Here is a 52555-nt window from a genome sequence, read left to right as displayed (position 1 = left end):
TCATCAAATCTCAGGTGTGATGATGTCAGTTGGAGTAAGAGGCCCCTATCGAGTGAAGGATCGCAATATAACGCTTTGAAGGTGCAATTCTAGCAAGAATTACATACCTGTGCCATGCCGATATATTTGGTCATCACATTGGACATAATAAATAAATAAGATTAAGGATTAAAATCTTGTTGGGTACATCAACATTATGTCATAAGTTTCACCAACGAATGAACATGACCAAGATGAAGGTATCTGCAAAAGTCTCAGTTTGTCAAGAAATTAATGCTAACATATAAAGAAGAACCAGTAATGACATTGTATAGAAATAGGAATGAGGGTAATAATGATGTCTCCAGTATGGTATGTGCTCACGTCTAAGAAAACAATGACAATCAGTTAGACCACTATACTTGAATGAGAGCTAGATGAAAAATGAATATAATAAACAGCCGGTACTCCCAGCCCAACCAACTCGTAACTTTTTCTCTAAAAAGTACCTTTAAAATTCTATTCTCAGACCACCTTCCATTTTGTTTTTCACATTTTTCAACCCCTAAATTTACAGCACAAACACTAATGCTTCTCCAATCATTCTGGATGAGGGGAACCAGTGACACCCTTCCTTGAGAGACAATCTAGTTATGATGTCATTTATACGATCTCTGTCAGGTCGGCGAAGTATGCTGAACCTATAACACCTAATTTCCACAGCTTCCCCTCGAAAATCATTGTGGCGAACCCAGGGAGCGGGATCACAAGAAACAGATACATACACTCAAGGACCTTGGTCAGCGCCATGGACATTTAGTTGTCACCTTTGAGCTTGTTCTGAACCTGCTGCATTGGAAGTGGTGCTAGGACCAGCACCATTTTCAAGTGGAGGAGAGGTGCCCCATTTTCCTTCCGACTCCAAGGGCTCGAGCACATAGACTCCTCCATCTGTTAGTCCTAATGCGAACTGATTGGGCTCAGATGTATGTGCAGCTATGACAAGAGGATATACCCTCAAACTGAAAAACTACCTTGTCAGATGTTTAAACACAAAAAAATATTGGGGTAATCATAAAAAAATAAAGGGCAAAAAAAAAAAACAATTGAAGAGCCCACCTAGGATTGGGAGGTAAATAAGCAGTAGGATTTATTCTGCATCTCAACGCGAGTGTTGAAGAAGTGAGAACACCCACACTTGCATCTTCAAAGCTAACATATATTGTCTGGCTATCACAGGAATAGGTGGCATGCGTAATTGGACCACTTGATTCCCAGGGGAACCACTGTTGGAAAAAAGTAGTTTCAGAATTAGAATTTCAGCATCCTTAACCCATAACAGGTTCCAGATCAATTAATGAACAGAAAAATTAGACTTGATGATGATCAGGGTTGGCCTTAACATTTAAACAATCTTATAGGGGCCGGCTTCAAAGCCAATAAATTTTTTAAGAAGCTGAACTCAAGATCTGACCCATAATCAGGTCAACAAAAAACTAAACAAAAAAATAGTAGCAAAAATGCTCTCCAAAAAGTACTGGCATGTCATACATGTGTTCTTAAGATATCAATAATAGCAATGGTCCAATGGATAAAATCTTTATGCTCTTTCCATGTCACAGCAGCTATGGGATAACGTGAGAATTAAAAATTCTCTAAAATATTATACTCTCTGTACAAACCTGTTTAACGCATTCTAATTTTGGTGCTTCATATATAGCTATCCGCGACTCATGTACTGCCAGCAGATGGGTCTGATCAAGGTGGAATTGAACACGTGTATCCACAAGAGAAGCTGAAACCCGTCCAGGTGGAATTTGCAAGAATTTGCTAGCCTGCTTCTCCCACCCATCTGTGCTCCAAACACACAACTGTAGAGAGAACATAAGCAGAACTGAGTAATTCCAAAACACATTCTCTTACACTTGAACCCTAAAACAAGCTTCCTTATCATATAAAGCATGAAATGGCTGAGGCGAGAAAACAAAAGATAAAAAAACAAAGGCTTCCATCCTTGCATAGGGAACTAGATAAATAGTACAATTGGAAATGCCATGGTGCATACCAAGTAAATGCCAATATTTCTAGAAAGAGGATATTCATTTAGGAAAACTGCTCTCTAAATACAGGTGAAATTATAGTACCAAATCAAATGATACCACCATGGGAGTTAAAAAAACTTGTTGGCTGCTAACAAAATCATGGGAAAAATACACATGCCTAAGAACCATCACCTGCTCAGTCTTCCAGGTTTTCTGATCATAGAATACTTTAGATTTTTAAAGTTGACAGACTACTTATGGTAACGTGGATTGTTGCTAATAATTCATACCTGAGCATCAGCTCCAGAAGATACAAGCACATTTAGCGAGTGAGAGAAAGCGAGGCCCGTAATTCTTTTCTGATGACCTTTTAACTTTGTTTTAACCTAAGAAATTGAGCATGCATATCGTCAATGTTACTGTATTTCTACCTTTAACATAAATAAGATTCAGGAATCATGTAACACCTCATCCACGCGAACATTATAGATTTGGATAGATGAATCCTCCATTCCAATAGCAATGATATTATTGTCCTGAGGATGAAAAGCCAGAAATGTTGCAGCTGGTGGTGGGGGCATGAATGTGGTCATTGTCTGGAATTGGAAAAGCACAATAGTAAGTATTTCAAAAGCAAAAAATGTAGGACAGCCCAGAAAAATATATGCCAAAATCTAACCCCATCAAAACCAGCAAGAAAATAATCTAAACAAGTATTTCAGATAGTTCCATACCAAATAACCAAATGAAGACATTCTTAAATCCAGAGAAAGAAAAGGGCAAAATCCCTTTACCTTAAATGTCATCATATTGAAAAGAGAGATTTTCCCCCCAGAAGCTGACATAACATAAGAGTCATTCTTTGATAAAGCAAAGCACGGAACGGAATCTTCAGGATTTGTGTCACTAATATCATTAGTCATCAATATTCCACTAGAGGGCTGCCATAATTGTGGTACTACACTAGCAGTGGCCTACAAATGAAAACCCTTGTCAAATGTGAGCTTTAGAACAACAAAATGGAAAAGCCAATCTTCTGTGTATAAAGTCAGGTTGCCCACCCAAAAAAGAAAATACTAGAATACCTTCCCACTCAGATTTCTATCATTTCTCTGCCATTTCCAGAGCTTGTGCACTGCATTTGAAGCTAATCCCAATAAAGAAAGTCCGGAATTTGTATATATCAGTCTAGAAACCTGAGAAACATCATCATCAAACAAAGATGAAAATTCGCTTTGAGAACATCACAAGCAATACAACCTAAAAGAATTGCACAAGTCTCGCAAATTATCAAGACTTTTTGATATACCAACAAGAATAAAATATAAAATAATAATTAAAAGAACTATCAATCTAAGTAATTAAAATTATCTTGTAGATAATCCTGAAGCCTAGATCACAGTTGGCTTTTCTTAGCATCCGTAAACACAAGTATTAACATGCCAGGTGGATCTGCAGCAGCAATATATACTGATGTGTCTATAATCATAAATTTCACTTCCTTTGAATAAAATTGCAGAGTGGACAATACCCTCATGGCTGTCAAATTATCTGGAAGCCTCAGAGAGCGGCACTGTGATGGTTCATTTACTTCAGTCAATTTCCAAATCCTAGAATTTTCTATTGGTTCATCTGCAATTCTAGGTTTCACATCAGCCAAAATTCGACTATCATTGTTCTGCAAAACTCAACAAAGAAGCAAGAATTATCAGTAATATAAAGATGATCAACTTTCCAGATCTTACGCAGGGTAGAGATATCAACACTCACAATTCCAACCATAGGTGCAACAGCAGCCGCTCTTTCCACAATGCTGATGCTGGTACTAGCAGTAGCATTTCCAGTAGGGAAATTGCCGATTGCAGGTCCCTACATGTAAATCACGTATTAAGCAATATACTCGCATAAGGTTTTTCCATGCTGCAAGAGTTTAGTGCCAACTGCAGAATCGACTTCAGAAAATTGATGATGCCGTAGAAACTTACCTTCACAACAGCTGCTGAAGCAGCCCTGGAAGCATCAAATGTACGATTCTCCACTGTCCTTAGCAGTCTAATGCCTTCTGAATTTGCTAGAAATTTAATGCTATTATCATTTGTTGAGATGGCTAACAATGATCCATCCTTGTTGAATCTAATACAAGGAGAAGCCTGCAGGTTTATAAGAATCAAAAGTAATTATCCAGTAAGAGGGCTGAATAAGATAGATCTAAGACAACAAGATGTCCTTGGAAAATTACCGGCAGTCCACCCTCTGCATCAATACTGGTCAAAAGATTGATGTTGTCCATGTCCCAAAATTTGACCATGAACTCATCACCAGCAGCCAAGAAGCGATTCTTGGTAGTATCAAATTGCACAACCCCCATAGACCGCTTTCCCAGACCAATATAAGAACGCTTAACAGTTCCTTCACTTTCATTCCATTCCACTAGGTGTGATTCTCCCTCTTTATTTGTCCCACATGAGAATAACCTTTGAGAAGGTGACAAGCATGAGACAGGTATTTAAGTAAAGAACTAAAGAAGATAATATCAGGATAAGAAACTATAACTCATATGTGAACCTTGTTCCATCAGCACTATATGCCATTGTGGTAGATGAGTGGCCAGGTGCATCATAGTCAACTCTAGATCCCAGGTTATCATACAACCATGCCTTTATCTTTCCATCAGTAGCCGTTGAAAAGATAAACTGCAAAGAAATAAAAGGAAAAAAAAAAAAATAGAAAAGGCTAATAAGGAACTCTTAAACACACAGTGGGTATGTAATCTGATAATCCTGGGATACAAGAGATTGGCATGAATAATAGAACTCTACAGGTAAAAATCATAATTTTCAGTTAACAGAAAAATCTTTTGAAGAATTGGAGCACACGCTAAGATAGGTCCCAGAAACTTCATTAGATTTTGTTTTGAACTTCTTTAAGGAATTCTTGATCAAGCATAAATCACATACATAGATCTCAATTTTATATCATAACGAGTGGGAACCTCTTGTGTGTAGTACCACATTCTATTCTTTTATTGGTTAATATATTTAAAGCCACAAAAAGAATTAAAGATTTAAACATTAGTTTCAGGTCCTTTTTCTTAATTTACTTGCTGGAAATATGCAGAATTTTAGCAAATTTGATAGACTTGCAACCACAAGAAAAATCATCATATAATAAGAATTACAATGCAAATCGAAATAATTTCATCAGTTCTAATGCATATTACTGACACAAATGAACAACTTATATTAAATGTTTAAAAATTATTTTTAAAGCTTACATTCATAAAGTACTGGATAAATAATGGCCTATCAAGTTAGACTTGGCTTTAGAATAATAAAAATTAAAAGGATGCAGGGATCCAGCTAATTTAGGATCGAAGCTCAATTGAGTTCAGTCCAAAGAAATAAAGAGAGCTTTCAATCCAGATTGAAGTATGAATAAAGTTCTTCTTCTATCCAACAAGTGTTCCCCACTCATCCTCTAGTAATACAGAAACCTATATGGAAGCGCTAAAATCATAATCATCAATATAACTATTGGCAGTCCATGATCGACTCTTAAAAGGACTCGGTCATAGGATAAGTGGGAGGAAGAACTAATAGTATGGACTAATTTTAAACATTGTAAATTACTCTATTGCAACAACCAAAAGTTTTTTGTTTTCCAGTAAATAGTTACTTCATTTCCTTAGCAAGGAATGATAGAAAGACAAAGAAAGAAAATTGGAGGATATGCTCAAAAGAGGAAAAAATTCAAAATTAACATTGAATGAATCTAAAGGAAAGATGTCAGGGAGCAAAAGTTAACAATGATTGATAATTACCTGAATACTTTCCTTGTGATGTGGACACACAGAATATACAGGTGCTTCATGACCCTCAAAAGTGAATTTCGGATTTCCTGTAAGTGGATCCCATACCTGTCAAATTGCAAACTGTCAAAAGTGTCATCCCCCTAATACAAGCCCATCAAATCAGTAGTGTAGCATAACAAACCTTAATGACCCTATCTTCACCGCAACTGATGACACTTAGCCGGTCATGATAAGAGAAAGCAAGATCATTAACACTCCCATTATGGGCCTCAATCTAAAAAACCAACAAAAAGTTTAAGAAGGCATGCAAATAAATATAAGATCCAAATAAACACATCTTTTTAAGGGAAGACCCAGATATTAAAAGCAGAAAATTAGTAATGAAATTACAGTGAGCTTTAATGGGATTCATTGTGACACAAACCTCACGATAATTTTTTACATCATCACCAACATGATAGGAATAGAGGTGCACGATGTGCTTAGAGTATGCAACACCTAAAACAAGAAGACAAGAAAAAGAGTTAACATATCTAGTGGCAACTGGCAAGCTCCATTGTGCTTGGATATTTCTTAAAAGTAGAACATCAGACTCTTAGATGCTGATATCATTTGAATAATACCAAAAAGCGCTCCATCAGGACTCCACACCACACGGTTAACTGATGCTGTATAATCATTGGTAAGAGATGCCTGTACAAGTACATAGAATTAGATTTACCCGACATAAATCTCAAGCAAACTTGACTAATTTATGTTCCATGAGACTTTTTAGAACTATGCCCCAACCTGCAGACCCACTGAACGTGCACCCAGCTCCCAAACCTTAAAATTCTTTAGAGCAATCCTCTCTCGGCTACCCAACTCCCAGACCATCACATCACCCATGCTTGTGCCAACTGAAATAATAAAACCAGTTACGATCAAATTATTAAAAGGACCATCCACATATGCATATGTAACAAAGCTAAGAGTGGAAATGGAGATTTCTTTATGCCCATAGGGGCTTACCAAGAAGTAAAATTTGTTGCACCGGATGGAAATCCATGCTTTTAACTGCTGAACCTTGATTTAAGGCCATAACAAGAGTCTTCGGCAAGTCATCAGAAGAGTAGGAACTCGGTCCGTGGTTCTGACTACTGTATGCAACAGGCAGAATATTTACAGGTAGATTGCTAACCTGATAGAATGCCAAAAAATAATGAAGGAACAAGTTAGGAGAACTTGCCATTTGAAAATAGATAAGAGAAAATACTAAGCTCTAATATGGAAGGCATGTGACCATGGCAGCATATAGACTTCCTACTCAAGTATATGGAACAATATTTAAATAGATTTTACACCACCATCAACCCTCAAGTCATGTAAGGCCAGATTTAAACAGTAAGTTTCCTCCTCCTCGAGAGCTCATACATCTCTGCCCGTGCCAACATACACCCCAAGCAGAATCAAATCAACCGAAGTACTTAAGCCATGCTATAATAATACACCAACCTATGCATCTCAAAATCATGATAAACTATATTTCTACAATTGCATTGACCAAAGTGTTTACATGAATTTCATAAACTAGAGCAAAAGTTACGTAGTTAATTACTGAAATACCTCATCTGATATTCCAAACGGTCTTGTTCTCTTCAATACATTTTCAGAATCTGCTGTTTGGTAATCCATAGATGGATTATTCGTAGGGGGGGTCCTAGGACGCTTTATGATTGCTGCGCCGTGAAGAGACAAACATGAAAACAAAAGAAAATTAGCACAAGAGGAAAATGAACATATCAATGTAATTGAAGAAAAAAAGCCATAAGTATTCACAGGACAGTAAGAATAGAAGTCATTAACCACAGCTTAACAAATTAAATAATGGACCTTATGAGCAAAATTCTACTACAAAAAGATCCATGCTTCTCCAAATTTGTTAAGATCCTAAGATATGGTAGCCAAAACATCTTTCATAGGTTCAATCAATGAATATGCGTCTATCATTAAATAGATCTCTATATCTTGTTTGTTTACAATATATTAAAACAGCTGAAGCAACTGAAACTTATATATGATTTACCTGCATTATTAGGTGCCGATAAACCAATTGGTCCAGCAGAAGCTGACGGGTGAGGTACAGCAGATGAATTTGCCATCCAACCAGCAAGAGATGTTGGAAGAGCAGCAGGTGTCGGCTGAAATGGCTGCAAACATATAGATAAATAGTAAGCATTCTAGAAACTCAGTTTTCAAACTGGCATAAACCAACTACATCATACATCTCACTTACAACATGAGCACTCAGCGGTGGGAAACCCCCTGCCTTAGGCAGGGCACCCATTAAAGGATTAGTGACAGGGGATGGAGCCCGTGCCCCATTTGGTTGTCCACAACTGTGATCCACAAAAAGGGTCTTTATATCAGGATTAGGCCTTGGATTCTTACAGAGTTGATGCTGCCAGTTCAAACTGCAATCCAGTCCCAAAAGATGTAAGATATGAGACTAAAAAACCAAAAGCTTAAGCTAAAATAATTCTAGGCATGCAGGAAAGGCGAGAGCTTCTGAGGGACCTTTGATTAATAAGTGTCCGCAATCTTGAATTCTTCAATGTTGGAAACTGAAGCTTGTCTCGGAAAAGAGGATTAGCCTCTATCAACTTTTTGAGTTCAGCAAGCATTATATTTCTAGCCGACTTAGTATCTCCATATTTAGATAGCTGTTCGTTATCTCTACAATTAACGTAAAAGCATAAAGTCCCACTGACACAACATACCATATATATAATTTGACACCATCAATATATAAGGAAACACAACCAAGTGCAAAACAAAAACAAATAAATAAATGAATAAAAATAACAACAACAATTGCAATATGTACCTAAAGTTTTCTAATGTCAGTAATTGCGTAATTTCTTTAAAAAGTTCTTCATTGAATGCTGCAAACACTTTCAAATCCTTCACTAAAATCTCGACTGCTTTCGCGCGATCCCGCCTATTTTTTTTTTCAAATAAAAAAGGTAAGTCATTTCCATAAGTGGGTTCCCCAAATCCAATAGATACCAAAAATGCACTACAATAAAAGGACACCCACTTGTCTAAAGCTTCAAGGTACTTCTGCTTGCGAATCTCGAAGAAAATCTTCATAGAGTATCTGTTATCATCAACCTTAGTGAATCCTGACAAGTACTTCTCCACTTCATCCCACTCTCCATTTGTCACCATATCCTCAAAATACCTCATGTTGAAGAAAAATCCTGATTCTTGCTCCAGTCTTCACACCACCAATTATAATCAAACAAACACAAAAACTCTTAACAGACATTTTGATAAAAAGATTAACAAAAAAAACCTTCACTAAATTCCAAGAGAACTGATATATCCCAAGAGAACTAAATATATAAATATAGTGACAATTAATGGGAAAAAAAAATTATAGAGAAGAGTACTTATGAACAGTTTCTTTGAATTTCTCTTCATCAAGAAACTGAAGTATAAGAAAAACAAGCTCTCTACTAAGCGAGGTCATTATCTAATTTTGGTTAAACCTGCACATAATTCAAGAAACAACAAAGTCAGAGATCTAAAATAAAACACAAATTAACACTTCAATAACAAACTACAATAAAAGAAAAAGAGAACCCTAAAAATCACATCAATTGACACATTCAACCGAAAATATAAATAAATAAACAACCAACACTTCAAAAGAAAAATCCTAAAGAAAAGAAAATGATAAGAGAATGATACAAAACCTATAGTGAGATCGGAGAATTTTCTTTCTTCTTTAAGAAGAAACAGTGAAAACGAGGTCGTTTCAAACTTTCTCTTTTTTCTCCTTTTTATTTCTCTATCTCTACTTCTTGTTCTCAGTTTTTTTTTTTTTCTTTTTATTCTGTTGCTCTGTGTTTGTTTTTAGGAGTTGTAGTTCTGGTCAGTATTTATGCATAGAAAATGGCTAGGGATTTTGAAAGATGAGAGAGAGGTGATATCAGACAAATAAAATACCGTGAGCGAGATGAGATGAGATAGATTGGTAGAGATAAGTACACTGACATATGATAAGCTATACTACTTATAAAGGTCATAGGCTCGTGGGCTGATTTGATGTGATACGCACAATGGCTTATAAGGCGTTATTAATAAGGTGGATATGAGATTTATATTCCGGCTGGATTTGCGGTGTTTTCTATGTTTACTCAAGTTTAATTACAAACTTGGTTTTGTATTTCAGTGTGATATTATTACTTAACATCTTTTGTCTTACTACCGCTTAAAATAATTAATTGTTTGCTCTGGTGTTTTTTATTATTTTATTTATAAATATAAGTATATAAATTTAAATTATATATTTGTGTGTATAATATTTTAACTAGTCGTTGTTATATAAAATTTTATTTTTTATTATATTTTTAGTTATAAATTTAAATTGAAATTCTGTTTAACAAAAATATTTATATTTGAGATATTGAATCTAACATCTCATTTGAAATGAAAAAATTTGGTAATTTATTAATTTTATTTACTTAAATTAAAATCAAATATATTTAGTATACAATTTCTTTTTTTTAAAACATTTAATAAGACAATTATATTTATGTTCAAAAATAAATACGCATCTCTAGAATATTTATCTCAGCTACTATATATATTTTATAAAATATTTTTTATTTATTAATTAATAAGTAACTAATGTAAAAGGAAATCAAAATATCAACTCTCTTTTTGCTTTGAAATTCACATATCATATATGGTTAACAACTTGAACAAGATCTAAAGTCCAGATTCTCAACAATAAAGAACAAGAAGAAGAGAGCTTTTATATATATACTTAGATTTGATATTAAAGTTTAATAAGAAGTTAGTAAGTAAATTCATTTGACTTGTTTATATTTTATATAGTATAAATTAAATTTAGTGTGTCTGCTAGTGAGTTTTAACTAAGTTTTGAATTAAAAGAAAGATTATAACAATTCAATTTTTATTCTTTTTATAACGGATCTGACAATAAAATAATTTTTAATTTTGTATAAATTGATCGGTCGGCTACTGATTTTTCGGTTAATTGAAAAAAATAAATCGATAGATTAAATGGTTGCAAAGCAGTATATTGACTATATATGCAGATGAAAAAAAAAAATCAATCAATCAAATTCTAAGGAATTGTATGAAAATGCTTATTTAGTAGTTAAACTTTCATTTGTGTATATTTTGAGAGAAAGAATATCGCTTGCTGCCATAAGAATGAAGACTATAATTTGCATTTGAACAACTACAACATGTAAAGAATAACCTTTCCATTTGAAAGTTATTTGTTGGTTGTATATAATATTTGTGATTTCTCCCACATTTTAATCCAGATATAATGTATTATTATCAATTATTCCTATACAAGACAGAAAATAATGTCTTAAGAAGTTGTAAAATATAAGACTCGATACAAATAGATACGTCAAAAATTCTATACAAATTACTTTTTAGTATAATCCTTTTTATATATATTAAAATTTCATGTATTGATTATTGAATATATGTTATAGTGGAAATTTTGTATGGTATTTTTAAAAGAATTTAATGTATTTTTTTTCATATATTCTTCTACTAATATAGATTTTCAATAAATTTATATATAATTTTTAGTTATTTATACGAATTAAAATTTTATAGTTGAATTATATAGTTATCAAGAACCACTAATCAAATTTTAAGAATAAATAAAAAATTTAATAAGCAAAATAATCTATTTAATTAATTAATAATTAGGTATTATATATAATTTACTAATATAGTATTTAGTTATATTATTAAGATTAAAATGATATCAATGGTTATAAATTTATATGGTACACCTATAGTACCTTCGAATGATTATAAAGTTTTATTTTTTAATTATTAGTTTAGTAATAAATTATATAAAAAAAACTATTCTTAATTAACATAGGTGTCATCATATGTAATTAATTTCACATTTTATTTTGCTTTAAAATTAAAATTTTAGTAAATTAGGATGAAAGAGTAATATTTATGCAAATTGAAAATGAAATAGTAAATTGGGATGAAAGAGTAATATTTATGCTGGTTAAACAAACCAATCATTTGTTTTTAATATAAAAGGTTAAAACTGATACTAATTTCCTTATTTGGTTAATTTACTGTGCTAAATTGGTATATGATTGATTCGTATGAAGACAAATGCTCGTGAATGCATCTGACGCCTCCAAGTTCATACGAATGATTACCCGGTAAGACATTGATGGTTATCTACTTTTATTTCTATAATTTTTTTATTATTAATAAATAATAGATATTTTCTTACACGATCATCAAAAGTTTACAACTCTAAACTATAAAATATAAAAATAAATCAATATAAAAACATTTATATTAATTAATAAAAAATATTTAAAAGAATTATTTACTAAATTAACAACTTAAAAAAGAAAATACATTATAATTTAGGATTAATTAAAATAAAAATGAAAGATATATCTGTATTTACTTTACCTTGAACTTTATAAAAAAAACGGCATCATGATTGCGCTACACTAATAATGAAAGATACTGTGAAAAGAAAATGAAAAAGTATATATTTAAAATTTTAAAATTTTTAATTTTATTTTAATAGATTTTTATATTTTTATTTTTATCAAAAATTAAAAATAAAAGTAAAAATAACAATAGCTAGATAGAATCGATCGTAAAATATATAGAGAAATTTATTAATTAAAATAAAAATATAAAAATAAAAATAAAAATTTAGAATTTAAAAATTCAAAGAATTGATAATAGGATTTGATAAGAAAAATTCACGTACAAATAAATATAATAAATAAATAATCACGTATATTAATGAATATATTTATATTTTTTAATATATTATCTATATATGTTAAATTATTTATTTTGAAGAGTAATTTAATAAAATAAGATTTTATTTCTTTAAATATGAAGTAAATAGTTGAATTGACTTTTTATATTTAAAAAGTCAAACTTCATTCTCTACGGTAAGTTTCATAAATTTGCTATGAATTTTATATATTTTATTAACCGATATTTTGAATTCTATTTCTTATAGGCAATAATTTAAAAAAGTAAAAAATATTAATATTATAAAAAAGTAAATAAATAGTAAAATATATAGAGTTTATTAGATTTAATAAAGTTTATTGATTTTTATATTTAGATACTTATAAATATATACTTTTTATTAAAAATAATACTTTCTAAAATAAAAAAGATATTATTGTACATATTCTTATATCATCTTATTTATTTTATTTGTTCAAAACATGACAAAAGTTTTATGAATTTGTTACACACCTCAATTTTAAATTCTATATTTGAATGCTTCTTATAAAACTAATTTATTTCATTGTTTTACTATTTTATTAACATCTTTAAACTTTTAAACTAAATCAGTTTAAAGTATTAGATTATGTTCAACAAAAGAAAGTGTAAAATTATGGAAAAGAATAAATTGAGGTGTGCAATTGTTGCAACTAAAGTGAAATAGTATATTCTTTTTATTAGTACATTTAAAAAAAAATATTACATGAAACTAAGAGTGTGATAATATATGTAATGAATTATATAATTCATTTTCTAGATTTCTAGGTGGATCCATCATTGGCTAATTTAAACACTAAAGTATATTAGATAATCCTAATTTTCACTATTTGTTAGGCGATTTTATTATCATTTTTTTAGCGAAAAATTAAACCACTAAAAAATATGTATTATTTATATCGGTTGATTAATTGAAGAAACCATTACTACAAACACTATGACTATAATTTTAGATATAATTTTCTAAGAAATCCTAATTTTCAAAATTATTGTATGCATAATATTTCCCATTAGTTATGAGATTCCTAGTGATGTTAGTCCTCCATTAGCCCTTATTATATATATAAAAGCAATAACATTTCATATTGAAAAATAAAAACCCAAAAGGATATATGATGATTTTATGATCACTTTAATTTGGGCATTACCATAAGTTATAATTTCCTCTTTTGGGTGTGAATAAGTTAAATTTAGATAATGAGGATTTGCATAATTATTTATTTGGATTGGGCGTTGGTGAATCATAAATGGCAATGAAAGAATGCAAATCCTTTTTGCATTTAATTTGGCTTCTTTAGGATTGTTTTTCCTTTTCTGGGACTCTTATGCCCCACGCGCTAACTCCTTTACTGTCATTTTCCTTTTATTTTTTCCTTTTTTTCTTATTACATACAACACTAGACATGCAATATAACAAAGGATGAATTTGGCCCCGGAACTCATATATAGAGATTAAATACACTCCTTTTAAATTTTTTAATAAATAATTTTTAAATTTTAAATTCAGAAATTAAATAATATTTATTTTAAATTTTTCTTAATAAATAATTTTTAAAATTTATATTTAAAAATTAAATACATTTAATTTAAACTTTTCAGCAATTAACCTCATAAATTTGTATCCAAAAGTCAAATATATCAAATTTAAATATTTTTAAAAAATAAAATAATATTAAATTTTTAAATTATAAAAATTTAAAATAATATTTATTTCATTAATAATCCTTAAATTTTATTTTGTTAAATATGCTTTTATATAAATGTGTCACTAGATATTGTATTAGTAAATTAATAAAATAATTATTTTTTTAATTTTATAATTCAATTAAAATCTAAAATTCTAAAGTTATTCTATTTAAAAAAATTAGATGTATTTGATATTTAGATACAAGTTGAATGTATTTGACTCTTAGACATATGTTCAGAGGGCCATTTATTGAAAAAAAAAAATTAAATATATTTAACGCTTGTACATAAATTTAGAGATTAAATGGACCATTTATTCTTTTTTATGTTATGCATAAATTAATATTAAATCAGTCAGAAAAAACTACTTTTTTATTTTATAATATAATTTAATATTTTTTAATTCTTATAGTACTTATGAATAAAAATATTATTATTTAAATTTAAATTTCAACTCTGATACTTTACAAATACAAATTTTGTGAATTATATTGTTGTTACTAAATTGTTTTATTTAAATATTAATAACTAAAAGTTATGTAGTAATAATAAATAAATTGACAAGTCTCATAAAATTAATATCGATAGTTCATAATCAAAGTAGAAAATAATAAAAACTAATGGCAAAACTATGAAAGGAAATAGTTTTTTATATCCATACAAATTAAAATTGGACTATAAATTAAAATAATAATAAAATTTAATTTCTAACAATGCATTTTTAGATTTAGAAAGATATGATTTAAATTATTATTTAAAAGTGATGAAATCAGTGTCTTTCATATATATATATATATATATATATATATATATATATATATATATATATAACAGTGTTTATTTATATCAGTCACAGATTAAATAAAATCAATATGTTAAACTGAGTTTTTATTGGTGTATAATCCGATTAATCCATTTATATCACAAATATATACGTCGGAAACTAAGATTGTGGTTCGGAATTAACCTATAACTACATTACACAACTGTGGTTTTGAGCTTGGTATGTGTGAGAAAGGGCAAAAATTGAACACTTAGTCCCACGTAGCCACGTGGAATAAGAGCCGAAGCATCGGAACCTGGCTGAAAGAAATCTTCTGCCGTTGAATTTTAAATAATACATAAAAAAGATTATTTTATTTTATAAAAGGCGTGTGGGAGACGTCCATTAAAAATAAAATGGATAAAGTAAAGAGATGAGCCATGAAAAAGAGAGAAAGAGATAAAAGTGTCTTTTGATTAATTTCCTTTTTATCGTATCGCGAGATAATAACATAAAACAAAACAAAATACCGCACGTCAATTCAGTGTGACGCAAGACAATTTAAACGGCTTCAATCAGATGCTTTTGTTTTTATCCACAAAAGACAGGAGTTTTGATCACATGTGCACGCTCCCTTTTTAATCATAGTGTGGCGCATATGCTAGGGGAGGCTTTTCATGTATGATTTGGGTCACATGCTCCCTCTTCTGTTTTTGCATTTTTTTTCTGTTTTTCGCTAACCAAAAAAATAAATAATGAAAATTGATATATTGGTTTTTATTCTTACAAAGAAATTTGAAATTTCATATCTTAAAATTGATAATGATCACAAAAAGAAATTTAAGCATGAAATCCTAAACACACAACCATGGAATTGAAATTTGAAGTTAATTAAAATAATAATGATTTAAAACTAAAAAGATATAACTAACTAGCTTTAACAAGTACATTACAATTACTAACTAATAATTACTAATTAGCTAAAAATAATGGGATTCATTTTGTATGGCTGACCTACTTGAAAGAGGATTAGCATTTAAATCTCATTTAGAAAAAATGTTAATCGATTAACTCAACTGAAAAGTTAACTATAATGAACGTATTCTAAAAGAAATATATATAATTTCTTTTAAGAAAAACCAAAAAGAGTCATTTTTCTTGTAATTATGGCACAATTAGCCTAATAGCATTATTTTTGAATGGTAAGTTTTTTTGGTGGTTGTAGGAAGATTTGCTACAATTAATGAAAAGCATTGTTAATGTTTATTATAAAGAAAAGGTGCAAATGCGTTATTTGCCTAATTTTGGCAATATCATTATGTTGGCTTTTGTTTGGTCCATGAGAATGACTGAAATTTGTAGGTAAATGTGACAAACAGTGGCAGCTAATGGGTCATTTTGGCCCCTAACTATTTTTCAAAATTTAATTCTCTTGAAACTTAGTCTTTGAATTTAATTTCATCAAAACTTTTTACTCTTGATCTAATTTAATTTTGTAATAACTCATTATGAGTCATTTCCTAGTATCACTAGCAACGATGACTTTGAAATTTAGAGAGCAGTTGGGTTTTTTTGGTCAATTTATTTAGTCAATAAATATAGATTTTTGGCCAATTTTGAATAAATCTCTCAATTCATAAACTCTATAAATGGCGAATTAGTTAATTGTACTAAAAAAAAAACTGATTTTGGAACGAATAGAAAGTTGGAAAAATGATTTGGGTCCAAATTTAATTAGAAGTGGCAGTGCTTTCTTTTCAATGGGGAAAAGGCAGCAAAAATAACATCAAAAATGATATATAAAAAGAAGAATAGGGACCAACTGTTGTCACTTTCACTTGAGTTTCTTTTGAACTCGTCAATGTCTTCCACTGCCACAGATAGCACTGCGTTTTCTGTCTACTTTCCTCAAATGTTTCTTTTTGAATCTCTTTTTCTTATTCTCCAATTACTGCTTTTCTCTGGGTCAAACCTCTAATTCTTTCTTCTTTTTCTTACACGTATTTCTCCAACATTTCTCAAAATTATTATCACAGTTCACAGTTGTAGCCAATAAGGTAGACTGAGAAAAGAAAAAACTAATTTATTAGTATATTTGTGTTTAATTTTTACTCAATGTTTTAATAAAAATTAAATTAATTGATTAAGGTAGGCTTTAAGTGAATGAATAAAACATAATTGGATTTGAGTTCGGATAAATACTAAAATAAATAAAATTAGTAATTTGATTAGTTTTTTTGGAGAAATATGAATATTGCATGAGGGTTGATAGATAAATTTTATATAAAAAATAAAAATAAATATAAAATATTTATTTATAACAATTATCAATCATGATACAAAGGAGAAAATTGTGATTTTTTCGGAGAAATATTTCACACGGTAACATTAAGCTATATATTGACTTTATAAGTGTTTTTTGATGAGCTCGCTTGTTTGAATGTCCAATTGAATTTATTTTTTCTTTATTCATAAAGAGGGATAATTCTACACTAATGTAATTGAGGACCATAAAACTCTTGCAAAAGAATAACTCAATGCCCCTATAACGAAGTATCATAAAACTCCTTAAAGCACTAATATTTATAAATTAAACTAATTAATATATAATAAGAAGAAAAAAATGACCATTGACGATCAAAAAGTGATCGACGGTAGTCTAAAAAATAAAATTTTAATGAAAAATAAGAAAATGAGAGAAAAAAAGAGACAACTAGAGTTTATAAGGGCAAGGTATAAAATATTGTTGGGTGTTCAAACAATAGGTCTGGAACTTTTTTTATTCAGTATATTAAATCCTTTAATTTCTATAAATTGTTTTCTTCAAACTTACTTTTAAAAAAAATCAATTCATCTACTTATAGAAAAAATAATTTTTAAAATTTAAAAAATAAATATAGAGATTGAAAAAACACTTTTCCAATCTCTATCGCCGACTTGATTAGTTAGATCTTAACTATTATAATTTTTTATTTTTTTTTTGTAACGTGAAATCTCTAATAATTCTTATAAAATGAAATTATTATCTTACAGCTTATAAGATCAAAATTTAATTACCAAAAAGTAAATATTTTTTTTTAATTCTCAAGTCAAAATGTCACTTGTCTTTACTTTTATAAAAAAGAAAAAAGAACAAAGATATAATAGAAATGCATTAACGTGTTGCGTGATGTTAGCTGTTGAATTAGAATTTAGAAAAAGAAAGCACTAAACTAACCAAATAAAAACAGAGAGAAGGAAAAGAAATGAGAAAGAAAAAGGGAAGAGAGAGATTGTTGTCTTTGTTTGGATGAAAACAAGATTAGGAAATTGCAAAGCACTTACTCAGGTTTGTCCTTCGCCTGGTTTTTATTTTTATTCTTAAATTTCCCCCTTTTCTTTTTTATGGGACCATAATAATACAATGTCCGGTGCCCAATAAAAGAAAAAGCACTTAATATGGATTTTATTGCTGCATCATAGAAAATTGAATCATTCAAACCCTATGCCCCAATTTGTTTCTATCGATCGTATTTATAGGATTTCGCCAAGAAAAACAAGAATCTTAGGGAAGTGATGTTAGATGTAAAAGGTAATCAATTTTATTCTATATTGAAAATTATTCCACAATTAAGAGAATATTTTAAGAAATGTCAAAATGTGGGCAAGCAAAAGAACTCGATCAGCATTGGTGCCCAAAGGTCTTTTTTGAAGTTTATAGACATCATTTTTTTATGTAATTATTTATTAATATAAAAGCCGCATATTTGCTTAATTTACTTTGGATACAAACACTATAACTATCTTTATAATTTTTTTTTTATTATACATTAATAAATTTAGTATTTAAATAATTTTCTAATCCATGAAATATGTTAATTGTTAAAAAGGTTTTACTGTATTTTATCAATGTGGGCACACAAAATATTGGCACCATGTGATCAATCATGGTTTGTGGTCGTCTATATTTATTTATATTACATGATAAATCCTCTGCACAGAGAAAGGACAAGTTGTAAAGTAGCTAAGCCGGAACAAAATAAAATTAAAATAGGGGTTAAATGTCACACATCTTTAATTCTCCATAGTATTTGAGGTTTCAAGTGAATAAAAATGAGATATTCCATTGTAAAAACATGAGTAGATATGCTTTTGACAAGTTACCTTTTCCTATGCCAAAAGCCCAGATCAACCTTTCATATGAAAACCCCCTTAAAGATTGATTGATTCTAAGGAAAAAAGAAAAGAAAAAGGAGAGGGCATAAAAAGCAAGTATCAAATAGCCAAATACTCCATCTATGTGTGCTGGATTGGACCTGAGTTAATGCCAATTCTTTACTGCCAAACCGGCAAAGCTAAGGCATACCTTCGCTGTTATGGAAGCAGCACATGAAAAGGATAAATGGTCGCAAGTTTGGGGACTGCAGTATCTTGACAGCACAGGCAGGTATCAAATATTGTTCCAACTCGTAAAAGACCAATAACAGAGGGGTAATCACTGGAAAAAAGGCCAAGAATATAAAAGGAGATATAACATAAAGGCCTTTTGATTTTCCATCAAGGCCAAGAATGAGAATCTACCCATTTCTTCAATATGCAATGATTGATTTTGAATTGTGTCTTTCTAAAACAACCCATCACAAGAATTACATATTAAGACTTGCGCCTTTGCTTGTTCTGAGCTAAACTGCTACACAATGTTGCTGGTGATAAGAACTTGAATTTGAATCTCCTGTGCATGTACCCAAGGCCTAAACTTGACAGAAAAAGAAAAGCAAGTACTGCGCTGATATCTAAATGTTTTATGCCTCATTAGTTGGGACTTGCCAAAAATCTTCATTTTGGCGATCTTAAACAGCCCCCAGGAAGAAGAAATCTAAAATTATCTGCATTTTCTATCAAATAAGCAGGAAGATGCACTGCAGAAGCTGAGCGAGGGATTGGACCCATCTTCTTAATCAATTCCTGAAATGAATACTCCTCTGGCAACATATCAAAGAGGTCGTCTCCGTTGCAAATGAGTTTCTGAATCCTAGAGTAATCTAGAAAATCTTTTCTTCTCACTCTGTCTGCATGGCTGTAAGCAGTCATCTTAAACACAATTTCCTTAAGTCGTCGAAAGCAAAAGCTACAATGCCATCCGGCATCAGAAAAGATAAGGTCAGTCTGGCGTGAATGCTGGTATCTTGTCCAAGGGCCATAAACATTGACTGATGCACGCCAGCTACTGTAATCTACAGGAAACTCAAATGAGTACATGTAGTGCCTGAGCTCTAGATGCAAGACTGGAGGTATTGCATCACACCATTGTAGTAGTTTCAGAGTGTGTGGGCTAGGAATCTCATCAGTGTCTGACATAATAAGCAAGTCTCCATGTGAAATTCCTGAACGTATAATCAAACTATTCATAGCTGCCCGCTGCTCTGACTCTAGCACAAAAGGGTCTTCACTTAGCCCGTGGATAGCAGTACGGCCAGCAAATACACCATGGACAATCTTGTCCTCAGCAAAGGAGAACCGGTTTCGGTTTGAGGCAAAGAACAGGGGTTTGGGAATTCCTGTGAAAGTGGTGTTGGACTCGAGGATTACAAATTTAGTTACGTAGGGATGAAGCTCATGCCATCTAATATCAAGAATGTCCAGCTCATTGTTGAAGATGATACCATCGAAGATACGGCGAGGTTCACTTCGTAGAGACCAACCATGCAGGTCACAAAGATGTTCCATTGAAACATTTTCTGCATAATAGTGAGGTAAGCGCTTGAAAGGAGGAGGGGGATTGTCCCAAAGTGGACGGAAAAAGTAGGAGATTTTCTGGATATGTACGAAGATTCCAATCACGCAAATTGGCACTAGTACCAGAAGTATCAGAAAGAAAAGCTTCCAAGGTGCTCTTTTGGAGGTTAAGTGAAGAGGTCGAGGGGCCATGCTTTAAAGTAGAAAGATAATGAGGTGATATAAGGCACAGCACAGTTACCCCAAGAATCATTGCTCCATAATCACCTGCATAACAACTCATTAACTAAGCTCCACAATATATATTCAGTGAGAAGGAAATTATTGTTGAGTGTGGTCAAAAGCAAATACTATTCCAGTTCATGCAATTGCTTTTCTACAATGAATTTGTTATAACATATGTAGGCAGACGAACACAAGCTTTCACACTTAAAAACGATTTCATTTAATCATAAATTAAAATACCTTAAAAGCAGCAACCTTTCATGACGAACTGAAACAAAGAAGTCCCTTAATCCTTTACTAATTAAAATACTAGATTCTAACATAATAGGAATTTATAAGTAGGCTTTTTGAGTTTCCTACTGTTAAAAGTATATTTGTTACTAAATAAAAAATTCCTACAACTTGTATTAAGCTATTAGATCTGTGACGCTTGTTATTATTAGAGACAAACATTGTTTGTACTGATTTATATCTGTTAGAGAGGAAGATAAACCCTTATCTTTCTCTCTAACAGATATATATCACTATAAACCAATGTTTATCTTTAATAGTTATAAAGCACAGAGAACGTGGAAATGAGAAATGCCACATTTCACATAGGAATAAACATATTGAACAGTAGAGTTGAATATCTCTAGTACTTTCCATGATTAATTCATCACAATTGGTTGTGCAAGTGATTGAATTACACTCTTGGTTTTGCAGCATTAGGTTAAACAATCAAGCATATGCTATGTAATGCAAGACATGCATGACATGTCCTCAGCAATACATCGAATGTAACAAGAAGGACCAGAAAAGAGTGTTAAGTTATTGAGGCAAACCTGGTAAGAAAAAAACAGCTTGGAGCTGATTTCCAAAAAAGCCTATTCTTGTATTAGATAATTTGCACACAACAATCTGAGAAGACAGCTAACTGAATCATTATAGATTGATACGTTCATTATTCTTGTTATCCCAGCTGTGTCTTTGCATATCTAAAACTGGCAGTATTAACTGATATCATGGTAAAACAAACTGAGCTTAATTCGACAGATGACACCTAAATAACCCACTTCCCCTCTTTCTCAAAAGCTGGTGAAGAGTGCAAGGAACAGAATGTAGTTCCTGAAACAGAAGGGCAAACTTATTAGACTAGCTGCAACTGATAAAACCATCATGAGCAGAAGTGTATAAACAAATTATAAACTTTGCACATGGTGGGAAGTAGATCCTAGAAACTTTCAAGTAACAAGGAGTAAATGATCCCTTGACAATAATGTTTTGCTAAGTGAGAAGCTATGCTTAAATAAATATTAAATAATGAAACCTGCATATGAAATCCTAGTATCTGCAGCAATATAAAATTTTGAAATTGGTAAGCAACAAATACAATATTATAATAGCAGAGTTGACCAAGAAGCTAAATGCATTAATTGCAGCAACAAGCATCAAAGCTAACACAGAATGTTTGAATCAAACTAATTGAATAATAGTAAAAGATACAAAAGAAGCATTATTTAAAATGATACAGAGACTAAAAACTCTTAAGATTGGTATACACAAAACCGCAATCCAATTTGACCAACTTGATGTCTTTGTGGGCAAACAAACTGTATATAAAAATAAATACAAAATGTAAATATCCAACCAAAGAAACTTTTTCACTTGAGAACATTCTATTAAAGTTAATAAAAGGGATAAATTTAAAGATTCAGTTCCTATTGTTAAATATTCTACATTATATTTAATCCGAATTTCACATTATCTTCAATTACAGCTGAAAATCATAATTATTGTCCTTAAAACACAAAATAAACCAATCAATAAAGCAACAACAAAAATAGGAAAAAAAAAAACCTAACCCTTGTTTAGAGGAAAAAAAAAAAAAAGAATACTTCTAAAACACTCTAATTGATTGCCGAATATAACAACATAACACGAAATGAATATAATTCCATACTTGAAAAACAGCCAATCACAATTATACCAACAAAAATATGGCAACAAAGTCTACAAATATAATAACAAAAGAAAAAGAAAAAAATTCAACGAATAAGGAAATTAAAGGAGACAAAAGAAAAAGAGAAAAATTCAGAAAAATAGAAATATAAATACAATACCTTCATAAAGATGCGAGATTTATAGAGGGATACATCAAAATCAAAATTAGAAAGAAAAAAGAAAAAAAGAAGAAAACAAAGAGGAAGGAAGGTTCCCGTAAGTGCATAAAAGATTACAATTTAGTCCTTATCGCCATTTCAATTCGCGAAAAGAAACTGAGGCCACTGGTTAAAGTTTAACAGAGCCACAGAGAGCGGTTTTCTAAGAGACAAAGAACACGTGGAAGTTGGAACCATCGAGGTGAAGCGACAGTGATATCCTACGGTGAGAACGATGCTTAGCCTCTATAGATAGATTTAAACTATGGAGTCTACGTGGACTACTGTGTTTCTTTGGCAACTATTTTCTGAAAGGTTGTTTGGGTTTTCGTGGGTTCGGATGCAGAGGAGTGAGCGCAGGCGAAAGGGCGCGGCGGTGGATACTAGATACATTATTTAATTTAAGTGATGAGGTGGGGTCCATTAGATTCACTTTTAAGTGATGCCTTTCGATACTAATTATGACGTGATTTCTTCTTTTAAATCTTTTAATCGAGATAAATTGAATTTTATTTTACTAATGGGCTCAGCTTTTCATATTTGAAAAGGAACAAAGCCCAAACAAACTAAATATTACACATCTCAATAATGGATTAGTTCCATTCAAGGCCGGAAAATGAAAACCTAATTTATAGATCAACGCTGCCTGAAACTTCTAGCCAAACACATATTTATAATTCATAATCCTGAACTTATTATTACTAATCAGTTTAATATTTTTATTTTTATTTTAAATTTTATTTTTTAATAATATTTAAATATTTTTATTATATAATAAAACTACATATTAAAAAAATTGTTAAAATTATATAAAAAATATAAATTTAAATATTAAGTTAAATAGTAAAACTAAATGATCTAAAAATGTACATTTTGCCAAATTTCTATCTGCAAACTTTGATTGACATCGCGCCCCCCATCACGCCAAGCGCCAGTAAGGTCTACCATACCAGTACTTGGATAAAGGTCCATCCATAACTAGACTACCGCTCTTCGATGGCAGGAATACTAACTTGAGGGATAATATTGTCACTCGTAAAAAGTGGAAATTGTACATCTATTCAATAATAAAGAAGCTAATTTCTTTTACTGAACCATAAAGAGGCTACTGCTCACTCTGAATGGCCAATATCGGCCTAGAAAAACTTTTCTTTTCTTTTTTTCTAGAAAAAGAGAGATTGTGATTAGGTTGTTTTCATGTTATTAAGTCATCTACAAGTCAACATTAAACTTATGGACATAGATATTTGGATGGATATCTTTTACTCTGCTTTTTTATGCATTCACTTTTTAGAATTTCATGATATATAATCTTTAACATTTATTTCAAATTAAAAATATAATTAAATACATTATATATTTTTATATTACATTACAAAATAGTAAAACATACGATGCAATAATAATTTAGTTATATGCTTTATTTTACGTCCTACTAGATATATTTTAAATATCACATAATGCTAAAAGAGGTCATTAAGTCACGTAGTGCTAAAAGGGGGTCATATTATTTGGTGCCCTTAATATTTTATTTTTAATAAAAATAAAATCATTAATTTTTTTAAATCTATATAATCAGTAGAATAAAATATAAATATTACAAAATTTTACTCGTATATAATTGTTAAAAAGCTATCTATTATTTACTATTTAAAATATTACATTTATATTGCATATAATAATTAGATCTATATACAACACTTGTGATATGTCTATTAAAAGATATATAATAAGTTATTCTTCATTTATACATTTAATTATACATACAAGCAATGCACGAGCATAATGCTAGTTATCTTAAATCACAAGAAAACAGTATGGTTTCACAAAACATTTTCATAACATAACAGTTTTACCGAGTGGATTGGACATATAATGGGCCTGTGAACAGGCGTAGCCGCAAGTGATAAGCCCATCTCCAGTTCTACGTTTCATGGTCCGTAAAAGGAAACTTCTTTAACCATATTCGTTAGAAATTAGAAAGGCAACACATTCTTAATATTTTTTGTTCGTTTGTGCAGTTAATGTTATTCTGCAGTATGATAAGCTTAACGTTTGCTGGAATTCGTGATATTCAGTTTGTTTGTGTGTGAAATATTATCCTAAATGATTTAAAATAAAAGCAAATAAAGATGAATTTATTGCTTAAAAACAGAATTAACAACTTTAATGCATGTAAACAGACAAAATATTAAAAGAACCTGAACGTTAATCAGACTAGAGTCTGACTCTTTTTCTTAATGATAAATCTACCTCTCACTGATATTCATCCATTAGCAATGCTCATAGATTATCTCCCAAAATACAAATAAAGCAAACCAAACCAAACAGTACTTAATTAAGAAGAAGACTTTAAACTTTCAGAAGTTGAAAGAGAAGGGAAAAAGAAAAAGGAAGAAATCTTAAATGGAATTTAGGATGTGTATGGAAAAGAGATACTAAGGGCTATTCATGGAAATTGAAAAGTTGAAAGCCAAGCATCATGACTCTTCTGAACTACCAAAAATCATGATTTTTCTTTATTAGAAAGACTTCATTCAAAAATCATGACTTATGTTTTTTTATGTAGTAGGTTCATATGTTCTAATTTTTATTTTTTATATACATGATTTAAATATTTTGAATAAAATGAATTTAAATTTGAGGTTACAAATATACTCGTCGAATTTATAAATAAATAGACGTTTACACTTATTTATAAACTAATTTTAAAATCAACTCGTTTAACAATAAGCGACGCTAAATAGTCTTTTATCAAATTTTAAAAGGTTTAATTTATTTATAACAGTATGAAAAGCCATGAATAAAAAAGTTGTAATCTGATAATTCTTTTTTAGTACTCGCAAGTGCACGAATCGTTTCTATAGTAAGGATAAGTTCACCACGAGATCGATCTCTAAAGGAATTATGAGGTCATTTATTATAAAGACTAATTATCAATATAAAACAATAAAAGTAAATCTAAACACTCTAAATCAATATTTTGAGAGAATGATATTCATAAAGTAAAGTAACTAAATAATAAATAAATATGAAATATAATGCAAATGCAAATATTTATAATTTAAAACTATATGCTAAAAATAATATTTAATCTAGTCATTTACTTAGTAATCTCCTTATTTTACTTTAAGCCTAGATCTAATGAATGAGATAGCGATGTGCCTTTTTTTTTAAGTCACTGAAGCTAATGATGCAACCTAGGTTTCTTATATCAATATAGATTGAAGTAAATATGATGTTTCTAATACTTTTAAACCTAAAGACTTTCATAACAATTACTATTGCTAAATTAATATGATGGTTAACTAACAATAATAACTGAAATTAATAAAGATATGAAGGTAAAAAAATCATTTATTAAATAAATAAATAACAATATTTATACAAAAGTGAAAAGACTAAACTAAACACTTATGAAAATTAGCTTAACATATTTAACTCAATGATCATGGTATTAAATAGAAATACATAAAAAAAGTAAAAAACTCCATTTAGATTCAAAATTTCTTCAAGTAGGAAGAAAATTGGTCATGAGTCTCAACTTCTTGAAAAACTCATTAGATCCTAAAAAAAGTAATGAAAACTAAAACTAAATGTTTATGAAGAATTGTAGAGAATTATGGGGAAAATAATGGTGGTAGGTGTAGAGAGCAGGTAGGAGAAAACTCTCATCTTTCTCCTTCCTCTTTAATTAGATTTTGCAAAGATTTATATAGAGAATAGTCATCCTCTATATAAATTTCCATAAATATTAGTATATTAATTTAAGTCTATCTAATAGATAAGACTTTAGAAATCTTAATCTCCACCAAATACTATCCCATAAATAACTCTTAATATAAATCCTAATAATTATACAAAATGACTAAAATATCCCTTGAGCCTTGTAATTAGTAGTCCATGCGTCTTAATCTTGGGCTTTGATACGAACATGTCCCATTAAGCTTCTTTTAGCTCCATATTTTTCTCTTTTTGCTAACATTCATGAAAATAAATAATTAAACTTAAGTGAGATAAAAGTATATAGTTTCATCATATTATACATAGAAATATTTCATTAAAACTTTAAAATACTTTTAAATATCTATACATAATTTGGATCGATTATAATCTCTTATAACATGACACCAATTAAAAATTGGAACTTCTTAAAAAAGTACCGGTAAAAAATTACATCCTTTCAAAAAGCCACCAACATATTCAATTATTAACTGTTTCAGCCATTTTTTTAACATAAACTTTTGGCTGCTTTTGCAGTTTTAATCTATTGATGCTGTTTACTGTAATTCTTTTGTTTATTAGCAGTTAGCTTCAGCTGCAATTGTATTGTTCTTTGGGTTTACTTAATTGTTAAATTATCTATAAAATAACAAAGTTATAATAAAAAGATTAAGGACCCTTATGGTCTTCTGCAATAATTCATATAGTACAAAGAAGTTTAACGACCAACAAAAGATTGCAACCCAAAAAAAGAAAAACTGCCACATCATATGATTATGCTGAAATCTTGCATATAAAGGTAGCTACATTTCAGACTGGATCATCAATTTCACTGACAAAGTCTCAAATAGCATTATTTAATATAGATGCATTCACACTTATTTTAAGGTAATTCTGTTTAATATAGTACTTAAGCTGTCAATCATGAAGAAATTTGTTTTTTTTTTTTTCTTTCTTTCACTATTATGCATGTGATGAATGTCAATTATTATATCCCAACTTTGTCTTAAAAAGAAAAAGGAAAAAGTAAATTAATTAGCTAGCCAATGTGATGCCATGAACTTTTCCTGTTTCTTAACTAGCAGAATTTGATTCTTTTGCAAAAAAAAAAAAAAAAAGAAAGAAAGAAAAAGACATAGAAAAAGAAAATGGCTAGGCAGGCATTAAACCTATTACCCACCTGCAGATGCACTAATTAAGTAATGGAATTAAATTTGAATTGGCACTATAAGCAGTTCAAATTCAGGGCATGTGTGAACTTAGGTCATTGAATTAGGCTTGATACCATGTAAAATTAGCCTGGTTCTTCAAAAATTAACAACATAATTATCACTAATGGTTGGGAAGATACCTAAGCATAAAAGAATAAGAGAATAAAGCTCAAAAAAAAAAATAAAAAAAAAACAGTTGCAGAGAACATTGAAAGGTGGAGTAAGAACAATTAAAAAAGAAGATGAAGAAAGTTATCATATAAATGTTATTTCTTTATATAATTCTAGTGGGAATCAAAGATTAATCCAATAGGTTCTTTCTACATCAACTATATATATATTACATATAGTCATTTAAATTTCCAAAATCTTCCATCTGCAGTGTCAATTAATTAAAATACCCCCCAAAAGAAAAACAGAACACATTACACAAAAATTGACCATATTCCCAAAGCATTAATTAAATAACCCACTGTTGTTGTTCTTCATCAATTTGAGACGTTGGACCGACCCAAAAAAACTTCTGCAAAACAAAGCAGATTGGAGATATTAAAGAAATGAAAAAGAAAAGATTATGAAGATTGGAAAATTCTTGTACATAATGAAACTAACCTCCAAGAAACATCATCAGCAAGCAGCCAGTCACCTTCTCTGTCCTGATAAGCCAGCCTATAGGTAGTTGAATTTTCTTGGCCTGTAACAGAGAAGCAAATTAGAACAAGAAATAATAGGATCTTTCAAATAAAAATGTTTAAAGAAAACCTGTTATGTATATATGTAATACTTACAAGTTCCAAACATGAGAAGCAAGGTGTCTTTAAGATCTTGAAAAGAAGTATATAGACTTAGGTCAATTTTTCTTGCTATAGCTACTCCATCCATTTTCACCTTCACGTAACTTGATGGCCTACCATGACAATCTGCACAACCGTTGTCCACCGCCCGAATACCACGAATCTTCTTTCCCCGGTACTTGATTGGCGGCCATCCTACTATGCCACAATCACTGTCTTCCTCCTCAATTCTGCTAACAAAATGAAAATATATTAATATATATATGTATATATCAGTTTTCAAAAATATGAGAGTTGCACCACAGAAGTTGTTTAAAGGCTATAAAGAAAGTAATTACTTGTTAGAGGCAAGAGAGCAGTTGTGTTTATTAACATCGTCATCGTCATCGTCTTCATGATCATTTGGCTGGTTATTCCAGAGCAGAAGTGGCAACGTTTGGGGCAGGTCATCTCTTGTTATTTCATTGAATGCATCAGAAAGGCTGCGTTTTCTGTTCTTGTTGTTGTTATTGTTGTTGCTGCTGCTGCTAGAAAAATCATCACTAGTACTACTACTTGCTTTAGAGAAGCATGCGAGCGGACCCAGTTGAAGACAGTAGTTCACTTGGCCTGAGCCACTAACCTCTTTAGGCTTGTAAACATAGCTATTTAGGTCCAACCCAAAAACAGTATTGCTTGGAAGAGCAAGACCCAATTGAAGCTCCATGAGTTCATGCAATAGCCAAAGAAAAACCCCAAAACAACAAGAAGTAAAGAACAAGAAAAGGGTATGTTATTCTTCGAGTTTGAAATTTTTTTCTGGGATTTCTTTCTTGCTGCTGGCTTTGTTCCTCTGGGTTTGTTGAGACGAGAGTGAGTGGGTGCTGAGTATTATTAGATATAGATTTAGGTAAGAGAGAAAAGTCCAAGAAATAGATGTGGGAACAAACAGAGTAAAGAGGGCGGGTAAGGGGACATTGTGCAGGCAACAGTAGCTTAAGTGTCCGAATCAGTGCCTCACTTTTGGCCGACCCAGTTGCCCCTCTTTTGTTCCTTTTCTGGGACCTTTGTTCTTGCATATTTGTGAGGGTTTCATTTTCTTTTTTCCGTACCCGCAACCACGCGCGCCACTTGCGTGTGTTTGCAAAATTTGAAGAATAATGCCCATTACTATTTACACAGCTTTATGCCACAATCAAAATTAACCTTTTGTTTTCTTTTATCAGTAAAATCAGCTTTTCTTAAAATGTAAATGAATTAATAAGAAAAACCAAAAAAAGAAAAAAACATAGATAGTATCGATGAATAATGAAGAAGATCATAAATTGAGCCAACTAAGTTAATATTTGGTTTACTAAATTGAGCGGATTGTTAGAAAATCTAATAGATTATTGGAGTTTTATTAAATTAATACTCTATTCAATTAAATAAAACATTTAGATATAATTTAGTATCTAGATCATTGGATTGATGCATCTATCACGCTAGGAACATTGATGAATACTCGGATATGATTAACAATTTAGATATAACAGCAATGTTTAATGGTATTTTTTATTTAAAAAAATAATAATTTTATAAAGTATACAAAATCAAATTTTGTAGTTTTTTTGTGATATTTTAGTATTTTGATAATTAAAATATTAATAATTTATATTCAAATTAACTGACACCGTTATTTAAATAGTTGTAGTTTATTCATTTAGTATTAATTGGTTGCAATTTCACTGTCATTTCACTCATTACCAACTTAGCTTTTATAGAAGGCTAGCTATGTCAATTTTTATAAAATTTAGAGAGAAATATCAAAGAAAGAAAAAATAGTCTCATAATTCACTTTTTTTTCTTTAATTCTAGTCAATTCCGACGAGTTTTAAATGATATGATAAAACTAGAGAATTCTATATTTCTTTGTACATCTGAGAAAACTGATTATGCAATACGTTTGAGATTCAATTTTTAAAACTATTAACGATATTAATAAATTTAAATATAATATAATTCTCGAGGTACTAAAGTGTCATAAAAAAATACGGAATCTCTTATTGTTAAAAGGTTAAACCATACTTTTCTCTTTCTATAATAATGAACATCCTAAAAAATATTCACATATAAAAAGTAAAATATTTTATTTAAATCCAATAGACTGTTTATATTTTATTATATATCTTGCATTTATTTTCGTGTACATTAATAATCTTAATTTCTCTTTTCTTTTCTTTTTAATTCTTACCAATATAAAAATAAAAATTATAAATATCAATTAAATTAGATGTATAAAAATCTGTAGTATATTTATTAAATATAAAGTAAAGAGTGAAGTTTGGTTATTCATTTGTAGAGAGTCAAATTGATTCGATACTTTATATTTAAAAAATAAAGAGTGCATTGTGGATGTTGCAAAGGACGGTGTTGCATTTGTGACAGTTTCAGACATGGTAGATTGCTGCAATGGATATAGTGGAAGACGAGGATCGGTGGTCATGGATTCCTGCAAGGACGAGTTAGTATTAGCAAAAAGAAGAATAGTCTAGGAGTCAAAAATACTTATCCAATTTGTATTTGAGGAAGTGATTGTATCAGTAGCACATTTCTTGAATGGAAATTCTCGTTCATTAAATACTACATGCCTGTAGACAATAATTTTCTGTGTAGATGGGTGAAAGCATTTATAACCTTTATTTTGATCACTATAGCCAATGTAGACACATGGAATAGTTTTTGGATTAAATTTATTGTTGCGAGTATCCCATGTGTATGGAAAACATTTTGAGCCAAAGACTCGAAGGAAAGAATATTTGGGTTGTACTCCATGCGGCTTAAAGTAAGGTGTATCAGAATCAAGTGCAGTGGATGGCAAGCGATTAATTAAAAATACAACAGTTGTAAATACTTCTACCCACAAGTATAAAGGACCGTTGCAATGTAATAACATAGCCATACCCAACTCTCGAATGATATGATGACGACACTCAACCATACCTGTTTGTTCTGGAGTGTATGGGCAAGAGATTTGATGAACAATACCCTGTGCTTGGAAATGAGAATTGAACCTGGAATTAATAAATTCACCACCTTCATCGAAGTGAAATATTTTAATTTTTGTGTCAAATTGCCTTTCAACATATTTTTCAAAAGCTAAGTAAGCATAAAAAAAATCAGATTTTGCTCGTAGAGGAATGAGCCAAGTATAACGTGAGAAATCATCAACAATGCAAGCATAATAGCGAAATTTGCCAAGTGATAAAACAGGTGATGGACCCCATAAGTCACAATGTATCTTATTAAAAATTTATGAACTAATATTGTCAGAAGATGAAAAAGGAAGTCTGCTAAGTTTAGCTAATTAACAACTATTACAAAGGGACTATGTCTTATTTGATCCTTGAACATCAATCAAACCCTTTTGTTATAATAACCGAAGAGTGGACACTTGAGGATGTCCTAGTCGTTAATGCCATAAGTCGGCAGTTCCTAATTTGAACCTACTAGAAAAATATAACTCATGTGGACTAGAAATAATATATAAATCACCCTTGCGTTATCCTATTATCACCTTGTGACCTGTCTCCCTTTCCTTAACACGGAAACCCACATTAGAAAATTCATAGTTAATAAGATAATTATCTGTAAGTTGACCAATAGATAGCAATTTTCTTCTAAAGTTTAGGCACATGTAAAATATTATTTAAGGGCAAGGTTTCAGTACTGTTAGTAATACTAGTATCACCTATAGACTGAATTCCTAACAGATTGTCATTTTCTATGAGTACTGAAACATTTCCAAAGTATGGACGTTTATTTTTCAGCATTTTAGAGTTACTTGTCATGTGCTGAGATGCTCTAATGTCAGCGGTCCATTTAGTGTCATACACAGTCTTATCAAGAGTGAGTGCAACCAATGCTTTAGGAATTTCATCCGCTGTTGGCGTATACTTACCCAAATGCCAGCATATTTTTGCAATATGTCCCATGACTCCACAGATTTGGCAAGTGTCATTTCGATACATCTCTCTTTCTTCTGGTGTCATTCTTCATTGTCTTGGTGGGGCTAGTTTACAAGCTTTGAGACCTTGCCAATTGCTGTTTTGATTTGTGTTGCCATGGTTCCGAATTCCTTGATTGCTGGAATTATGATTGTGTGCTTGAAATCCTCGACCACTTGAGTTGAAGCTATTTTGACTCCTGCGATTGGTGAAGCCTGGGTTGTGTTTTTGTCCATAAAAGGCCAATTGGTGAGTTGGTGTTTGAGTAGTGAACCAATTTTGTATCTGGTCATACCCTTGCAGCAGAGAGACCAATTCGGTATAGGATGGTCGAGGTGGCTTTAACATGGTTGTGGTGAAGGATTCATATTTTGGCCCTAGGCTGGTGAGTAAGGAAATACCTTCTCTTTGTCAAACATGGGACTTCCTATTGCTGCAAGACTGTCACATATGCTTTTGAATTTTTGAATGTGTTTAAGAATGGTGTTGTTGTCATTTTTGCAGAGATATGTGAGCTGCTGGCGTAAAGTGAACTCCCTTTTTTGAGAGTCTTGAGCATATGCCTTTTTCAGGGCATCCGAGACTGCTTTTGATGTGTCTTGGCCTATGACAAGACCAAGTGCTTCTTCTGAAAGTGTTCCAATCAACCATCCACGAAGCAGCCAATCTGATTTTTTCCATTCAGCTGTCTTGTTGTTTGTTGATGTAGTCTCATTTGATGTGTTGAATCTTTGGCTTGGTCAGTTGTTTCTCTAGTGAGATGGCTGATCAAATCTTGGTTTTCGGCAAGTGCTAAGACTTGTTCTCTCCATAAAGGGCAGTTATCTAGTTTGAGTTTTAGAGTAATGAAGTTGGTGACATTGTGTGAAAGGGAACTCATAATGATTTTTTTTTTTCGCCACTCACTTAGGCTCTGATACCAAAAAGACTTTTGATAACTGGAATATTTTTATTATTAACGTGATCAAGCTTAAAAAAAAAAAATAGATATGATCCATGCTATATATACTGTAGCTAATCTAACAAACAATTTGGGGTATTATTTTATGACACTGCTCTTTAATAAAGAGTTTGACAGATATAAATAGTACATTAGATATACTTTAAATAATTTTTTAAATAAATCAGTAATTTAAAATGAAAAAAGAATAATACATTATATATTTAATAACCATTTAAAAAAATCAAAGAACTCTTAATAAAAGTAAATTTGCTTATTAGAATAAAAATAAAAATAAAATAATTAACCATCGGTAAAATCATACTTTATTTTGCTGCCTTATGTTTGTAGTCCAAAATGTTAACGAATATAATGATTTTTACTAAATGGAATTAATTAGTATATATGATGTTTAATTGCTCGTTAAAAAAGAAGAAGCTGTTCTCCAACAAAAAATTGAACTGGATTCTAATAACAAAAAAAAAAAGATGTTAATTTGTAAACGTGTTTCTGTCTGTCTTCTCTTTTCTCTCACAAAGTCACAGTCGATTAAGAACAATGGAATAAAGGCAAGGCAATCTTATTAAGGACTTTTCTTTCCATTTTTTATGTTATTAGAGCTTGCTTATACACTACGGTCTAGTCTACGGTACACGCAGCTTAGGGGGAGCGTGGGAAGCGTTGGATACAAGATTCAAAGACTAATGGAAATTTCAAAATAAAAGAAAAAGAAGAGTAAAAGATTTTTTAAGAGACCAGATTTGATAGTCAAAAGAGTAAAAACACAAGGGCCCGATTTGCAATTGTGGATCCCATCAACTAAATGCAAATGCTTGTCCTGCTGGACACGTTTTCTTCCAACTCTTTCCTTTCACATAATATCCATCTTCATACTTTTCTGTCTGCTTCCTTTGCCTACTCACAAACAACCTATCTTATTTACTTTGGGACGTCACTCATACTCTGTAAAATTATATCTTTTTATAACTAAAGATAATCAAGAAAATATTATTCTCAAAACATTATCCAAAACGAAGCATCAATAACCTGCTCAACTTTTTCTTAGTCTTAATTGGATTTTTTAATAAGTAAAATAAAAGCGGGTGTAGCTATATGAATATTTTTATCGTATAATACTCGTAAGATTAATAATTAGTTTGAGATAGAATTTAAATTTATCGCTGTAATACTAATTTTAAAATAAAATATAACTAATATAATAAAGCATAAATGTCTCAGAAATTGAATCCTTGTAGTTTAGTGGAAGCATATTTTTTACTATAAAACACATTTTATCGTTAAGCAACAACCCTAGATGGTCTAATCGGATTTCAGAGCTCATCATTTATCATCCAATAATATCAGTAATATTTTATCAATTTTGACAGTAAATATTAAGACAGTCCATAATCAATAATTCTTCAATGAACAAAATATAAATTTAATGCCCATATATGCCCTATGAATAAATATTTTTTACTATGAAGTTATGATCGCTTTATAGCTATTCACAATTACCCAAGTTTAACAGTGCATAAAACCTCCTATTATTATTATTATTATTATTATTATGGATGAGGGAAAGAAACCGAGACTGTGATTTGAAGATTTATAGCGATTATATAAATAGTGATAGCTAACACGTAGGCTGTAATATATAATTATTAAATAAAAATTGACAAGAGACAAGACTTAGAAATGCTACCAAATGTTGTAAACGTGACAATGTAATAATTAAATTTTCGACAATAACATATGATAATCTTATAATTTGATTCTGTTTGTCCAATATACAATATAATATTTTAGGTCAGCTGGGCAAGGGAACTAGAGATACATATGATCCATCCCCACCCTATACACATAACTACAAAAATGTTCTCACGTCTTTCCTACAAAGGAGAAATCAAAATCATAATATATAAATAATAATCTAATCAATTAAACAATTATATAAAATATAAAACACAAAAGCAACACGTATATATATATATATATACACACATAGATGTTCCCTATGTGGTTTTGTTTGGGTTATGTTTGGATTGTTAATAAAATAAATAGGCAATATAAACCAAAGTTCCAATAAAGGGAATGCCCACCAAAAATTGCCTGCTTTAGTACTCACGAAACAAGCTTCGCCTCCACAGCTTCACTGTCACAAGAAAGCTTGAACAAGATTGAGTTGTCGCCACGCCAACTTCACGTGATCCGTCTTCCCTTGCCGGCAGCATGCTCACGAGATGGGTCTAGAGTCTGGACCAACTAACCCGCACGAGTGGGGGACGAAGCTGCTTACCCACATTCCAACAATAGCTTCTTCTCTCATGTTTCCAAAAATCATATATATATAATAATTATATTACATTGGTCGTAAATTTCATCAATTACTGAATATTATAACGTTATACTGTTTAGACTTAATTAATTATGATTTCAAAATCTATCTTTTTACTTTTAAAGATGATCTTGATGATTTTAGTGAATCGTAGTTTCTGATTTATTGATTGGTTGAGTACTTGGACTGTTAAATAATTATATTTAAATTAGATAATAATAAAAATTTATACATTATTTTGTTTTAACTTTTTAAAAATAAAAAATTTAAATATAAATTATATATTTATTAAATTTAGAGAGTAAAATATATATTAATTGTACAATTCAATATTAAAATATAAAATAATTATATTTGTATAATTTTTTATTTAGTATAATGTACAGTTCTAATGAAACCGACGTACTTATTCAAAAAAATCTCTTTTTATATGTGCGGGACACCAAATCTTAAGAATATAGGTGGTAGAGGACACTTGGCTTGATTGCGTTCATGAATAGTTGAACTCTACTGGGTATAGCCCACGTGTTAAATGGTCCAGAGCATGATTAATTACTATAGATGCAAAGTAATGTTGTGTGTGGCCAAGGTGAAAAGGGGCCTTAGAAAAACATCCCTTAAGCTGTATCTGTCTTTGATGATGATTTGAACGGTAAACAAAAACGCATACATGATTTAGGGTTAAGATGCTGAGAATGATTGCATGTAAATGGCAAAAGAATTAAATGAAGATCTGTGCCCACCACTCAGCATATTTTGTAAAATTAGCGGCTATTCTCGTTGTTTTTCTACGAGTCAAAAACAATATAATAGGAAGGGGAAGATCTAGTGTATAGAGAGGTCCCCCACCCCCCCTTTTAGGGTTTACAGTATTCCCATGGACACGAGAATTTTCTTGGTGGATTGCACCAGTTCTGTAAGGTGCATGCGGTATCATTAATGCAACTTGCAACATGTAGCCATGCAATCCAAATATTATGCCATAACTTGCTCGACAATAATCTCAGCTTAATTTGTTGAAGTCTTTGATCCTTATCAATAGATATAAGATGTAACAAAGAAATCTTCTTGGCACCTCAGGAACATATACTGTATAATTTGTTAAATGGGTTTATAGATTTCAGCTAGTTCAAAAAAAGAGAATATCCAATTTATATCCATACATCCCGTAACAGTTTAATATTTAACGATATAGAACAAATACAACGTCTATCACAATTATTATCTCAGAATTTTATCTTATTTTTTTCTTTAATATTGGTGGACAGTAATGTATATATTACATATTATTATTCTCATTAGTTAAGAATTTAACAAGATACCGGGATAAAGGTGTTTTTCAGAACAGAAGATGAATGGGTGGTGGTTTTATTTTTAAAATCTCAATGTCGGATTAGGGTTTTAATCCTAAGACTTCTTTTGCCTTGTAAACTTAATCAACTTGTTAGATTGAGACCTCTCATTTTGTCTTGTTAATATTTCCAGATTTTCTTTCTTCTCTCTTTTTTTTTTTTTTTTTTTTTGAAAGAAGTAAGCTTTCACTGACTTTCAGCTTTTTATTATTTTCGGGAATCCTGACATATGGTCCTTCCAGTTTTTGGGATTTTGCATCCATTCCATCACACGTGGGATTCCAAGAGTTCTGATTGCGATCTTCTTGTCCGTGTCTTTTGTTTAACGAGGCCAAGGTGCAAAAAAGAAGAAAAATAAAAATTTGGTAGTAAAAAATTAAATTGATAATAATTAAATTCACACACCGACAGAGCCATAAGTGCAAGACCAACCAGATTTAATGTACATGTCTGCAGTTACCTGCAATTATTGAGCAAGGAAAATAGCATGAAGAATATAATCAAAAGAGAAGACCATCAAAACTTCAGGCCGTACACCAACATATGCATGGGGTGTCTGGGTTGGATTGCAAAATTAAGACGACATTCTTTGGAAACCCTTTGAAAAGTTTGAGGTACCTGTAAGCCGAATCAAAACTTCGACTCCTTCTACCTTTGATATTTAGTAGACGCGTCTGGATTACCAAAATAAACAATGGCTACTAAACTTAATACTCTATTAGATCGAAACGAAAAAGTTTGATCCCTTTCATTGGGTTGAGGATTTTAGAGTTCATTAAATTTATAGGTTTTTAATTTTTTTGGATATATATACATATATAAAGTGTTCGGAGTAAGACCTTTACGAATATTAAATTACTATCTCAAGATTTTTAAAGTAGCTGCATATCAAATATTCAAATTCGAAACTTTAATTATTAAACTATAAGGGTCTTTACTATCTCATGTATACACTCTTAAATTAAAAATTTATGAATCTTAAAAATTTTATAGTTTGAATTAAATATAAAAATAAGAAATTTTTATTTAAAATTAAAGATAGTTGTTGAAATAGTATAAATTTATTTGAGATAATTTGAATAAAAAGATATTATAATCATTCATATTTTTTTTAAATAATAGATTTCAGGTCTTTCACCTCTTAAATGAAATTAAAATTCTTAAAATGAAAATATCTAGGAATAAAATATGTAAATTTAGGTAACTTTTTTATTTATCAAATAATAAATTTAAATTAAATTTAAAAAATATTTTATTTAAATAACAGACTTGATTATTAATTAAACCCTGAATTTTACACTTTTAATAATTTTATCCATCATTTCAGAATATTAAAATAAATACCTATACTTTTAGTGTATTTTTAAAAATACTTTCAGTAAAAATTTTACAATGAGAAAAATGACATGGTAAGTCAATTATGCTTACTAATATAAAAATTAGTAAATTAATTAAGAAATTTGTTATATTTAGATATAAAATATGTGAAAAAATGCATATATATGAGATTTTTAATGGTCATATTATTAATTCTATGATAAACTATTTTTATTAATTTATAATTATTATTCTTTCAGTACGCACAATCAACTTTCTGTATCATTTTTTTTATTGTAAAACTTCAAAAATTTATTTCTGAAAAATAGATTAAAAATAAATATTTATTTTAAAATTTTAAAAGAATGGAATAAAATTATTAAAAAGCCTAAATTTTAAAATTTAATTTATAATTATTCTAAATATATCTTTTATTTTATTATATAATATTTAATGATACAAATTAATAAAAGTAACTTATAATAATTATATAGTAAATTTCTTGTAGCTCAATTATATTAATCATTAAAAATATATATAAAATTATTTTAAAAGTATAAATTTAAATTTAAATTCTAATAAAGATTTTTAATTTTAAATATCATAATTTTAAATATTATAATATTTAACTATTAAGAATAATTTCAAAATAATAATTATTTATTTTAAAGTATAAAAATTTAATTATATGAGATCAATTTAAAGTAAGTTATTATTAATAAGTTTTAATAAAAATAATAGTTTTAAAATAAATAAATAAAATTAAATCAGCTATCAGCTGATAAGAAAAAAATTCTAAAATAAAGTTAATACAATTAGCAGCTAATTGTGATTAAATCAGTTATGAACAGTTGTTTCTTAAGTTTTTACCAAACGCTTTAATGTAGCTATTCAATGAGAAATAACCATTAGCTGCATCAAACTTCTCTCTCTTAATTTCTTTTAAAAGATAATACAAATATCAGTTTAAGCGAGTTTGTTATTTATTTATTTTTTTCTCTACAATCATAGAACTATATCATAGGGAGAAAATATATTCTTTACAATCTTTTTTTGTATAACTAGTCAATTTTAACTAGCTACAAATTTTTGATCACATGCTTTACTAATTTCTTTTTTCATTCGTAGCTAAAAGTTATGAATTTGATCTTAGATGGGGCTTAATTCTGTAAATCTAGATTTAAACTCAGTTCAGTATGATTATTTGACTTTACAATTCTAACTAACTTCCTCCATAATTAAAATACGTACTTTTTACATATAATTTTTTACTCTGTGGTATTAGAAGAAAAAAATATATATTTAAATATAAAATTTTCAAATTAATTCGAGTACTTTAACTCGTAAACAAGTCTAATTGTAGCCGGATCTCATTAAAATATGTATTTTTAAGAAATGGATAAATTAATTAAATAAAAAAAATTTAAACCTTATTTCTTTTAAACGGACAACAGAAAGTTGAAATTAAGATGCCCATAAAATGTTGTCTACCACAAATATTTATTCATTTAAAAATTCAGGGCTGGATATACGGTGGATGATAGGCTCTAGTACTGCTTCAACAATTTTTTTTATTTTAAAAAAGAGTAAAAAGGAAAAAGAACACAAATATTAATTTCAAGAAATTGAAGATTCAAGGATTAATCTTCTTAAAAAATTCAAGAGATTTTCTTTCTGTTCCTTTTCAATAATAACTTATATGGAAACTGGTGAAACCTAATTAAGGGTTTGGCCTTAAATAGGAGGGACAAAATCGCTCTCAAGAATGTCAGTAATAATTAACAACTTTCAATTTTTGTGACAACCAAGCAATTAATCATAGATTCTGATTCTATCAATTACTAAATTCTACGATATAGGAAAGGGAAAGAAGAAAATGGAAAGGAATCAAACCCAGAAGAAGCATAACTTTAATGGAATCAAACAGATTTTGTCCAGTCAATCTATGTTTGGTCTAAAAACAGAAAAGAAAAAACCAAAACAAACATTTAACTTTGAGTTAAGACAGGAGAAGAGAAAAGAGATTTTTGTTGAAAAAGATTAAACATAGAAGATAGGCCCATAATCTTAACAGGTCATAATTTTAGCCCAGAAAGATATGGGTTCGTATAGTGGACCACTGCGCATCAATAATGTCAGATCTGGTCGCTCTCTGTCTCTGATTATAAGAATGGACGTTTCTCAGTTCGGAAATGGTGGTGCCATGACAGGTTGGGTTTGGTCCGGCCAAGAACAGGCTTGGCATGGCAGCCAGGATTTTTGAGGTCTCATGCCTCTTCCATTTTAGACTGCCGTGAAGTTTTTGCTAATGCGCTAATAATTGGAAATAATTTTATTTTTTCACGCGTAATTTCTATTTTCCCTTATATTTTATCGCATATTATTTACTTAAAATTATATATATATTTTTAACTTTTTTATTATATAATTTTATACTAAATATCTATTTCTTCAAAATTTCCATTAAACAACCGTTAATTATGTTTGATTTTATACTATCTGCTCTATGATATCTAGTATAATATACAATTGTCTCTTATAGTTTATTTATTATACTCGAACTTCATTATCTAATTTTTATACAAAAACCAAGTTTAATCTATACAAAATAATTAACTAATATTCTTTAATTACTATAATTAAAATTTTAGTAGAATTTAAGTATTTTAAAAAGTATTTATATTTATCAAAATAATAAAAAATAATATAATTTAACTTTAAATTATTAAAATAAAATAAATATTATTCTTATTTATTAATTTCATTATATTCGATCTGTAACTTTGATAAAAAGTTTGAGAATTAAATTGTATTTTACTTTATCAATTTAGTTCTTTAATTGCATTGACTTTCAAAACATAAAAGAATTTTAATATAATAAATATAATATAGGGAGCAATTTATACATTATATAGAAATTGAGAGGGTAAATAATATAAAATCAAATTTAATTAATAATCCTTTAATAGAGATTTTGATGGAAGAGATTTTTAGTATAAAATTATAAAATAGAAAAATGAAAAAAATATAATTTTTAAATATTAGGAGGTAACTAAAAAAAGGTAAATAATAATTACCTTTTTTAATATATTTATTTGGGGTGAATTGTGACTGCATCATCATTTAAGTAGATAATATTAGGTTAAAAAAATAGGACATAGATTGAAGGATATCTAAGATAACTTTTAAACTTAATTATTTTTTCCCCTTTTAATTAATTATGGGATACATCCCTTGATTTATATTATTTTCTCTCACTGGTATAGCATACCAATTTTTAATAGAGATGTTCATACAGATCGTTGATGCACCTATTTAAATGGACAAAGGATCAAATAGATCCGATTTCATTTTTTTCCAACAGTTAGACCCACAACTCCTATTTTTAAACCAAATCAATCCCATGCTTAACCATATTCAATGCTGGTATAAATTGAGTGTTTATTATCGAAATTAATTTTATTAATATGTTAGATGAGGATGATTGAGTGTTGGTGATAGAATATAGACATGCGACAATAATGGAAGTAGTGTGATGTTGTGAGAGAAAAAATTAATTAAAGAGAAAATTTATGAAAGACATAAAAAATATTTATTATTTAAAAGTAAAAGAAAATAAAAAAATTAAATATTTTAATATATCAATCGGAAGTGAGATGCGCACTATAGATGAGCTAAAATTTAGACCGATTTCGTCTTTAAATAGAAGTTGTAGGTTTAATTGTTGAAAAAAGATAAAAATTGACTAATTTGATCCAATAATACAAGTTTACAGGGCTATTTAATATTTTGCCCCTATTTAAATTGTTAATTTGTGTAACAATTTCAAGAATTTCTTTTTCATAATTGTCTTCTCTTTTTGTATTTATTACACAAAATCTTGAGATTGTTATCTATTTTTATATTCTAACACATAGACATCTACATGATATACATATGACAAACCTCTTATTTTAAATAACAAAACAACTATATTAAATTTATTTTATATCTTTTAAAATAAATATAATCACGATCCCAATTTATATCTAACGAATGAAAATAAAAATAAATACTAAGGTGTCTAATTTATAACAACTTATTTCCTCTTTAACGTTTTATATAAAAATTTATAAATTTAAATTAAGAAATTTTAATATAATATTTTATAAATCTTACATACTATATATATAGCTTAAAAAAATTTTAATATAAATCTTATGAATTTTCATAGAATAAATATATAAAAATATTTAAAAAAAATGATACATTTAAATTCATAAAAAAAAATAACAGCTAGATTAATTAATATCTCATGTGTTGACAAATAAGGGTGCTTAAATGAAGATAAATATAATAAAAATATATATATACAGTAAAACTTCTCTATAGTAAATTTTTATAATAATACTTTATATAGTAATAATCTCTATATAAAAATTTACTTAATAAAAATTTATAAAATTTAAATAAAAACTTAGATATAAGTTTTATATAAGATTTTATAAATCTTGCTTGTGTATATATGTATATTCTAAAAAGTTTTTAATATAAATTTTATGAATTTTTATAGACTAATATATAAAAATATTTTTAAAAAATAAGTTATTATAATTTCGGCACATTAAAATTCATCAAAAAAAAAAAAAACAGACACATTAATTAATGTCTCATGTGTTGACAAATAAAGGTGCTAAAATGGAGGTAAATATGCATAAAAATATTTATATACAATAAAATCTCTTTATAGTACCTCTTTATATTGATATTTTATATAATAATAATCTATATAGTGATAAAAAAATTACAGTCTGAAAAACTATCTATTGTAATAAGTTATAATTTTTTAAGTCCCATTTTAATAAAATATTCTTCTATATATATATATATATATATATATATATATATATATATATATATATATATATATATAACTTCAAAAAATATATGTTATGCAATATTTTTTATATATTATGACAAGAATCTTATTTTTAGTTTATATCATTTCATCTACATGATTAAGTATCGAGTCCAAAGAAAAATCTTAGTATTCAAACCTTCGTTAAATCATAATCTTCTTGTAATTATAAATTTTATTATTTGGTTTCGAATATATGATTATAAAAGGTTTTAAAATATATATATATATATATATATATATATATATATATATATATATATATATATATATATATATATATAAATGAGATAAAAATATGAGTGGAGGAGGGGTGGCTTTCACTTTGAATAGTAAGATTCGTGCTATTTCCTAAAAGAAAGAAAAGTTATAGTGTGTGGAAAATAATGCAAAAGGACCCAATCAATCTTACTCTGAAAACACAATAATATATTAGCCAGCCTAAAAGTTATATATGTGCTGCCTCTTCTCGATTTCTATATGATTGATATGACCCTTTTTTTCCCTTTACATATTAACATTGCTCATTCTTCATTCATTTGGGACCGTCTTTCAAAAGTGAATAACAAACTTTAATCACTGCTTTATAATAAATGCCTAATTAGTTAAAGAATTGAATATTTCAGACTATCTGATTTTTTTAGCATTAAGATATTATTTAATGAATTTAAATTTTAACTTTCACTTCTAAAGGTATTCACAGGTTATTTACAACTTAATTAGTATATAACAGAAGCAAAACCAAGTAGAAGTTTGTCTTTAAAAAAAGAAGAAGAAGAAGAAGAAGAAAGGGAGGTGGGAAAGTGCTCAAGGCTAAAGCCATTAAGGGTGGATACAGAGAAAGAGAGAGAAAGAGAGATTTTGTGCAGCTTTAGCATTAGTCCGTAAAAGCAAACTCCACTATATAAGATTGTTGTGTTAATCCCAATCTATGGATTGTAGTCCACCAAAATTTTGTCATATATACATCTGATAAACTATATACTAAAATTCTCAATTTGAAATTTAAAGAAAAACTAGTCAGTCAGGGAACAAAAAGACATGAGATATGTAGGAGATCAACTTTACATGCATGGTGATATATCAGTGGCTGGAAAAAGTACCGCAAACTTTGATTGACAGCAGAATATAAATTGCTCCAGTCACTCTTGTGATCATGCATTTTGGAAGGACATTCTTCGAATCTTAAGTTTCTTGTAGAATACATATATAAAGAATTCAATCTATATGTAAAATGGAACTCCAGAATGATGAACAGTTCTAGTATACTAACTTGAACTGGACTTCCCTAAATAACTTAGAGGCATCATCTTTGCTCTCTATTATTATTATTATCATTATTATTGTTGTCATCTTTTCCAATAAAGATTATTTGCGTAAATAAACTGAAAACGGCCCACAGGCATTGGAGTAGAGAATCAAAATTCAGAGCACCAGGCTGGCTGCTAAAAATCCTGTTAACAGGGGCTGAAGCTACTCTGCTGCATGCAGCCAGCCAGCCAGCCAGCCAGCTTCACTGTCCTAACATTGTGTTTCTTTCGTCACTAGTAGTGTGAGGTTCCTGATTTCCTCAAACAATGGCTTTGGCCACTGCTTTCTCTGAGCACCAAAAGCTTTCCCTATCAGAAAGTAGGCTGTCCTCCTAATTTGCCATTGCTCTGAATCCATTACTAGCAAGATTGATGGCAGCTCTGTAACTGAAAAGAATGAGAATTTCAAGATAATGCTTAAATGTTTGGTGAAAGTTACAAAGGAGCATAAAACATAAAATTAAAGAGCATGCATATGTATGTGAAACAGTTCTATTAATTAATAATGGAATGTAAAACTCTTTCTTCTTTTTATTCAGGAAAAGTCACAATGAGCCATCGATTATATAACTCGGGTAGCTATCTTCTCACGGTTTTCATAAAAATAAAAAATCATCTAATCTTCGCATGTATCTGCACTAGCATTCAAATAATATCATTTGATTTCACCTGTTTCAGCCTGAATGTAGAGGTGGGATTCGGACTCAGAATCTCCACCTTCCAATAGCAAAATGCTTTTACCACTTGAATTAGATGTCAAGTGTAATAAAATAGCTCTTTTCATGTCATTATATACTCCTATTTTTAGATAGCGCTTACTTATATGTATTATTGGATTCAATTCTCAAGTAAATAAAACAGAAACTAATTCCAGTATAAGAGTTTTCAGATTTTAATAGTATGTTTTGAACATGTTAAAATTAATATTGTTGGACCTTTTATATTGAATGATCTTCAACGTGGTGCTTATAGAGCACACTCTCTTTTAGGTTTTGGCTTGAGCTTTTAAGCATGCACTCAATAGCATGTCTATTCTTAACACTCTTACTTAAAAATGTGAGTTTTTAAGTAATCTATTTTTTAACGTGGTATCAAAATATCATAAAGTATTACTAAGCCTTTAGATATACTACAATGCAGTAAAGATATTACAATTCTCGAAATATTTATTTAGAATCTGAGACTTAATATCTAGTCATATGAAAAAAAAATTTAAAATAAAATTAAATTTCTAATATATTTTAATTAAAAAATTCATTTTAATTTAAAAAAAATAAAAGAGGGTAAAATAAAAATAATAAAATTGAAAGAAATATTTTAATGTTATAAAATATATTAACTTTGGAACGTGAAATTCAATTGAAAATTCAATTTATTCTGTTAGAATTTAGTTTAAGTATAATTAATTCTAAACAAATTTGATTATATCTTTTACTTCATTCAAATTATGTAAATTTTAGATTTGTAATAAATTTTATAAACTTTAATTAATTAATGTGAAATTGGTTTCCCCTAAACTGATTTTTATCTTTTTCTTAATAAACCAAATAGATCGTGAATTCATTGGAATGTAAAAGTTCCCAAGGAAGACAAACTAAAGATAGTAAATAAATAGCATGTACTTCTACCCTTTTTCATTGCCATATAAATACAGTAGTCATGTGTATGTTTCTTGTTTCTTGAATGTGTTGTTTTGAGAAGTCACTCAAATTGCAACTCAGCAGTGTGATGCAAAATCAAGAACCTTTCTGGTGAAACAATGATACTAACATGATTGGCCACTTTTATTTCTTTTCCTGCTGTCTTTGGCCAAATTGCTCAATGGAAAGAGGACAAGGGAAAGAAAAGAATCAAAGAAGAAGGAAGAAAAAAAAGTGAGTTGCATAATGATAAGAAAACAATAATGGCTATGATGTATAAATTGGTATTCTTTGATTGATCCCAAATCAATCAACTTAATTCCCTCTCTCTCTCTCCCCTTTCCCTTGAAACCAATTAGATTATTTTTATTGGTACTTTCAAAAGTGAAGGGGGACTGAAGCACTAGATATGCAATTACATGGTAGGGCTGAGCAATAGAAAAGCTGCATAGTTTGTTGGGATAGTGGTGTCATTTGTCATTTCATTTCATTTCATATTCTCCAGCCATAGTTTTACTAGTAAACCAAAATCTGTCCCTTCCTGAAAATTATTAACAGATATTTTTCAATGTATTATACCTAATCATTGCATGAAGAATCAAATTAAAGTAGTTTTAAAATTTAAAATATATCTTAATTCCTCTTTTATCTAATATAATATATTAAAATATGCATCATTCACGCTAATTAGTATTCCTAAATAATTTTAAAAATATATAAATACAAACCTATCTTATTTAAGTAATGATAGTTGTAATGATTTACTATATAAATACTTGTATAATAACTAATTAAATAATTATCATTTTGCAGTTTTTTTTTATCTTATAAATATTTAATCAGTCATTAGTAACAACACTGTTCATGTATTGAGTTGCTACACTAAGTATTTTCCATTCCATAATGATGAAAAACTAATGATGTTAAGTTTATGTTTAAATGCACTTATAAATAATACGGATAATCAAATAAGAATTACCAACCCAAACAATATTCAAAAACCAACCCTATTTAGAGAACGCATCAAACAGTCAAATTATAAATAATATTGGTTTGAACTGTTTGTTGGAAACACTGATGAAGTTTAAACTGGAGAAGTACGTCATGAACATACGGTACGAGTGCAGGAAGAGATTCCTTCCAATAATAGGGTGCATTATTAGTATTACTAGGTATTTCTTAACTACTGTTTAGAGGGGTCCTCCATATTCTATCATCAATCCAATCAAAGCTAAGAACAAAGAAAAGTGGAACTCAGATTTTATTTGCTTTTTGCAGAAGGGGGTAATGCCAAGGAAAGAAAGAGCTAAAGTGAAACAAGAGAAGGGCCCTTACTTCACTTCGATCCTTTTGGGATCATATATTAATATCCCAACAGTGTTTTGCCATGCACGAGGGATTTTTATTTGCAGACAGAAGTGTGATATCCACCTTTCTATATAAAGCCTTTCACATAAATAGATCTCTTTGCTACACTACACTACACATCACATATCTTTTAGATAAGCACTATATATCTTTTGAAAGACACAGAAAGATTGAGATGGAAAATAAAGAAGTGAAACCACGGATCAAGAAAGGTCTGTGGAAACCTGAGGAGGATTTGATTCTCAAGACTTACGTACAAACTCATGGTGAAGGCAATTGGGCTACTGTATCTGAAAAATCAGGTATATATGTGCCGATCCTGATTCATTTGGTATGATGTATAAAACCTCAATGGCCCGGGTGTCTGTCTTGACTCTCTAGCTTAATGATTCGTTGTTGCAGGATTGATGAGAGGGGGGAAGAGTTGCAGACTAAGATGGAAGAATTACTTAAGACCCAATATAAAAAGAGGCGGCATGTCTCAAGAGGAAGAAGATCTTATCATCAGAATGCATAAGCTTCTTGGAAACCGGTATGTTCTCTCCTAGTTTCTATTCTTGACATAAATTTTGGACGAAATTTAACTCCTGTATATAAATATAATATATTACACCTTCTTACGTATAGATGGTCGCTAATTGCTGGTCGATTGCCTGGTCGAACGGACAATGAGGTGAAAAACTACTGGAATACCCATTTGAACAAGAGGTTGCATTCTGGCAAAAGAAAAATCATTGATTCCAACACCTGCCAGAATGACACTGATAAAGAGAACATGAATAGAAACAAGAGACAACGTAATTCGAGACCCGTTTGCAGTGCAAGTCCAAAGGGCATTGCTGAAGAGATTAATGAAAAGAACAAAGAGAAAGAAGAGAGCAGCAGTTTCACGGATGCTTGGATACAAGGCGCACAGAGCATGAACTACTACATTGAATCGCCAGTGGAACAGGCCAACAACTATGCGTTTGTTTATGATGAGGAGCCTTTTGTTGCCTGCTTGGATTCCTTTGTCTTGTTTGAATCAATTGGTTATAACGGCGGGGAGACATATTCGCAGGTGGACCTGCAACCGTTCATGCCATAGAGTTTCTTTTCTAATATACTCCAGAATTTTGAAGCAAAAGAGGACATATTCACAATGCACAACCTTGGCACCTGAGCAGAGCACTTCCACTCCCTTCGTAGTCGGTGGTTCATAAACCCCAGAATATGCATGTTCTCCCTAATTCCTTAATTTATGCTCTGTTGAAGATTGTATTATGATAAATTATTAGTGCTATGTATGTATGTATGTGTTCTAAAAAGGAAAGGGTTAATGTGCAATACCGTTCCCAATGCATTTCTGTCTCTGCCTCCACAACAAGAATTAGAGCGCTAAGGAGCATACTAATTATTTGAGTTCAAGGTTCTTATAGTAGCGTCAGCAGTTGAGAAAGACTGCAAAGATCTTATTTAACTTAAATGGAGTCATATTCTCGCCATTTAACAGTACAGTATGCAACATTCATTACTCCAAACCCACCACACAGAAATTATTCATCACTGCAGGTAGGAGGAACCTCGGTCCCTCACCAGTCATCACATTACTCCTTCCATTTAATAAGGTGTATCAAAATTTTTTAAAAGCGAAAGCAAGAAAATCATGCTTCCTAAAAATAAGTCTAGGGAGTATAATTTTTGTTACAACTCTATTTTAGACTTTAACATCATTATGTTCAATTAAAGAAACGTATTCGAGAGATGAAAACTCAGTCCTAATGGCAACACAATAGAATCAATCAAATTGATTAATAAATATGATTAGCAATATAGTCTGGGAAAACTAAAAGCATTATACGTAGTAATCCACACCAAAACATCAGAATAAACAAACCACCAGAGGCTTTCGTGTGCCCCGGGATATGTCTCAAGTTCAAGACCCGCCTTTCCCTCCTCAACTGTAATTGTTCAAAACAGAAAATCACAATAAACGGACAATAAGTGATTATATAAGGAATTTCCCTTACAATGCATAATCCTTCTAAGCATATTATAAGGAGACATGGACCAGCTGATGTTGAAAACTTTCTAGTTTCTACCGCTCGTAGAAGTGTTGTACGCTGAAGAAAATTGCAAGACTAGTCTATTACGGTCAATTTCCCAGAATACTTTATAATACAGCATAAATCAGAATTTTAATGCAATGTCTCATAGAAAAAAGAAAAAATGTACGAATGCACAGCTCATTGCTCATCTCCCACCACATTGGGGGAAATGTGAAACCCCTCAGTCCCTCAATCACTACACGACTTCTTCAATTTAATGGCAGGACAGGGTAAAATAGAGTCGATCGGTAAATATGATTACTAAAATAACCTTGAAAAATCAGAGGTTATACAGCGTTTGTGTATGTATCCGTACAAAGATTACAAAGTATAGACAATGAATAGAGTTTAAAAGCAGTTTCATTTACAATACTTCATCCTGTTGAGCATACAACAAACCATTTTCATTTTCGAGGGGCAATGAAGGCGGAGTTCCAGGCGGAATACAAGCAGCACCATTTTCGCCAGCACATATACACAACGCCTCTGCATCCCTGAGAATTGCGTCAAGATCAATATGTCCGCTCAGCTCATTGATGAATTTTAAAAGCGTGTCGAAGTCCATTTGTTCCCCCATTATCTTGTTCCGATACCGCTTCAAGATTGAAACACAGGCAAACAGGTGCAGGTGCTCAGACAAATAATGGGTCCATAACACCTCCCATAGCCTCATTGTTTTTTCATATTCAAATTCCCTGAAAAACAAAATAAATTGTAATATGAAAAATAAAGCTACAGTAACACTTCCCTTCTTGCTTTTTCTATACACATCAAATGAAAGCCGTAAGAAATGCAAAACAATTTTTACAATTGCAATGAGCAGAATGGGTACCATTTTTTAGCATCAACAAATTGTGATCTTCAGTACATTTTCTCTCTTTCTTTTTTTTAGAGCATTGAAATCACAGTAAGCGAAGAGGCAATTTTTGGCATCAAAATGATTTGTCCAACATTTCACCTAAATAAAGTATAATAAAAGGCATTTGTGATATCATGTTAGTTTTTCTTATATGTAATCGAGAAAGAAAAATGAATTCAATTTGTGTATATGACCATGCTGGCACCAATTAATTCCAAGATTCTTAGAGCATGTTTTGCTCGTTCTACTGTAATATAATCTAGCATATACGCTATTTACATGGTATTTCAGCAATGAATGTGAAGAGAAGATGATCCATATTTCGATTCTGGGTGTAGTATAGCAGCAACACATCACTAGAAATTTTACATATTAACTATAACTTTTGAAGACAGACATGCAGCTATGGGTAACACAACAAAATATGATAACACTTAAAATAGTTTGGAATAAAGAGAAAAAGAAAAAGCATGCACCTTTAAAGACAGAATTTAAATGACTCCCGCAAATTACCTTTTAAATTGTATTAGAATCCAGCGGAAACAAAAGAAGTAATTCAAGCAATCATTCTGCTTGAAATAGTTGTGCAATGGACCGTCTAGCAACTCCACCAGCTGCCACAAGGATAGAATAATCTCAATTAAAAAATTAATCAAAATATATATTTACCAAATCGCAATTATTCCTAACAATTGAATAAAATAATTAGGTATCATCCACAAATTTATTATATAAATTTGTGTACAGTAATAAAGCAAATAGAACCTAAATCTAAATGGAATTATGAACAAGAGAGAATATGTACTTAACATGGCATTCTACCAGTAAAATATAATGTGTGTGACTTGAGAGAGAGAGAGAGACCTTAGATAATGCAAAAAGTTGGGAATGCATGCCACTTTGATCACGATTGAAGTTGGGTCCAAGACGTTCCATCAGTGCGACAAAACACCAAAATGATTTTGATTCATCCTCCATCACAAACAAAATGGGAGACAGTAAATCACTCATTCCCTGCGAGACAAAGACCAAACTAACATGAGCAAGCAGAGGAAAGGAGCAACTGAACTATCTACAAAACAGAAAGAGAATAAAACTTTTTAAGATCAAAGACTTCTTACTGGCCCTGGGGAAAACAGAGTGAGACGCATTAACACGACCCACAACTAAGACCAAATGAACTAAAAAATCTAGTACATTTTTTGTTTGTTGTTCCCAGCATGATACTAGAAAGAGGAAAAGTTCTCTATATAAGAATCCCTAATGTTTAGCAAAAAGATTAGATCATTAGACAGTCTAATATAATGAGAAAGGATCAAAAGATCAAGCAGCTACTTTTGCACCAAAATTATCTTATTCCGCTAAGATTGTCTTTCTTTACAGCAATTAGTGGATCAATCTCAATTAAACTTGCACAATTAGTCAATAAAGGTTATTTCTGAGTTTGCGAAAATATAAAATTCCTAAAAAGCCAACCACCAAATCATAATTATAAGGAAGTACAGGCATTATCAAGTAAACAACCAATTAAATGAGTGAAGTAATTACCTGACAATAGCCA

The 52555-nt window shown here is 30.0% G+C and overlaps 5 protein-coding genes across 7 annotated transcripts in view; 1 reads left to right on the top strand and 4 right to left on the bottom strand.

Moving 5' to 3' along the window:
- Nucleotides 1-284: 284 nt before the first annotated feature.
- LOC8270201 (topless-related protein 4) lies at nt 285-9748 on the bottom strand. Its single transcript, XM_002527132.3, has 26 exons — nt 9573-9748; nt 9267-9365; nt 8912-9091; nt 8699-8812; nt 8389-8547; nt 8108-8285; nt 7898-8021; nt 7438-7550; nt 6844-7012; nt 6622-6731; nt 6456-6525; nt 6257-6330; nt 6014-6106; nt 5842-5937; nt 4587-4714; nt 4261-4495; nt 4007-4171; nt 3792-3890; nt 3553-3699; nt 3107-3217; nt 2816-2995; nt 2489-2617; nt 2312-2407; nt 1662-1850; nt 1099-1265; nt 285-1001 (listed from the first exon to the last, which is right to left on the bottom strand). The coding sequence occupies exons 2-26, from the start codon at nt 9344-9346 to the stop codon at nt 803-805; spliced, it is 3405 nt and encodes a 1134-aa protein (XP_002527178.2). The 5' UTR covers nt 9347-9365; nt 9573-9748; the 3' UTR covers nt 285-802.
- A 9874-nt stretch (nt 9749-19622) lies between these two features.
- Nucleotides 19623-23526, bottom strand: LOC8270200 (beta-1,4-mannosyl-glycoprotein 4-beta-N-acetylglucosaminyltransferase). The gene is made up of 3 exons (XM_015724188.3): nt 23155-23526; nt 21877-22159; nt 19623-21094 (listed from the first exon to the last, which is right to left on the bottom strand). Exon 3 carries the CDS (start codon nt 21017-21019, stop codon nt 19928-19930), a length of 1092 nt encoding a protein of 363 aa, XP_015579674.2. The 5' UTR covers nt 21020-21094; nt 21877-22159; nt 23155-23526; the 3' UTR covers nt 19623-19927.
- A 4853-nt stretch (nt 23527-28379) lies between these two features.
- LOC8270199 (auxin-responsive protein IAA29) lies at nt 28380-29817 on the bottom strand. 2 transcript variants are annotated; one of them, XM_015724189.3, is made up of 4 exons: nt 29260-29817; nt 28916-29154; nt 28740-28821; nt 28380-28650 (listed from the first exon to the last, which is right to left on the bottom strand). In XM_015724189.3, exons 1-4 carry the CDS (start codon nt 29625-29627, stop codon nt 28584-28586), a joined length of 756 nt encoding a protein of 251 aa, XP_015579675.2. In that variant the 5' UTR covers nt 29628-29817; the 3' UTR covers nt 28380-28583. The 2 variants fall into 2 exon arrangements, with proteins under 2 accessions (XP_015579675.2, XP_002527176.2); XM_002527130.4 differs by having other exon boundaries at nt 28916-29151; nt 29260-29800.
- Nucleotides 29818-48004: 18187 nt separating this feature from the next.
- Nucleotides 48005-49433, top strand: LOC8270197 (MYB-like transcription factor EOBI). Its single transcript, XM_015724181.3, has 3 exons — nt 48005-48350; nt 48451-48580; nt 48676-49433. The coding sequence occupies exons 1-3, from the start codon at nt 48068-48070 to the stop codon at nt 49133-49135; spliced, it is 873 nt and encodes a 290-aa protein (XP_015579667.2). The 5' UTR covers nt 48005-48067; the 3' UTR covers nt 49136-49433.
- A 938-nt stretch (nt 49434-50371) lies between these two features.
- LOC8270196 (TBC1 domain family member 15) overlaps nt 50372-52555 on the bottom strand; it is a 10560-nt gene continuing 8376 nt past the window's right edge. For both annotated transcript variants that reach the window (XM_048371860.1, XM_048371861.1), the window contains 4 exons: nt 52543-52555; nt 51859-52008; nt 51508-51608; nt 50372-50830 (listed from right to left, as the gene is read on the bottom strand). The exon at nt 52543-52555 is cut by the window's right edge and continues 104 nt beyond it. In XM_048371860.1, the coding sequence (XP_048227817.1) occupies nt 50500-50830; nt 51508-51608; nt 51859-52008; nt 52543-52555 (595 nt within the window). In that variant the 3' untranslated portion in view covers nt 50372-50499. The remainder of the gene's footprint in view (nt 50831-51507; nt 51609-51858; nt 52009-52542) is intronic.

Source organism: Ricinus communis, chromosome 3, assembly GCF_019578655.1.
Source record: "Ricinus communis isolate WT05 ecotype wild-type chromosome 3, ASM1957865v1, whole genome shotgun sequence".
NCBI lineage: Eukaryota > Viridiplantae > Streptophyta > Magnoliopsida > Malpighiales > Euphorbiaceae > Ricinus > Ricinus communis.
This window is presented reverse-complemented; position numbering and strand designations above follow the sequence as displayed.

Excerpts from the sequence above, each read along its gene's own strand:
- LOC8270200 (XM_015724188.3), bottom strand. The coding sequence starts at position 21,019 with ATGGCCCCTCGACCTCTTCACTTAACCTCCAAAAGAGCACCTTGGAAG.
- LOC8270197 (XM_015724181.3), top strand. The coding sequence starts at position 48,068 with ATGCACGAGGGATTTTTATTTGCAGACAGAAGTGTGATATCCACCTTT. Across the intron at positions 48,351-48,450 it reads TACTGTATCTGAAAAATCAG|GATTGATGAGAGGGGGGAAG; the intron begins GTATATATGTGC and ends TCGTTGTTGCAG. Across the intron at positions 48,581-48,675 it reads CATAAGCTTCTTGGAAACCG|ATGGTCGCTAATTGCTGGTC; the intron begins GTATGTTCTCTC and ends TCTTACGTATAG.
- LOC8270199 (XM_015724189.3), bottom strand. The coding sequence starts at position 29,627 with ATGGAGCTTCAATTGGGTCTTGCTCTTCCAAGCAATACTGTTTTTGGG. Across the intron at positions 29,155-29,259 it reads TGCTCTCTTGCCTCTAACAA|CAGAATTGAGGAGGAAGACA; the intron begins GTAATTACTTTC and ends TCATTTTGTTAG. Across the intron at positions 28,822-28,915 it reads GCTTCTCATGTTTGGAACTT|GCCAAGAAAATTCAACTACC; the intron begins GTAAGTATTACA and ends TCTCTGTTACAG.
- LOC8270201 (XM_002527132.3), bottom strand. The coding sequence starts at position 9,346 with ATGACCTCGCTTAGTAGAGAGCTTGTTTTTCTTATACTTCAGTTTCTT. Across the intron at positions 6,732-6,843 it reads GCAACAAATTTTACTTCTTG|TTGGCACAAGCATGGGTGAT; the intron begins GTAAGCCCCTAT and ends TTATTATTTCAG. Across the intron at positions 6,331-6,455 it reads TCCTGATGGAGCGCTTTTTG|GTGTTGCATACTCTAAGCAC; the intron begins GTATTATTCAAA and ends TTCTTGTTTTAG.